General features: G+C 38.1%; 2 protein-coding genes and 1 pseudogene across 6 annotated transcripts; 1 reads left to right on the top strand and 2 right to left on the bottom strand.

Moving 5' to 3' along the window:
- Positions 1-25423: 25423 nt before the first annotated feature.
- LOC130466571 (uncharacterized) lies at positions 25424-25524 on the bottom strand (annotated as a pseudogene).
- A 17827-nt stretch (positions 25525-43351) lies between these two features.
- On the top strand, positions 43352-56762 carry LOC110803325 (trans-Golgi network-localized SYP41-interacting protein 1). 5 transcript variants are annotated; one of them, XM_022008831.2, is made up of 10 exons: positions 43352-43537; positions 43804-43905; positions 45081-45617; positions 45839-51664; positions 52572-53451; positions 53561-54237; positions 54369-54504; positions 54616-54697; positions 54781-54904; positions 56335-56762. In XM_022008831.2, the coding sequence occupies exons 2-9, from the start codon at positions 43855-43857 to the stop codon at positions 54881-54883; spliced, it is 8292 nt and encodes a 2763-aa protein (XP_021864523.1). In that variant the 5' UTR covers positions 43352-43537; positions 43804-43854; the 3' UTR covers positions 54884-54904; positions 56335-56762. The 5 variants fall into 5 exon arrangements, with proteins under 5 accessions (XP_021864523.1, XP_056691730.1, XP_021864522.1 ...); XM_056835752.1 differs by having other exon boundaries at positions 45081-45626; XM_022008830.2 differs by having other exon boundaries at positions 45081-45630; positions 45828-51664.
- A 161-nt stretch (positions 56763-56923) lies between these two features.
- On the bottom strand, positions 56924-58889 carry LOC110803326 (probable sarcosine oxidase). Its single transcript, XM_022008834.2, has 2 exons — positions 58734-58889; positions 56924-58321 (listed from the first exon to the last, which is right to left on the bottom strand). The coding sequence occupies exon 2, from the start codon at positions 58311-58313 to the stop codon at positions 57069-57071; it is 1245 nt and encodes a 414-aa protein (XP_021864526.2). The 5' UTR covers positions 58314-58321; positions 58734-58889; the 3' UTR covers positions 56924-57068.
- Between the last annotated feature and the right edge of the window lie 8845 nt (positions 58890-67734).

The raw sequence follows: 67734 nt of genomic DNA, 5'->3' as shown, positions 1-67734 counted from the left end.
TTTCAAAGTATTCAAAGTGAGTTTTTTAGAGAAAATTCAAACACACATCTTGCTCAAATTGCCGAAATTTTCTAGTACCTTAAGGGCGATTCTAGTTGGTCAATCTTAAGGCGGATCCGGACGTGCTGTGGACTATCTACGGAGGGACGACACTTGGAGTCCTAAAGACTTGTTCTTGTTCGGTTCGGGCGCAGCTAGGGAAGGCACGCAACAAAGAGTATGCATCTATTCTATGCTAAATGATTATGTGTAAATAATATGTATTCCTGGGTTTTATGGTTTTTCCGCATGATTTATGAATTGTCATATGTATCATAACCTAACACTTCGTGCTGGGCCTTCGTCCGGCAGGCCTCGTCCGATGCTAATTCGTACGATACGATTCCGATTAAATTCCCGGTTCCGGAATTCATTTCCGATACGAACAATATTTAATATTTCCGATTCCGGAATCAATTTCCGTTTCGAACAAATATTTAATATTTCCGTTTCCGGAATTATTTTCCGATTCCAGTAATATTTCCGATTCTGACAATATTTCCGTTTCCGGCAATATTTCCGATTCTGGCAATATTTCCATTTCCGATAATATTTTCCGATACGTACCATGTTTCCGTTTCCGGCAAAATCTACGACTTGGATAATATTTATATTTCCGATACGATCCATATTTCCGTTTCCGGCAATATCATCGTTTCCGGAGTATTCATTTCTTGCCTGTGACAATCTCAGCTCCCACTGAAACCAAGATCCGTCGATTCCAAATATCCATAGATGGAGTATCTAATGCCATTAAATACTTGATCCGTTTACGTACTATTTGTGTGACCCTACGGGTTGAGTCAAGAGTAAGCTGTAGATTAATATTATTAATTCCACTTGAACTGAAGCGGCCTCTAGCTAGGCATTCAGCTCACTTGATCTCACTGAATTATTAACTTGTTAATTAATACTGAACCGCATTTATTAGACTTAACATAGAATGCATACTTGGACCAAGGGCATTATTTCCTTCAGTCTCCCACTTGTCCTTAGGGACAAGTGTGCATTTCCTAATTCCTTTGTCGCTCGATGCTTGCTCTTGAACATAAGGTAAGAGTTGTCATCCTTATTATGTCCAGAGGTGTTCCTCGGTTTCAGAGTTCAACTGATCAAATAAACAGATAATCATAGCCTATGATTCATCCGAGCACGGCCATGCATTTCACAGTTTCTAGCTCTCCGAGTGGCCTTGTACAACTTTTAAGCATCTCATCCCGATTTATGGGAGGACAATCCCAATCTTGCGATCTTGAGATTAGACTTCGTTTGATAGGTGATTACCTGAGCGTTGCCTTTATAGCCTCCTTTTACGGTGCGACGGTTGGTCAACGTCAAAGCAACCAGTTCTCAAACAAGTAATCTCAAATCACTCAGGTATTGAGGATTTAGTGTCTAATAATTTTAATGAAATTTACTTATGACAGATTTTCATCTCTTACAGTAAAGTTTCATAGGTCTTGTCCGATACTAGTCTTCCCAAAGTAAGTATCTATGCAAATGATTATGACATTGCTATGTCCACATAGTTCAAGAAACAGAACTACTAGTCATCTTGCATTCTAGTCGTCTAACGTTTTCTATGCGTCCAATTTTATAGAAAACTCCGACTAGGGACCATTTTCAACCTTTGACATTCAAGTTCACTTGATAGACATTTCTTAGTCACAGGACTGGTCCTGACAGTCTATCTTGAATATATCGTCAAATTGAAGGGACTCATCATTTAATAAACCACAAATTAAATGGAAAAATGAATTCTTTTCATTTATTGTGAATGATTAACCAATAATGTTTTACAAAGATTTAAACTCTAAAACTTCAAAACATTAAACAGAGACATCAAAGCCATTCTCCAATATGCTTGATTCCCATAGCTGCAGTGTGCGAGTTGTGCTTCGCCTGCGGCAGAGGTTTAGTTAATGGATCTGATATGTTGTCATCAGTTCCAATTTTGCTTATCTCGACTTCTTTTCTTTCAACGAACTCTCGTAGAAGGTGAAATCTACGAAGTACATGCTTGACTCTCTGGTGGTGTCTAGGCTCTTTTGCCTGTGCAATAGCTCCGTTATTGTCACAATACAGGGCTATTGGTCCTTTAATGGAGGGGACTACACCAAGTTCACCTATGAACTTCCTTAGCCATATAGCTTCCTTTGCTGCTTCATGTGCAGCAATGTACTCCGCTTCAGTTGTAGAATCCGCAATGGTGCTTTGCTTAGCACTTTTCCAGCTTACTGCTCCTCCGTTGAGGCAGAAGACAAACCCAGACTGTGATCTGAAATCATCTTTGTCGGTTTGGAAACTTGCGTCCGTATAGCCTTTAACAATTAATTCATCATCTCCACCATAGACCAGGAAGTCATCTTTGTGCCTTTTCAGGTACTTCAGAATGTTCTTGGCAGCAGTCCAATGCGCCTCTCCTGGGTCTGACTGGTATCTGCTCGTAGCACTGAGTGCGTACGCAACATCCGGGCGTGTACATATCATAGCATACATTATTGAACCAATCAATGATGCATATGGAATCCCATTCATTCGTCTACGCTCATCAAGTGTTTTTGGGCACTGAGTCTTGCTTAGAGTTATTCTATGAGACATGGGTAGGTAGCCTCGCTTGGAGTCCGCCATCTTGAACCTATCAAGCACCTTATTGATATAAGTGCTTTGACTAAGTCCAATCATCTTTTTAGATCTATCTCTGTAAATCTTGATGCCCAATATGTACTGTGCTTCTCCTAGATCTTTCATCGAAAAACATTTCCCAAGCCAAATCTTGACAGAGTTCAACATAGGAATGTCATTTCCGATAAGTAATATGTCGTCGACATATAATACTAGGAAAGAAATTTTGCTCCCACTGACCTTCTTGTATACACAAGATTCGTCTGCGTTCTTGATGAAACCAAAGTCACTGACTGCTTCATCAAAACGTATATTCCAGCTCCTGGATGCCTGCTTCAATCCGTAGATTGACTTCTTTACCTTGCATACCTTTTTAGCATTCTTTGGATCCTCAAAACCTTCAGGTTGTGTCATAAACACAGTTTCTGTTAAAACGCCGTTTAAGAAAGCAGTTTTGACATCCATCTGCCATATTTCGTAATGGTAATATGCAGCGATTGCTAACATTATCCGAATAGACTTTAGCATTGCAACTGGTGAAAAGGTTTCATCGTAATCCACACCGTGGACTTGCCTGTAACCTTTTGCAACCAATCTAGCTTTGAAAACTTCAAGTTTCCCATCCTTGTCCTTTTTCAGTTTGAAAACCCAATTGCTTCCAATGGCTTGGTAGCCATCTGGCAAATCGACCAAATCCCATACTTGGTTTTCAGACATGGAGTCTAATTCAGATTGCATGGCTTCTTGCCATTGCTTGGAGCTAGGGCTCGTCATAGCTTGTTTGTAAGTCGCAGGTTCATCACTTTCAAGTAATAGAACGTCATAGCTCTCGTTCGTCAAAATACCTAAGTACCTTTCCGGTTGAGATCTATATCTTTGCGATCTACGCGGGGTAACATTTCTAGATTGACCATGATTCTCACCAGATTCTTCTAAAGATCTCTGAGTTTCATCCTGAATGTCATCTTGAGCATTCTCTAGAGTTTGTTGTTCGACTCGAATTTCTTCGAGGTCTATTTTTCTCCCACTTGTCATTTTGGAAATGTGATCTTTCTCCAAAAAGACACCATCTCGAGCAACAAACACTTTGTTCTCAGATGTATTGTAGAAGTAATACCCCTTTGTTTCCTTTGGATAGCCCACAAGGATACATTTGTCAGATTTTGGATGAAGTTTGTCTGAAATTAATCGTTTGACGTATACTTCACATCCCCAAATCTTAAGAAAAGATACATTTGGAGGCTTTCCAAACCATAATTCGTATGGAGTCTTTTCGACAGCTTTAGACGGAGCTCTATTTATAGTGAGTGCAGCTGTATTTAGTGCATGTCCCCAAAATTCTAATGGAAGTTCGGCCTGACCCATCATTGACCTGACCATGTCTAGCAAGGTTCTGTTCCTCCGTTCCGACACACCGTTCCATTGTGGTGTTCCAGGAGGAGTCAATTCTGATAGAATTCCACATTCTTTCAAATGGTCATCAAATTCATAGCTCAGATATTCACCGCCTCTATCAGACCGCAGTGCCTTAATCTTCTTGCCTAATTGATTCTCTACTTCACTCTGAAATTCCTTGAATTTGTCAAAGGATTCAGACTTATGCTTCATTAGGTAGACATAACCATACCTACTGAAGTCATCAGTGAAAGTGATAAAGTAGCTGAAACCACCTCTAGCATTTGTACTCATTGGTCCACATACATCTGTATGGATTAAACCCAATAGTTCATTTGCTCTTTCTCCAACTTTAGAGAAAGGTTGCTTTGTCATTTTGCCAAGTAAACATGATTCGCATTTACCATAATCCTCTAAGTCAAATGGTTCTAGAATTCCTTCCTTTTGAAGTCTTTCTAAGCGTTTCAAGTTTATATGGCCTAATCGACAATGCCACAGATAGGTGAGATCTGAATCATCCTTTTTGGCCTTTTTGGTATTTATGTTATATACTTGTTTGGCGTGATCTAATAAATAAAGTCCATTGACTAATCTAGCAGATCCATAAAACATCTCTTTAAAATAAAACGAACAACTATTGTCTTTTATTAAAAAGGAAAATCCCTTAGCATCTAAGCAAGAAACTGAAATGATGTTTTTAGTAAGACTTGGAACATGGAAACATTCTTCCAGTTCCAAAACTAGCCCGGAGGGCAACGACAAATAGTAAGTTCCTACAGCTAATGCAGCAATCCGTGCTCCATTTCCCACTCGTAGGTCGACTTCACCCTTGCTTAACTTTCTACTTCTTCTTAGTCCCTGTGGATTGGAACATAAGTGTGAGCCACAACCTGTATCTAATACCCAAGAAGTTGAATTAGCAAGTATACAGTCTATAACGAAAATACCTGAAGATGGAACGACTGTTCCGTTCTTCTGATCTTCCTTTAGTTTCAAGCAATCTCTCTTCCAATGCCCCTTCTTCTTGCAGTAGAAGCATTCGGATTCAGAAGTGGGTTGACTGACCTTCCTCTTTACAGATTTGGCGCCAGTTTGCTTAGTTGGGCTGGCCTTGTTGCCACCTTTCTTAGCATTCCTCTTCTTTCCAGATTTCTTGAACTTGCCCCCACGCACCATAAGCACATCTTGCTTATCACTTTTGAGCGTCTTTTCAGCGGTCTTCAGCATACCGTGAAGCTCAGTGAGCGTTTTGTCCAGACTATTCATACTGTAGTTCAGTTTGAACTGATCATACCCGCTATGAAGAGAATGGAGGATGGTGTCTATAGCCATTTCCTGAGAAAACTGCTGATCCAGCCGACTCATATTCTCAATGAGTCCAATCATTTTGAGAACATGCGGACTTACGGGCTCGCCTTTCTTAAGCTTGGTCTCAAGAATTTGCCTATGAGTCTCGAATCTTTCGACTCGAGCCAGATCTTGGAACATGTTCTTCAACTCACTGATGATTGTGAAAGCATCTGAGTTGATGATCGTTTTCTGCAGATCCGCACTCATGGTGGCGAGCATTAGACATTTCACATCCTTGTTGGCATCAATCCAACGATTGAGGGCTGCCTGAGTGACCCCGTCGCCTGCAGCTTCGGGCATCGCCTCATCTAGGACATACTCCTTTTCTTCCTGCATAAGAACTATTTGCAAGTTCCTTTGCCAGTCAAGGAAGTTTTTCCCGTTCAACTTCTCCTTTTCGAGAATTGATCGAATGTTGAATGAATTGTTGTTTGCCATATTAAAAACTACAATTGAAAAGAATAAACAAATAAATAACCATTCACAGTTTCTCTTAATAAACTTAAATTCTAGCATACATGCATAATTCAATGTTTATTAAGCATTTTATTCAAGTTATGTGTTCCGGCAGGTGTGAATAAAATGATTCCAAGATCCTAAAATCATTGAAGAACTAAGCACAGTTTGTCGACTTAATCCTAGAACATCTTAGGTAAGCAAAAGCCTTTTGCTAATAGTCTAGAAACTATTCTTGGTTGATAGGTACGTCTAAGAACTTATTAGGTAAACCTATCGATTTTGCCACGACATAAAAGGACTCCTTACTTATATCGTTGAGTTTCACCAAAACTAACATGTACTCACAATTATTTGTGTACCTTGCCCCTTTAGGACCAATAAGTAACACCTCGCTGAGCGAAAACTATTACTAGATTGATGTAAAGGATATCCAAGCAAGTGTATATTTTGGCATGGCACCTTTTAACTCAATTTTTAAGTTTGGAACTTAAGGCTCTTACTATGTTGGTTAGATTTTAAGTGAACTAAAATCCTTAATCATGCAACATAATCAAGCTTTTGATCTCATGCATTTTAAGACATATTTAAAAGCAATAAATAACTTAAAGCATGCATAAGATAAATGTGATCTAGTATGGCCCGACTTCATCTTGAAGCTTTGACTTCAAAGTCCGTCTTGAAAATCTCCGTGGGAGGCACCATTTTCTTCAAATAGGATAAGCTATAACTAATTACAACTATTTGATGGTACGCAGACCATATTTGAATTGAAAAATAACTTTGGTACTTTAGACCAATTACATTCAAATTAATGGTACGCAGACCATATTTTCTATCCTATTTGGGCCATACTAGTCACTTCATAACCTGCAAAACAGTACATATACAATATATACCATTCACCCATTCATTATCATGAATGGCCCACATAGCTGGTTAGTAAAACACATTATGCATCACGTAAACATTTGCAGCAATTAATCAAGGGCTCTAATAATCTACCAATTATTCAGTCCTTATTAATTCTAATCAAGTTGTTTTAACCTTAAGGATTTGTAGACCTAATCAAGAGTTTATGACTAAAAAGGACTCCCACTTAAACCAATAAATTCATATGCTTTACTAATTTTAAACATAAAAATGTATTTCTAGTCTAACCGGAAACATACAAATTTAATTAAAATTTAAAGGTCATATAAATTTATAATTGAATCCAAAAAGTTTAATTTAATTTCAGTCGTATTTAAATTAATTCATGATTTTAATTTTAGTAAAATAATTAGAATAAATAAAATTTATTATAATTACAATATTCAAAATTAAAATCCAAGAAAATAATTTAAATTATTAATTTTAAAATTAATTAAAATTACGTAAACTGAAAAATTTCAAATTAAACATTCAAAACGATTTAATCGTAACGCAAACACCCTACGTATCGCACGCTCATGGGCCGCACGCACACAGCCATCGCTGGCCATGTGCGCGCAGCCCATGCGCTCGTCGCATAGCTGCTGCATCTCCATCGCAAGCCATCGCACGCTGTGGTGCTCGCTGCGTGCGCGCCAGCGCTCGACGCACGCGAGCCATCGCTCGCTGTGCGCGCTCGCCAGCGCACGCTGCGCGCGCTCCATCGCTCGCTGTGCGCGCGAGCCATTGCTCGCTGTGCGCGCGAGCCATTGCTCGCTGTGCGCGCGAGCCATCGCTGGGCGCAGCGCTCGTGGCACGCGAGCTTGCGCTCGCTGCGCGCGAGGCTGCGCGCGCTTGCGCGAGGCAGTGCGCGTCGTGGCGCAGCTCGCTTGCTGCCCACACACGACTGCCATAGCTCGCCTTTCGCCCATGCCCATTCGTCCATAGCTCGTGGCCCACGACACAAGGCAGGGCTGCTGCCTTGTGCTCGTGCACCATGCCTTGCTCATTGCATTCGTGCCGCACGGGCGACGAGCTCCCTTGCTCGTCGTCGCATGCCCGCACTATACAACACCCCTTAAGGGTAACACGAAGCGTCCATTGCTTTGTGCGTGCAAGTTATATGAACGAATCGCATAAAAATTTAAAATTTATATTTAAAATTAATGACAAATTAATAAATAATATTAATTTCATAATTTTAGGGCGAAAAAATCGAAAATTTATTATTCAATTGATTTCCGATTGTCTTGGATTCAAGTCTAGGTCATAAAAATTTAAAATTTATCATAAATTTACAATTTTTATGGTGGTTTTTAATCATAGGTTTCTAATTAAATTATAATTAATTATAAAAATCAAATTAATTCTAAATTATTCTAATTTTCAACAAATTAATCATAATTACAAATTAGATTGCATAATTAACAAGGCTAGGCATTCAAACTTGTTAAACATATACAGTAGGTCAATCAAAAATTCAAGATTTATCAACAAGAATCGCAAATATTTAATTTAACATCTTAAATTTACGAAATTTTGCATTCGAAAAACTAAAACCTTCGAAAAGTCATAGTTAGGCTTCGAATTTGAGAATTCTGGGTTCGGCAGAAAAATATTTTTTTTGTCAAAATTTTAGAATGCCTTTTACATGCGGAATTGACACAAAAATCACTCGATTTGGATGAGTAACGAAGATACTGCCGAAAAACTGCGTACGTATAATTAAATAAACGCAATTTGCAATTAATTAACAATTACGAAAATTAATCACCCCTTTTAATTCATGCAAATTTGTAATATTTAACCATGTTCATGCAATTTAGATTATGAAAATAATAAGGGGCTCGTGATACCACTGTTAGGTTATGATACATATGACAATACATAAATCATGCGGAAACAACCATTAAGCCAGGAATACATATTATTTACACATAATGATATAGCATAATTTAGATGCATACTCTTTGTTGCGTGCCTTCCCTAGCTGCGCCCGAACCGAACAAGAACAAGTCTTTAGGACTCCAAGTGTCGTCCCTCCGTAGATAGTCCACAGCACGTCCGGATCCGCCTTAAGATTGACCAACTAGAATCGCCCTTAAGGTACTAGAATTTTCGGCACTATTGAGCAAGGAATGTGGCTGAATTTTTCTCTTAAAACTCACTTTGAATACTTGAATTAATCTCTTGAAAATATGTGACCCTAGGCACGTATTTATAGAGTTATGGAAAGGGAATTGGAATCCTAGTAGGATACGAATTAATTAAACTTAGAATCCTACAAGAACTCTAATTAATTAATTTATCCTCTTAGGAATAGGATTTTAATCATATACTAATTCTAATAGTTTTAGGAATCGTGCATGAACACAAACTCACACACACACGGCAGCCACGATGGGCCGCCCATGCGTGTGCGTGCGAGCAGCAGCCCACGCAGCGAGGCCATGGCCTTGGCGCGCGCTGGGCCTGCCTTGCGGTGGGCCTGGGCGCGCGTTTGGCTGGGCGCGCGTTTGGCTTGCTGGGCGATGGCCCAACTTCGTGCTAGGCCTTCGTCCGGCAGGCCTCGTCCGATGCTAATTCGTACGATACGATTCCGATTAAATTCCCGGTTCCGGAATTCATTTCCGATACGAACAATATTTAATATTTCCGATTCCGGAATCAATTTCCGTTTCGAACAAATATTTAATATTTCCGTTTCCGGAATTATTTTCCGATTCCGGTAATATTTCCGATTCTGACAATATTTCCGTTTCCGGCAATATTTCCGATTCTGGCAATATTTCCATTTCCGATAATATTTTCCGATACGTACCATGTTTCCGTTTCCGGCAACATCTACGACTTGGATAATATTTATATTTCCGATACGATCCATATTTCCGTTTCCGGCAATATCATCGTTTCCGGAGTATTCATTTCTTGCCTGTGACAATCTCAGCTCCCACTGAAACCAAGATCCGTCGATTCCGAATATCCATAGATGGAGTATCTAATGCCATTAAATACTTGATCCGTTTACGTACTATTTGTGTGACCCTACGGGTTCAGTCAAGAGTAAGCTGTAGATTAATATTATTAATTCCACTTGAACTGAAGCGGCCTCTAGCTAGGCATTCAGCTCACTTGATCTCACTGAATTATTAACTTGTTAATTAATACTGAACCGCATTTATTAGACTTAACATAGAATGCATACTTGGACCAAGGGCATTATTTCCTTCACACACAACTTACTCTTGACTGAACCCGTAGGGTCACACAAATAGTACGTGAACATATCAAGTATTTAAGTGAATATAATATTCATTAAGTACTATATTTATGGTCATTCAAAAATGATGGATCTTGGTTCCAGACTTCCAGTGGGAGCTAAAATCATCAAAAGGTAAAGAAATAATATTTGTCAGAATTAAAGATATTATCGGAAACGAAAATATGGTTCATGACGAAAATATAAATATTATCCAAGTCGAAGATATTGCCGGAAACGGAAATATGGTTCGTATCGGAAAAAATTAACGGAAATAGAAATATTACCGGAATAAGAAGTATTGTCGAAAACGGAAATATTATCGAAATCGAAAATATTGTCGAAATCAGAAATATTGTCGGAATTGGAAATATTATCGGAAACGTAAATATTGTTCGAATCAGAAATAAAATTATGGAATCGGAAAATGAATCGGGAGCAAGACGAGAGATAGGCCGGCAAGCGAGCCAGCCCTTTGCTCGACGAGCAAGCCCGCATGGCACGATAAGCTAGCACCAGGCACAAGGCCCAGCGCCAGCGCCAGGGCCACGCCCAACATGGCATGCGAGCCAAGGCAACGTGCGCGCCAAGGCAACGTTGGCGCTAAGGCAGTGTGGGCGACAAGGCCGGCCTTGCGCGCCAAGGCCCAATCCCACACGCGCATGTTCCCAACTTAGGCGCTAAGTTACTTGGGCCATAAGTTGTTTGTTTTCCTAATCCTACCTTAATTAGAAATCTAGGATAAATTAGTGTTTAATTATTCCTAGAATACTAAGTGGTTATGTTTAACTAGAATCCTACTGGGTTCAGTTAATCGATTCCTAGTAGGAATAGACTTCTCTATTTCCACCCTATAAACATGTGATTCATGATCACACAATTTCTAAGCTTGATAATAAATTAAATTCAACCGAGTTTAATATTTTCCTATCACATATTGTGAGTTCCCTAGTGCATAAAACCTTAGATTATATCCTAGTTGATTGAACCTAAGGAGGATCTGAATGTGAGGTGGACTATCTATGGAAGGGCGATATTTGGAGCTCTATACTTGTTCTTGTTCGGTTCCGGAGCGGCTAGGGAAGGCACGCATCACATTATATGTGTACTAAATTATGCTAATTGATTATGTTGCAACTAATTTGGATTCTTAGCTTTATGGTTTTTTCGTATGAATTATATTGTTCATAAACTAACATATGCGCCTGAGGCATTGGAATGTGCGCCAAACGCTACCAGTTGCGCCATGCAATTCAACGGAACAGGGGCAGTTTGCACATAAACTATTCGTGCTCGAAATTCTAATTTAGGATCCATAATGGAGTCGCCAGATTGTAGGGGGCCGTATCTTGGACATTTTTATATGATTTTGTAATGTAAGTTTTGAGCCCTTGATGAATCTCGTTTAGGAATCACCAAAAACTCAAACTTGGCCGATTTATCGAAAAGCACGACCATTAGTTTTGGCTTAATTTTTGACATTCCAACCCCCAAGGGGAGCCAAAATCTAAGTTTGCACTAGTGACGTTAATCGTTTTGAACATTTGAAAATCGAAACTCAATCATGCAAAATGTGTTCAAAAATTGCCCCTACGGCTTAGAATATTGAATTTTAACAAAGACCCCACCAAACAAATTTATGTGTCCGGTTTGGAAAGACTATGACTCGGGAGGAATGCATAGGACTTGAAACCGCATAGAGATTTGGGTAAGGGAATGAGACACTTATTTAGAAAGACTATCAAGTTAGGTTTAATCAAGACAAGGCTTGTTTTCTTTCAAGAAAACCCTAATCATGACATTATGTTTAGGTTGGTTGGCATGCATTTTAGAACATTGAATTTGCTTTAAGTCAAATTAAAGGAACCTAGTCCGGTTGTCCAAGAATTATCTTTGTTAAGCGTGATTAGAACTTTGTATTTTGTTGATTTAGCATGTTGGGTGATGAAAGAAATAAACAAGTAGACCAAGCATCACAATAGAAATAAGGTGCAAATAAAGTAAATATTATACATCACCTAGAATGGACTAGGTGTAAACCAAACTGAATGCATAAATAAAGGTGGGAAATTGAAATAAGCAATTAAATAAGCAAGTAAGCATAAATAATTGAAATTGCAATAATAGAATTTGTATGAGTAGTGCTGGAAATCCAAACGAGAAATACTTGTTTAAGTATGACTTGGTTTCCGATGGTTTCAACTTTGAAAGAATCTAACTTTAAAATGAGATTGCTCATAAAAAAGTATCATCGGTTTTGAACTTGAATATTGAAATATAACTTGAATATAGAACTTGAATATTGAATATAGAACTTGAATATTGCAACTAGGAAGCTAGATTTTTAAAGATTAGAACTTTTATGTTAAAAGATCTCATCCTTAATATGCTCCAAGACTTGAAAGTGTTCTAATTTAAAGAGTGTTTTCTCTCATTTAAATATCATTTAACTTTAAAATTGAAATTTAATATTGAACATGAAACTTTGAAGTTCATGTGTTCTAGTTTAAAGAAGGAATTGCACTTCTTCAAACATCCTTGAACATTTGTAAAGTTAGGGTTTTTGTAACTTGTATGATGATTATTGTAAGGAACATTTTCAAGAGTGAAAACCTCAACTTACTAATCATGTTTTTTGAAAACAAAGCTTAAAGATTGAAACTTGAAACTTGGAAATGGAGTATGGAAGGCGGTTTAAGGGAGATTCAAGTATTAAACCCCTTAAAGGTTACTACTTTTGTACAAATCCTAGTTTAAGTGAGTTATGAACTCACAAACACATCACGAGATTATGGAAAAGCTTGAAGATTAGAGCATAGAAATTAGAAATAATGAGATTTAGGGCCTCAGACTACCTATTTTTGCTAGGATTATTCTTCCAAGGTTTTACCCCAATTTCTTTGATGTTTAGAACTTGTAGATTTTAGGAAGTTTGGATGTTTTGAAGAGAATTGTATAGTGGAGAATTTTTAATGCATTGGTGTATAGTGTAGAATTTTTAATGCATTAAGTAGAAAAGGAATTCCGAGGAAGTATAATGATATCATCAAGGATATGTATGAGGGAGTTAGCACGAGTGTGCGAACTAGTGTTGGTAAGACCGAAGAATTCCCCATTACTATTAGAGTGCATCAAGGTTCCGCACTTAGCCCGTTTCTTTTTTCTATAGTCTTGGACGAATTGACGAGGTCAATTCAAGATGGTATACCCCGGTGTATGATGTTTGTAGATGATATTGTGTTGATTGATAAAACCAAATAAGGAGTGGAAAGTAAGTTGTAGTTATGGAGAAAAACTTTGGAATCTCGGGGTTTTAGGCTGAGTATAAACAAGACGGAATATATGGAATGTAAATTTAGTGGAGTCCAGGACAGAGAGACAGGAGCGATTACCTTAGATTAGGATCTATTATCCAAAAGGATGGGGAATTGGATGGCGATGTGGCTCATAGATTCAAAGAAGGTTGGTTAAAGTGGAAAAGTGTCATGAGGTTCCTATGTGACCCAGGCATGCCCCAAAGATTGAAGGGAAATTTCTATCGCACTGTAATTCGACTTGCATTGTTATACAGCACGAAATGTTGGGCAGTGAAACATTGTCATGTGCATAAGATGATTGTGGTGGCGATGCGCATGTTAAGTTGGATGTGTGGGCATACAAGAAAGGATCGTTTGAGGAATGAGATTATTAGGAAGAAAGTATGGGTTGCACAAATTTAGTTTAAGATGATGGAAAATCGTTTAAGATGGTTTGGGCATGTAAGAAGAAGATTAAGTGGTTCCCCGATTAGGAGCCTAGAAGGGTTGCAAAGTGATAGAATTGAAAGGGGTAGGGGAAGACCTAAGAAAACTTGGAGGAAGGTGATTGAGCACGATATGTTTATTTGGGATTGAGGAAAATATGGAATTGGATAGGGAAGAGTGGAGGGAGAGAATATACGTTGATGACTTCATTTGACTTATACATCTTCCATTTTAACTCTCTTACTTTTACTTCTTGCATTTTGCAAAAAATAAATAAATTGTTTGTATAATGCTATTTTGAAATGCACTTATTTTTTTTTTAACACGAAAATAGCTTGCGGCTGAGAGGTTTCGAAGAGGCGACCTCTTCGACACCATGGGAAGACCTCGAAAGTAGGCAAGCAGGCCCAACAATGGAGAGAAAAACTCAACGAATGTTACGGTGGCCGGTGAAGCCGATTACTCGTGCGACGGCCAAAGGATCCCCTAGTACTCCATTAGAGGACCTTGACACCATCTCCGAAAACTCGGTGCAAAACCCAGATATTGAAGCTTTGATGGAAGGCCAAATTTTGTCACCAACAACAGCTCTAAGAGACTTGCAGCATCAATCTCAGGTGCGAACCGAGTTCAATGCTTGGATTAATGGACTAAGTGCTGGTAAGACCTTTTCCTCTCATTTTCAATCGCAAAATGGCGGGAATGGGGGTTTTTCAGAAAATAGAGCAACTATGATCAATCCTGAAACACAATTACCTAGAACTAATGTGAATGACATTCTGAAACCTGATTTTGATCAAGATTGATGATGAGGATATTGTGGATGAAGTTGCTTTTTGGCAATCTTCGATTATATGTTATATCTTAGGTGCTAATCCCCCCCAAAATGTGATGTCTGGTTTTGTGAATCGAATTTGGGGAAAATTGGGGATAAACAAGGTAGCAATGGTTGGGAAGGGGGTTTTCTTGATTCGTTTTACTACAATGGAGAACTGCCAGAAGGTGCTAAAGGGCAGTGCTCAGTTTTTCGATTCTAAACCTGTGATTGTGAAACCATGGACACCTGACAACAATTTTAACAAGGACCCTGTGAAATTGGTTCCTATCTAGATTAAACTACATGGTCTGGATGTTAAGTATTGGGGTGATACAAGTTTGAGAAAAGTTGCTGGTGTGATTGGTACTATGATTAAAGTTGACCAGGCAACCCAAAATAGAGAAAAACTGATGTTTGCCAAGGTGTTGGTGGAAGTGAGAGTGGATCAACAGTTTCCAGATGTGATTCAATTTCTAGATGAAAAAGGCAAGGTAGTAGACCAGAAGGTGGAGTATGATTGGCTCCCCATCTCATGCTCTGTCTGCAAGGGTATGGGACATACACAGGAGAAATTCCATAAGAAAATCAATAAAGGGAAGAAGCAGTGGGTTCCTAAAGTGAAGCAAGCAGCTCCTTTGGTTCCCATTACTGTCCCTACAGGCAAGGAGACAACCATTGCTCCTGAAATAGATGCAGAAGGGTTTAGTCTTGCTACTGGCTTCAGTAGACACAGATGTAGTCAGTTGAAACCAGTACACACTGGAAACTCCTTCATGGTGCTAAATGATGATGACAATGATGATGAGCTGCAATGTGTGGAACAGGTGGAAGGTCTGTTGGGGCAGGGGGTGACATCCCCTTCTCCCAATGGATAGCTTACTTTGCTGGAATGTTAGAGGGATGAATAGAAGAGATAAACAAGGGGAGGTGAGGAGATTTATTGCTTCTCATCACATCAAATTGTTCAGCCTTCTTGAAACTAGGGTGAAAGCCCCTAGAATGGGAGATATGTATCTCAATGTTTGTCCTACCTGGTGTTTCTTTACCAATCTCAGCTGCCATCAAAATGGTAGAATAGTTATTGCTTGGGATCCTGATGCCTTTGTGGTTGATATTGTGTTGGTGCACACTCAATTTATCCATTGTTTTTTTTTACACCTAGAGGAACTAGTACTGGGTTCCATTGTACTTTTGTCTATGGTCTGCATGACAAAACCACCGGAGAACCTCTATGGGATTCTCTTAAAGCTATTGATGATAAATGCAGTGAGGCCTGGATCATTATGGGGGATTTCAATGCCCTCATAGATCTTGATGATAGAATTGGCTCTTCAGTTAGAATGTCTGAAATACAGCCTATGAGAATCTGTATGCACTACTGTCAGCTGAATGAAGTCAAAACAATGGGAAGATTCTATACTTGGAACAATAAACAAGATGGTGCAGATAGAGTGTTTTCCAGAATTGATAGAGTGTTGGCTAACACTAAATGGGGAGACAGGTTTGAGCTAGCTGAAGCAACCTTCCTACTTGAAGGTGATTTTGACCATTGCCCTATGGTCCTCAACTGTTACCAAAACTCTCAACAGAAAAGGCCTTTTAGATTTTTCAATATGTGGACATCCTCCCCTAGATTCAATGCCATAGTGGACACAAATTGGGGAAAGTATGTCTATGGTTGCCCCATCTATAGAGTGTTACAGAAACTAAAATGGATTAAGGCTGATCTTAAGGGCCTTAATAGGGAGGGATATAGTGATGTGGAAACTGAACACCACAGATGCCATAAGTTATTGATTGAGACCCAAAATGTTCTTCATGCTAATCCTGGGAACCATGCTCTTGCTACAGATGAGAAAACTATTGCTGCTAAATATAGGAAAGCTAAAGATAACTACCTTTCCTACTTGAAATAAACTGCTAAAGTTCACTGGCTTCAGAATGGTGATGAAAACACCAAAGCATTTCACCAAAGTATTACACAGAGGAGAAAACATAATAGAATCCACTCCATCCATGAAAGCTCTGGTAAGTGGATTCAAACTGCTAATGGGGTGCAAGATGCTTTTGTTCAGTTCTATAAGTCTCTTTTCTGTTCCAACACTGAGAATAGGACACCTGTTCTAAATTCCATCATGGATAGGGGACCTAGATTGACTGATGAGCACAGGAGTAAATTGGATTGTTCTTTCACTATTGAGGATGTTAAGAGAGTTCTAGATGACATTCCTTGCTCTAAAGCACCTGGAATGGATGGTTTTAACAGTCATTTTTTCAAGGAAGCTTGGGGTACCATCAAAGTTGATGTTAACAGGGCCATCACTGATTTTTTCTCATCTGGCAAAATCCTAAGGGAAGTGAATGTCACCTCCATCACTCTTGTTCCTAAGATCAAAGTTCCTGCTTCAGTGGGGGATTTCAGACCAATTACTTGCTGCTCTACTATTTATAAATGTATTTCCAAGCTGATGTGTGAAAGGTTAAACTCTGTATTGCCAGATATCATCTCCCAGAATCAGGGTGCATTTGTGGCTGGAAGGTCAATTCTGCACAATGTTCTAGTGTGCCAAGACATTGTAAAAATGTATAGAAACAGTCAGCATGTCCCTTGCTGTTTGATGAAACTAGATCTGCAGAAAGCCTATGACACTGTTGAGTGGAGTTTCTTGGAAGAAGTCATGATCAATTTGGGCTTTCCTGTTCACTTCATTAACCTAGTCATGACCTGTCTCACCACCACACAATACTCAATTCTGATAAATGGTGTACCAATAGAGTTGATTCAACCAACTAGGGGTTTGAGATAGGGTGGCCCTCTCTCCCCTCTTCTCTTCACCCTTTGTATGGAGTATTTTTCTAGAACAATGAAAACTGTGGGTGAACATCCACATTTCAGATTCCACTCTAGATGCAAATTACTGTCTTTGAACCATCTATGCTTTGCTGATGACTTGCTAATGTTCTGCAGAGGTGATCCAAAAGTGGTTTCTGTTATGCTAGAAGGGTTTAAACACTTCTCTAGCACTACTGGCTTACAGGTTAATGCCTCCAAATCCTCTATCTACTGTTGTGGGATCAGTCAGGAAAACAAAGAATAATTAGTCAGATGTCTGGATTTAAGTTTGGCACCCTCCCTTTCAAGTACCTAGGGGTTCCTATTAGCACTGGGAAGCTTAAGAGTTGTGACTGTGAGGCTCTTGTGGAGAAAATGACTTTAAGAATCAAAATCTGGAGTTCCAGAAACATCTCTTTTGCTGGCAGAATTCAGTTGATTAACTCAGTTCTTATGAGCATTTGTGTTTATTGGGCACAAATGTTTATTTTTCCTAAAGCAGTGCTGAAAAAGATAAATGCCATTTGCAGATCCTACCTTTGGTATGGTTCATATGATGATAGTAGACCTAGGGCAGTGGCATGGGATAAACTCTGTTGGCCTAAATCTCATGGGGGTTTAGGTTTTAGGAATCTTCTTTTGTGGAATCAAGCTGTTGTGGGAAAACTTGCTTGGGCTGTGGCTAAAAAACAAGATAATTTATGGGTTAGATGGGTGCATGCTGTGTATGTTAAAAGGAAAGAGTGGTCTGATTTCACCCCCTCCACTACAGCAAGTTGGGTGGTGAAATACATTTGTCAGGTTAAACACTGGTGCAACTTAAGACTCTCTACTCAGTGGATCTCTGCTCCTGGTTACTCAATTAAGGGCATGTATACCAAGCTCATTGAGGGGGGTGATAAAGTCAACTGGTCCACTTACATTTGGAATAGACTTTCCATTCCTAAGCATAGATTCATTCTATGGCTAGCTATGCATGACAAACTGAAAACTAAGACAAGACTGTTTCAGTTTGGTATTGGTGCTGATAATTTGTGTCCTATTTGTGGCAATGCTCCAGAGACCAGGGATCACCTATTTTTTGAGTGTTGTTTTAGTACCAACTGCAGGGAGATGGTTTCTTCCTAGGTAAGGATACATGGCTGGTCTCTTGGCCTCATGCCTTTTCTCAGAAAAGTTCAAAGATGTTCCAAGGGTGATTTTAAAAGGAAAGTGGCATATGCTGTGGTTGCCAGTTTGATCTACCACATCTGGAAGGCAAGAAATGCAAGTGTGTGGCTACAACAGGTTCCCTCAGTTGCTTAGGTGGTTTTGAGGATCAAGTCTGATGTGAAGTACAGAATTCGGAATATCATTAGTGCTAAAGTTAGTACTAGGGATAGAGATTGGTTTCACTCTTTGTAATCTTTTGTTGGGGTTGTTTTAGCTAGGTGTTCTTAGCTTTTGGGTCAAAGGTTGGCTGCTGCCTACTTGACAGTTTGTATGGTTGCTTGGAGTAATTAATAAAATCTCTTACTTGCTTGCCAAAAAAAAAATGCACTTATTTTAAACTTTACTTATTTTTATGTATATATATATATATATATATATATATATATATATATATATATATATATATATATATATATATATATATATATATATATATACATTCCTCTTATTTTACTTTCATTAATTCCACTTTCTCCCTCTTCCTTGTTTATTCTTTTAACTTCCCGCTCCTTTCTGGTTTGATTGGTCATAATGGCGATCTCCCATGATGATTCATGTTAACCGACCCCAAATTATTTTGGGACTAAGTGAAGGAAATAATTCCCTTGGTCCAAGTTTTCATTTAATGCTAAGTCTAATAAATGCGAATCAGTATTAATCAAGCAAGTTAATTATTCAGTAAGATCAAGTGATCTGAATGCCTAGCTAGAGGCCGCTGCAGTTCAAGTGGAATTAATATTATTTATGCCACAACTTACTCTTGACTGAACCCGTAGGGTCACACAAATAGTATGTGAATGGATCAAGTATTTAGGTGAATAATATATTCAGTAAATACTCTAATTATGGATATTCAGAAATGATGGATGTTGGTTTCAGTGGGAGCTAAACAAACTATCAAACGGCAAAGAAAGAATATTTGCCGGAAATGAAGATATTTCAGGAAACGGAAAATGGTTCATGGCCGAAATATAAATATTATCGCAGTCGAAGATATTGTCGGAAACGGAAATATGGTTCATATCGGAAATATTATTGGAAATAGAAATATTGCTCGAATCGGAAATATTGTCAGAAACGAAAATAGTGTCGAAATCGGAAATATTGTCGGAATCGGAAATATTAACAGAAACGTAAATATTGTTCGAATAAATAAATTTCGGAATCGGAAAAACGAACTGGAAGCTCGAGGAGTGATAGGCTAGCGCATAGGTCAGCCCATCGTTCGACGAGCCAACCCATCGCACATCGCACCACGCCAAGCAGCAAGGCCCTGCACACATGGATGCACGTCAGACCACAAGGCCCAGAGAACAGTGATGTAGGCCAGGCCGCAAGGACCAGCTCACAAGGCACCCCGCCAGGCTTAGCACCCAGCGTCCGCGCGTGCGCTTGGAGATAGCCAACGCCGTGGGCCAGCGCGCACAACAAGCCTCAAGGCTTTGCTTGTGCACCAAGGTGGCTGGCTGCTCTAGGGTTTTGGTGGTTTTGGGAATTTTCCCAAAACTGCCTAATTCGTTCTAGGGTTTTGCCTCCTAAGGTTTTTCCTATTTTTCTATAAATGCATGGCATACGGTCATGAATTAAAACATCAATACAATATACTTCGCCCATCACCTAAAAGTGAGATCCCAAAATCATAAATCTTATTTTATATCCTAGTTGTTACGATCTAAGGCGGATCTGAACATACTATGGACTTACTACGGAGGGACGGTGTTTGGCGTTCTAACTTGTTCCTGTTCGGTTCGGAAGCATCTAAGGAAGGCTCGCATCACAAAGTATGTAGAATAAATTATGCTAATTGACTAAGTGCAATTAATTTGGATTTTGGTATTTATGGTTTATTCCCCATGACATTGGATTGTTCATAACGTAATACTAAGGCTTTATTGTTGTTACGACGTTGTGTTTTCTGTGCTGATTTCTCCTCCGCATTTGTGTAAAATTGGGGGTTTTTATAGGAAAAACGGCTGAAAAATGCCAAAGTGACCGGCGCCTGGCACATGCCTGGGCCTGGCGCCGCACCTGCTGACAAAAAAGGATGATGACGGTTGTCCTTTAGGCGCATTTGTAACACCCTATTTTCCAACTTAAAACAAAGGAATTACCAAGATATTACCGCCACAGTGATAACGGATAAGGCTATTTACCAGAATTACGCAGCGGAATTGAACTAACTTTCAAACATAGTAAATAGTTAATGGTCAATTAACAACCTGAAACCATTAAGGTCCAAAAACCAAAGCATTAAATAGTTTAAAATCCATTAACTATAGTTTAAATAAATTAAGTAGTCATGACTAGAAAATATAAGTAAAATTTATAAAGTACGGAAGAGAAATAAACTCTCAAACACAATCCCCATGATAACTTCTCCCGCAAGTTATCTCTACAAACCTGTTTTATTAAAAATCTACTCCCCAACAACGCAAATGCAATGATGGATCATCATAGTGAAGGAAATAATGCCCTTGGTCCAAGTATGCATTTAATGGTAAGTCTAATAAATGCGGTTCAGTATTAATTAACAAGTTAATAATTCAGTGAGATCAAGTGAACTGTATGCCTAGCTAGAGGCCGCTTCAGCTCAAGTGGAATTAATGATATTAATCCACAGCTTACTCTTGACGGAACCCGTAGGGTCACACAAATTGTACGTAAACGGATCAAGTATTTTATGGCATTAAATACTCCATCTATGGATATTCGGAATCGACGGATCTTGGTTTCAGTGGGAGCTAAGATCGTCAAAGGCAAATAATGAATACACCGGAAACGATGATATTACCGGAAACGGAAATATGGATCGTATCGGAAATATAAATATTATCCAAGTCGTAGATGTTGCCGGAAACGAAAACATGGTACGTATCGGAAAATATTATCGGAAATGGAAATAATGCCGGAATCTGAAATATTGCCGGAAACGAAAATATTGTCGGAATCGGAAATATTATTGGAATCAGAAAATAATTCTAGAAACGGAAATATTAAATATTTGTTCGAAACGGAAATTAATTCCGGAATCGGAAATGTTAAATATTGTTCGTAGGAAAAGAATTCCGGAATCGGGAAATTAATCGAAAGCGCGTCTTACGAATTAGCATCGGACGAGACTTGCCAGACGAAGGCCCAGCACGAAGCCAGGCCCGCGTCCAGCAAGCCAGCGCGCCACACAAGACAACCATGGCCACGCCAGGCCTAGTAGGCCAAGGCTGCCAGCATGGCTGCGCGCGCAATGGGCTGCGAGCATAGCTGCTCGCGTGGGCTGCGAGGCTCGCGTGGGCCGCAAGGCTTGCGTGGGCTGAGCGCCTGCAAGGGCTGTGCGCGGGCATGGCCTGCGCGCATGTGGGCCATGCTCGTGTGTGTGTATTTATGCTTCCACACAAATCCTAAGTCAATTAAGTAAGATTCGATTAATGATTGATTTCCTAATACTAATAGGATAAATTAGTTAAATAGAGTTTTAATTAAATTCTAATTAAATAATTAGAATTCTAATAGGAATCCAATTTGTTTTCCATACCCCTATAAATATGTGATCCTAGTTCATAATTTATATACAAGTTTCAAGTATTCAAAGTGAGTTTTTGAGAGCAAAAATTCAGTCAAATAATTGCCCCATAATAGTCGAATATTCTAGTACCTTGAGGGAGATTCTAGTTAGTCAATCTTAAGGCGGATCCGAACGTGCTGTGGACTATCTACGGAGGGACGACACTTGGAGTCCTAAAGACTTGTTCTTGTTCGGTTCGGGCGCAGCAAGGGAGGGCACGCTACAAAGTGTATGCATCTAAATTATGCTAATTGTTATGTGCAATTAATTTGAACCCTGGCATATAGATTTTTCCGCATGATTTATGTTGTTCATATGTATCATAACCTAACACATAGGGTCATTAAGGCGAAGGCCATGACCAAAAGACATAAAGCACAAAGTCAGCAAAAGTTGAGTACGAATAAGCTAGAATAACATTCTATCCTAACATGCTTCACTCAACGAATTAATAATCCACATGCAAAAGCCAATTATTAAACAAGTAAACATGGAGACAAGACTCGACACTAGACACGACTCTTGACTTACAGTTTAATTAAAAAGTAGCTTCGAACGGGTATAATAAAGTATCCTCAAAAGGAAAGAAAAGGGTGATGGGAGAAACCCATACACCAAATAATAATAAGTCGGACTCCTACCGACAGTCGGGTCATACCGACGGAATTCCAGTGCATAACAGCATAAAAAGAAGAATGAAACAACGTCTTGTATCATTCAAGGAGTACAAGTTTCCCGGCAAAACTCCCCCCCATTTTTCATACTCAAGGTATATACGTTCCAAGAGTTTTGAAGCTCATTCGGGTTGCACTTTACGTTAATTAGTATGTTATGTTCAAGACTCAACCCAAAGACATAACTCACAAATAATTCAATGAGTACACCAACACATATCCCAACAATGACACTTGATGAGCGACATTTATGTCGCTCTAAGCTTAGGATTTTATAGAATTTTATTATGCTTTTTGATAGTTTTGTATAGTTTTGTTACATTTTTTATCCCCTTATTCCATCTTGCACTTTTTCAGGTAAAATGTTTGAGAATGATGGAAAAGAGTGGAAATATCCTCGAATCAGGCTCGTGCGATCGCACGGGAATTCTGTGCGTTCGCACGGGTCAGCAGACTTGTCCTTAAAGTCAATCAGGCTCGTGCTATCGTGTTCCAAGAGTGTGTGCTCGCACGAAATCGCAAAAACGATGCAGGAACTATTTGGAATATCGTGCGCTCACACTAGAAATTAGCCCGCTCGCACGAATTTTTCGTGTGCTCGCACAGAGTTTTCGTGCGATCACACGAAGAATTTGGAATATTTGGCTAAGTCAAGACCGTGCGATCGCACAGATTATGAGCCCGTTCACACAGTTCGAAGAAGAGAATCGTCGTTGAGAACGATCGCACTGATCCAGGGCACGTTCGCACCGATGCGATCTCATCTGGGTCTCCGCGATCGCACCACTGCGCGGGCTAACCTTTTCGAGTATAGATTTCTATTTTCTTAGGGGTTGTATAAATAGAATATTCATTTTTTATTATGAGAATTAATTTCAGAAATAGAATTTTAAGAAGTTTTAGAAAGTTTGCTCTTCAAGCTTAGTTTTCTAGAGAGAGAAACTCCATTGCTTTGAAGCTTCAAGTTGTAATTTCTTCAACTCTTCTCAATTCCTTGCAATTTAATTCAAGTTCTTAGTTCTTTGTTCATGCTATTTTGTTATTGTTCTTCAACTTATTGAATTTCTCTTTGCTTTGATTTTAGTTTCATTTATTCTCAATTTTTTAGTTGATTTTGCAATTGAATGCTCAACTTCTTGATTTTTTCCTTCTACTCCTTCAATTTCATAATTGCTTGCCTAGAATCCATGAATTTGCTAGTTTCAAATATGTGTAGTGAGAAGACTTAGGTTAGGGAAAGGGGAGAATCTAGGGGCTTAATTAGGGGAAATTGATGGTTTAATGTTGATTGATTGATGTAATTAAATTGATTTAGTGATAGGATTTCCATGCCTAATTGAGTGGTAGTTGCAAATACTATTTGATTGGATTTGATTGGATTGCATAGGCTAGGTTTGGCAAGACATTGTGAGCCTAGTTTGTGCAAGTGAATAGTAGTTCCTATTATATGCAAGTGGTCTAGTTTAGGAATAGGCGAAAGCTCTTCCATAGACTAGATACTTCGTGTGCCCATCCGAGAGGTGGCGGGCACGTCATTCGATTCTATTCCCCTATGTACTAAGTCGTTGCATCATCATGATTGCTTGATTGTTTAGATCGTTTCCCCCAATTCCCTAGGCTATCCCCGACTCCCTAACATTTCCCTATATATATTGATAATTCGTTTAATTGTTAGCTTTAGTTTTCTTAGAATATAATTCAAACCAACTCTTGTTCAAACTAGCTTAACACCTTGACTCAATGAACACCGTTTCTATGGGACGATCCCTATACTTGCCGCTATAGCAATATAGCCGGTTAGTTAGTGGTTTATAAATTTGTTTGGTCGGGTGATTTTATTTTCAACGACGGAAAAACACCTTATCAAAATGGCGCCGTTGCCAGGGAACGGTCGTTGTTATTGAGTTTTGTTGAGACTAGTTCACCATTAGAAAAATACAAAAATATTGCATTCTTGTTTGCTTTCTTTTCCTTTGCAATACTCACGTGTTTCTTTGAGTTTGTATGCTTGATAGGGGTCGTGCACGTCAAAGGTCTCTCCACCCTCTTGACCTTGAATTGGAGAGGACACTAAGGAGACTAAGGCGCGTTCGAACTCGCTCGTCAAGCCATAACCGGTTTGGATCCTTGAGTATAGGTGTGGAACAAGAAGAAAGCGAGCAAGCTTTTGAAACCATGGCTCTCCCGGTTAAGAATTTGGGTATAACGGGAGAATTTGAAGCAACATGTGGTATCCAAGCTCCCACAACCAATGCTAATAACTTCGAAATCAAACCCCCCTTGATTAACTTGGTTCAAAGCCATCCTTTTTGTGGAAAGAGCAACGAGTCACCACACGAGCACCTAAAGCAATTCGAACATTATTGTGATACATTCAAACACAATGGTGTGACTTCGGACTATGTGCGGTTGACTCTATTCCGTTTCTCTCTCCTTGGGCGAGCTAGCGATTGGCTTGACAAGGAGGTCAAGCCAAATTCACTACGCACTTGGAATGAAGTGACGCATTTTTGAGCAAGTTCTACTCTCATGGAAAGACGGCGGAATATCGCCACAAAATTCAATCATTTGAGAAAAATCGGGATGAATCGCTTTTTGAAGCTTGGGACCGACTCAAAGAGTACCAAAGGGAATGCCCTCACCATGGGATCCCTAAGTGGTTGCTACTTCAAACCTTCTACTTGGGATTGAGCCCAACCTCCAAGAAGAGTCTAGATGCAGGGGCGGGTGGTCCCATCATGAACAAGACCGAGGATCAAATTGAAGAGATAATTGAGGACGTGGTCCAAAATTATCAAGCTTGGAACGTTGGTGTAAGGGACTATGATGGCAAGGGTAGGAATGATGATGGTAAAGGGTCGGTATATGCTATGGAGCAAGCTAGGATCATTGAAAAGCTTAGCTCGAGATTGGAAAAGCTAGAGAGCACACCAAGTCAACCACCATCACCATCAATAATTCCACCGCCTTCGGCTACTCTTCTCACCAAGGGGAAGAGAAAGGTTAGTTCCTATGACACTATGCCTCCGGGCACATCTTTTTGTGATAATTGTCAAGACTATGGTCATATCCCCAATGCTTGTCCTTTGGTGCATAATGTGTCTCATGTGGATTATGGTCCTTCTTATGAAGGTGAATTTGAGTTGGAATATGCCCATGCTATGAATGAGAGGCCTAGATATGATAATCCCAATAGTCAAAACTTTACTAGGCAAGCACCTAGAAGGCCCCTTATGCATGGATCCTACCAAGGCTTTGGCCAAGGAGGTGGGTATGATAGTCAAGGCCGAGGTGGCTATAGAGCGCAAGGCTATCAAGGCCAAGCACCCTATGGTCAATCTCATGGTCTTGGCAATCAAGCTCAATACAATCAAGGTAGTTATAATCCTAACCACCAAGGTGGAGGGGGTTACAACTATTCTTATGGGCAATTTAGGGGTGCCTCTAGTGGGGGTTATCCGTTGAACTCGGGAGGTCCATATGGTGTTTCTCAATATCCACCTCCCGGATTCAATGGGCCAAGGACCTATGGCAACCAATTCCAACAAAACCCTAGTGGTTATGGCAATGCACCTCCACCGCTCCCGCCTCTCAAGTCTAATCTTGAGGCTCTCATGGAGTCGTTCGTGGGGGCGCAAGCAAAGAAGAATGTTGAATTTGAGGATTGATTCAAGAAATCCAACACTCACTTGAAAATGATTGAGACTCAATTGGCACAACTAGCTAGCACCATCAAAGAACAACAAGTGCATACTAGTCTCCCATCCCAAGGTCAAGTACCTAAACAAATGTACTCGGTTGTGACTAGGAGTGGGATGATTCTAGCTGATGGTGCTAAACTTGTTGATGCACCTTGCTCTAGGGGTGAGGATTCTAAGGGAAATGATTCCCTGGACTGTGATATGGCGGAAGAGGAGTCTCATGTCGATGACGAGATTGATGGTGTTAAGTCGACGGAGACTACTCTTCCTCCTCTCCCAATTCCTCCTCCGCCCTACCCTCAAAGAATTGCTGGAAAAAAGCTAGATGATCAATTCCATAAGTTTTGGGAAACAATTAGCAAGCTATATGTGTCATTGTCTTTCACCGAGGAGCTCAAGCAAATGACACATTATTCTCGGTTCATGAGAGACATTTTGAGCGGCAAAAGGACTTGTGGCACCAATGAAACCGTGCACCTAACGAAGCATTGTAGTGCTTTGATTTCGAGCCCTTTCCCCCCAAAGCTCAAGGATCCCAGGAGCTTCTCGATTCCTTGTAGCATCCAAGAGCTTAAGTTTGACAACGCTCTATGTGATTTGGGGGCGAGCGTAAGTATTTTGCCGTACAAAATTTATGAGAAACTTAGTCTTGGCGATCTCACCCCTACCCCTATGTCCTTGCAATTAGCCGATCGCTTGGTTATGTTTCCATTGGGTAGGTTTGATGATGTTCCCCTGGTGATAGGGAAGTTGACTTTCCTTGTTGACTTCATTGTCTTGGATATCGATGAGGACGCCCATACCCATATCATCCTAGGGAGGCCATTCTTGGCTACGGCGGGAGCTCTCATCGATGTTCAAGGTGGTCTTATCACCTTGAAGGCGGGAGACGCCAAGGCTAGTTTCAAGCTTGCTATTGAAGATCAATGTTGCTCTAAGATGAAAAGTTGCATGAAAATTGACACCCTTGCTTGTGTTGAGCACAATCACTCTTGTGCTAATTCTTCTAACAATCCTTGTGTTTTTAAGTGTGATGTTGAGATTGATATGAAAGTCAAGAAGAATGTGCACGAGAGCTCCTTGGTGCTAGGTCACTCCTATGATGACGTCATCACCATTCCCGACACATTCGGGATGGATCTTGGTGATATGGGATCACTCACTCCGGCATGTAATGGTAAGAGGTGCATAAGCAAGAAATCTAAGAAAGGAGATCCTACGCCTAATAAGACTTGGTTTGGTCCCCATTCCATGAGTGGTGGTTTGGGTAAGTTGTTTGTGCCCAAAGGCGCTAAGAAGAGTTTGTTGTCTAGTGATAACCCAAGGTTGGGTGTGTTTGACCCCCCTTGACTTTTGGGGGGGTCCGTCAAGCTAATGACGTAAAAAGAGAGCTACCGGGAGGCAACCCATGTAATGAATCTTGCTTTTGTCCCCCCATGAGTTTTGAGGGGACTCGTCAAGCTAATGACGTTAAACGAGCGCTTCCCTGGAGGCAACCCGGTTGCCTAACTCTAGTCCTAATTCGTTTTCGTTTACTAACTTTTGTTTTCGTAGTTTTATTTTTTTCTTTTAATAAATAAAAAAGGGGGAAAGATGGAGTGCATTAATCGAAGCAAAGCAAAAGGGGCATTCATCTAGTTCTGTGCGATCGCACAGCTTATTCATGCGATCGCACAAAACTGGAAATATGGATCAGTAGCTCATCGGTGGATCGTGCGAGCGGGTCAGAATTTTGTGCGCTCGTGCTCGATCCGTGCGATCGCACGGGAATTTCGTGCGCTCGGATCGGGCGACCCGGTTCTGCGATCGAGCTATTACCGAAAATCGCGCCCCTTCTCTTTCCTTTCTCATCTTCATTTCTCATTCTTCACCATTACTCTACTCTTCTCTCTACTCTAACTCTTCAACCTCTACTTCCTACACATTTCCTACTCAATTTCACTCACACATTTCACTCTCAATCACCCTCATTTACAAATTCATCCCCTCCCCTCACCCTAAAACCAGTAATTTCAAATTTTTCTTCAAAAACCCCCAAATTCTAGGGTTTGGTTCAAACTTTGATTTTATGATTCATTGGTGTAATTGGAGCTTTGGAGAGTGCTTTTGGGTGATCTTGTCTTTCTCCTCTACTAGTGGTGACAATTTCTTTCCCTTCCTTCTCCATTTTCTTTACACTTTATCTCATTGATTCATACTATTTGTTGGAATTTTTGATTTTTTGATTTTGGGTGGTTAGAGATGCATGTTTATTTTTGTGTTTACTCCTTGATAATCTAGACTTGTTATGCATGATTCATTGTTAATATTTGTATAGTCTAGGCTCTTGGTAGATTTTTGGTGAAATGTTGAATGGAATTCTTGTTGATTTGTTGATTTTGGTTGATGAGTATTGTTTGGAGTACTCTTGTTCGCATTGAACTTGGGTGGTGTATTGGTATTCGTTTGCGGTAGTCTTGGTGGTAAATTGTTAGCTTTCTTGACTAACTTAGCTTTTCCTTTTATTTTGGATTGTGGTTGTTTTCTTTGTTTGTGTGTAGGTTTTTGTTCTCTAGAAGTTCATCATGATGACTAAACGATCCAAGAAGGGGCCCAACGCCCAACCAAACAAGCGCAAGGCACCCGCCCCACCGGCGTTCGAAACTTATGGCATTACATTTCCGGAACAACGGTCTTGGAGCTATTTTGAAGAATTGTCTAAGCGGACCATCCGCCCGACAAAATTCTATCATGAGAAGACCGTTCGTGATTTGGGGTTTAAGAAGGAGCTTGATACTTTGATTGAGGGACTCGATCTTGAGGAGTTCGTGAAGATGCACGCTAAGACTTACAAGAGGGTAACCCTCGAATTCCTTGCTTCGACTCGGAGGCGAAGGGTTTATGAGGACGGGAAAGAGAAGGTAGAGCTTCACTTTCAAGCTTTCAATAATCAACACAAGCTCACCGACGAAGAGATCAATGATTTCTTCACTATCTTCCCAAACCGGGGTCTTGTCGTTAACCCGGTGGTGGAGTATGCGGGCTCCTATGATGAGAACATATGGTGGGCGAACCTCACGGGAGAGCCGAGGAGGTTCACTTCCTCTTCGGCTAAGTCATCTTCATTTCATCACCCCGCCATCCGTTACTTGAACCGCATGCTTTTATACGCGATCTTCGCAAAGGGGGCTACCGGGTCCTTGTCGAGCCCGGAACTTGGAGCCTTATGGCTAGCCACCGAAAAGGATCGTGGCATTTTGGATTTTGGGCAGCTATAGATCACCTGGATAATTGAAATTCGGGATTGGCAGCCGACTAGTGGCGACATTCTTATTGGTGGGATGCTCACTCTTCTCTTGAGGGCACTCCCCAATGATCCTTTATAAGCTAGCCCAAGAGTAGTTGGATCTGATTTCCGGAGGGGATTTCCTTGACTTTCGGACTCTCACCAATTCCAAGTGGATCAAGGCCACCAAGAATGATAAGTATATTTGGTCGGTCAAGCAACGTGATTGGTGCATCCTCCCCAATCCCTCCATCACTTCTTGGACTCCCAATGTGCGGTATTTGCTTCCCCGCGATCCTCAATTCATTGCCCAAGAGGCAAGGCTTCCTCCTCCTCAACCCGCCCCGGAGTCTCCTCCTCATTGTCCTCCTCAAGGTCCTCCTCCGATCACGGAGCCTTCCCCTAATGAGGGTGGTATGTCATCTTCTTTCTCTCCTTTTGATTTACATGGCTTGCAATCTACCCTTGCGGCTATCTTGCAAGGGCAAGAGGACCAAGCTCGTACCTTGGCCTCTCTTGCTCCTCAAGGGAGCCGCACGGGGGATTCTAATCCCGATTTTGACTCGTCCTACTACGGTAGGCGGGTGTACGATTACCACGTTGACAAAGGGGATTTTGCCCCCTATGTTAACTACCCTTATCACCCTCCCCAACAAGGGCCCGCCCCTAGTTGGAATGAGGAGCGTACACCCACTTACCCGTATTGGACGGGCCCCCTCCCAACCTGGTGTCACTCCCCCCTCCTTCCCTCCCTATGATTATACTATGATGGGAAGGAGTGACTACCGTGGTGATCCGATGTATCCCACACCCCCACCGGTTGATCGGCCTGATGGTTGGCCCGAGGATTTCACCGGGTGGCCCAAGGATTATGTTAGAGGTTGGGATGGGCCCCGAGGAGAGCCTCCTCATGGAAACTACCCCCTTAACCCCGAGTATGCTTGACCTCCCTATACCGATGCTTCGGGTCCCGATGTGGACCCCACCTTCAATTTCACCCCTTTTACGGACAAAGAGGCTCGTGCTCATCGTCTTAAAATGGATGAATATTGGAGGCTTTATGATCTAGAGCGTAAAGGGAAGGGCCCAAGTACCTCTTAGGGTTCCCTCCACTTCTCCCCCATCTTATATTGTGATGGTATGCTTGTATTTAGCTTGGGGGGGAGAAGTGTGACGTGGGGGTGCTATGGGGACCTTTTGATGCTTGTTGGTGTTGTTGATCTTCTTGCCACTTAGTGTGGTTGTATATATGATGAGCTTATGTTGGTTGTTAGTTTCTTTTGGCCACTTGGCCCTTGTCTACTAACATTTTTCTTGGTTGTTTTTGAGTTGTTTTTGGTATGTTTCATTGCGGTGGGTTCACACTTTCCACCATTGCCTTGTCCGTCGATTTTTCGGTGAGTTTGGTTCGGTTTTTACCGGTTCTTTGCGGGACTTGCTCCCACGACATATCCGGTAATATCCTTCTATCTCACATGCATTCTTTGGGACGGGCATATTTCTTGTGGGGCATTTGGTTGGATGGGTAGATGTGCCCCTCCATAGTTTTGTTTTAGGCCTTGGGGACATGGCCTAATTCATGCTTGGGGGAGTTTTGTTGTGTGGTTGCCAATTTGTGATGCTCATTTCTTTGAAATCATACCTTGTGTGCACTTGTATATATTAGTTTCTTTGTTTTTAGTTTGATTTTAGTTTGATTTTAGTTTGATTTTGTTTCCTTTTCTTTTCTTTTGTTTCTTTTGATTCTTTTTGTTTTCCTTTTGTGTGATTTTTTCTTTTCTTTCCTTTTTCTTTGTTTTCCTTTCCTTTTGTCAAGGCAAGTTTTTCTAGGTTTCTTAGGCATTATTCTTGATTTGGGCAAATAAAATTGAAAATTGTAGGTTAGAATGCTTTTATTCCTAATTGGTAGGTGTTTGCACGGTTTTCAATGTCTTGAGTCGAATCTAGGATTTAGGTGTTAAGAAAGTCGGTTGAACTTTGGGTAGCATGCGTCTTGAACCCTTGGCTTGTGGTAAGATGGTGTCGATCTCTCTAGTGACTTGAAACCGGAGAGAGTGGTATTTTCTCCCATTTGTGAGGATCATGTTCAAATTAGCCCAAACACATTGTATACATATATTGAGTGGCATGGATCCTTGGCATTGACTTTCTTATCTCCCAAATTTGACTTTTTCCTTCCCGAGACCGCGACCGAACTACTTTAGGGGATGATAGAGGCATTTCTTTCGGTGACTATTTTTCTTTTTTAGATTAGGACATCTTTATTTTTATTTTTCTCATATATTTTTGTTTGCATTTGCCCCCTTGCTAGCCATTTGAGCCTTTCCCCTTCATTTCTTATAAGCACATTACAAGCCTAATAGCCTTTGTTTTATTTTCACCCTTAGAAGTGATAGTGAAGCTTTGAGTTATGATGCTTGATGGTTTTGAATGATTATGCAAAGTTGAGGAATGATTGATATTGGTATGAATGACAAAGTTTGGGAATTATGTTGTATATAGTGAATAAATAAGCAAAAGCAAAAAAGAGAAAGGAAAGTTTTGAAAAAAGCCAAAAATAGAGAAAAACAAGGCAATGAGAAAAGTTTCATTTGAAACGCAAAAAAAAGAGAAAATCAAATCAAGAAAAGTTCTAAAAGAGCTTTAGTTTAGTTTTGTTGTTGAATAAGCTTGGGGGTACCCCAAATAAGTGGTATGAGTTTGTTTTGGTTCGATTTTCTTGAGTTGAGTTCATTCATTGCGCTTCACTTTAGGTATGAGCACCAATTACCAAATTTGTTCCACACCTTACCCATAGCCTACGTTACACCCTAAAAAGTCCTCTTGACCCTTTTGAGTTGAGTCTTTGTCGGTGGAGGGAGGATTTGGTCAAATTTATGGAATGAGATTGTCATGCTAAGATGTCGGGTAACCTTCTCTTCTCCCTTGCAAATCTTGTTTTCCGTCATGAGACACTATTCTTAAGGGTGGATGGGATCTAGAGATTTGACGTGGTATGCTCGGTTGAAGGGGAATTGATAAGTGCTTACCCTTAGTTCTCTTTGCTTGGCATTTGAATCTTTCACTCGATTTAGGACATTGGTTAGCGTGCATTCGTTTATATGGTTAGTAATATTAGCATTCTCTCATACTTGTTCCATAATAAAGGCCCTTATCTTGAATTTTGTAGTTTCATTTTTCTTTCTTTTCTATTTTCTTTTCCTTTCTTTCTTTTTCTTTTCTTCCTATTTCTTGGTTTGTTTTTCATTTTAGGTCTTGCCTTGATTGTGCTTTTGGAAGAGTTATGGGTGTTTCTCTTTGGAAACCCTTGCGAGATCCCAATCGCCCTCATGAGCGATTGTGGGGTTTAAAGAGCTTGTTGCATGCACTTAAATGCAACCGTGATTCCTACGAAGTGAGTTAGGTTGTAAATTCTTTTAGCTCTTGTTTTTGCAGTTTTTAGATTCTCAATAATATGCTCATCCTTCCCTAGTTCGTGCCTAGTTTGCTAGAGACTAGCAAACGCCTAGCTTTGGGGAGTTTGATGAGCGACATTTATGTCGCTCTAAGCTTAGGATTTTATAGAATTTTATTATGCCTTTTGATAGTTTTGTATAGTTTTGTTACATTTTTTATCCCCTTATTCCATCTTGCACTTTTTCAGGTAAAATGTTGGAGAATGATGGAAAAGAGTGGAAATATGCTCGAATCAGGCCCGTGGGTTAGCACGGGTCAGCAGACTTGACCTTAAAGTCAATCAGGCTCGTGCGATCGTGTTCCAAGAGTGTGTGTTCGCAGGATATCGCAAAAACGATGTAGGAACTATTTGGAATATCGTGCGCTGCACCAGAAATTAGCCCGCTCGCACGGATTTTTTGTGTGCTCGCACAGAGTTTTCGTGCGAGCACATGAAGAATTTGGAATATTTTGGCTAAGTTAAGACTGTGCGATCGCACGGATTATGAGCCCGTTCGCACAGTTCGAAGAAGAGAATCTTTGCTGAGAACGATCGCACTGATCCAGGGCACGTTCGCACCGATGCGATCGCATCTAGGTCTCCGCGATCGCACGGCTGCGCGGGCTAACCTTTTCGAGTTTAAATTTCTATTTTCTTAGGGGTTGTATAAATAGAATTTTCACTTTTTTATTATGAGAATTAATTTCAGAAATAGAATTTTAAGAATTTTTAGAAAGTTCGCTCTTTAAGCTTAGTTTTCTAGAGAGAGAAACTCCATTGCTTTGAAGCTTCAAGTTGTAATTTCTTCAACTCTTCTCAATTCCTTGCAATTTAATTCAAGTTCTTAGTTCTTTGTTCATGCTATTTTGTTATTGTTCTTCAATTTATTGAATTTCTCTTTGCTTTGATTTTAGTTTCATCGATTCTCAATTTTTTAGTTGATTTTGCAATTGAATGCTCAACTTCTTGATTTTTTCCTTATACTCCTTCAATTTCATAATTGCTTGCCTAGAATCCATGAATTTCCTAGTTTCAAATATGTGTAGTGAGTAGACTTAGGTTAGGGAAAGGGGAGAATCTAGGGGCTTAATTAGGGTAAATTGATGGTTTAATGTTGATTGATTGATGTAATTAAATTGATTTAGTGATAGGATTTCCATGCCTAATTGAGTGGTAGTTGCAAATACTATTTGATTGGATTTGATTGGATTGCATAGGCTAGGTTTGGCAAGACATTGTGAGCCTAGTTTGTGCAAGTGAATAGTAGTTCCTATTATATGCAAGTGGTCTAGTTTAGGATTAGGCGAAAGCTCTTCCATAGACTAGATACTTCACGTGCCCCATCCGAAAGGCGGCGGGCACGTCATTCGATTCTATTCCCCTATGTACTAAGTCGTTGCATCATCATGATTGCTTGGTTGTTTAGATCGTTTCCCCCAATTCCCTAGGCTATCCCTGACTCCCTAACATTTCCCTATATTGATAATTCGTTTAATTGTTAGCTTTAGTTTTCTTAGAATATAATTCAAACCAACTCTTGTTCAAACTAGCTTAACACCTTGACTCAATGAACACCGTTTCTATGGGACGATCCCTATACTTGCCGCTATAGCAATATAGCCGGTTAGTTAGTGGTTTATAAATTTTGTTTGGTCGGGTGATTTTCTTTTCAACGACGGAAAAACACCTTATATATAGCGTTGGTAGCTTGGCGTAGCACGTATTCTCGAATCTTCCGGTTTATTCCGAATTCTATCTCTTTTCTTAAGATTTTAACTCTTCTAAAAGACTAATCGGAGTGCAATTCTATCTTTTGGTCAATATCTATCTTGTTCGGGTTCTATATTTAATTGCTACTTGGAAAGAATGTTAATATTTATGGCAGTTACTATGAATGGAAATATTACTTCAACGACCGTTTCAAGAAGCTGTAGGGTGCTCATTGCTTAGTAAGAGAGCGTTGACAAGTAGTTTCTGGTTTCATCATCTAACTTTCCGCTTCTGTTCAGGGGTCAAATGTAGGCGTCTACGGTTAGTCTCCACTTTGATTAAGTCTGGTTAAGATGATGATCAAAGTATTTTTGACGTGGTGCGTCTAACGAATCTAGCCGCAGTGAACCGGATTCAGATGCGAGGGTTTAACGAGCCATTGAGTGATAACATTTGACCTAAGAGTCATCACTTGGAATATCAATATTTTCCTCACGAGGTACAAAATAAAATTCATTCCCTTCATCACCCCCCCCCCCCCTCTCACGTGTATCCACGTACACCAGAAACCCACCGCTAGGCTCAACTTTTTTTTTGGTAAGAGATTTTTAAACTTTAAAATTCTATTATAGAGTCTTTGACAATTCGTTTGTCCGATTAGAGTAATTTATTAAATAAACAAAACATTATAATATGTAAGTTTAGTAAATATATTTTATATATTCATAATAAATTAGATAAAAAGTTAGAGATGCAGACGGATCCAATCAAAAATCAATCATCGCCTCGTCACCCACGCCGAATAAATATTTTAAACCTATCACCCACCAAACTTTCCTCCATTCCCACCCACTTGAGAAGGATGTCGGGTGACAATCTTGTACCCTATATTCTATAAATAATCCACTTTTTTTCAACTACTTCGTAACTTTTAAATATAATGACATAAGTTTATTATGATATTAAAATTTATTGTATTAGCTATAATATTGATAAGAATATTCAAAAGTGAGATACATAATTAGATTTTGTGAATATTCTCAAATCCAGTCAATTTAAACTCACCCCTTCATCAAGGTGGGTACATGTTATCCTTGTACCCTTCCACCAACAACAAATCTCTATTTGTTAGTCAACATTAGTCAATCGTCTACGTTTATCTTTACGCCAATCCAATCTAGAATCCAAACTCGCCCCATCAACACGTTTGATGCACCATTTACATACATAAATTTAATTTTGCACGAAATTTTAAAGTAGTATTGCAATCATTTACATTAACATGTAAAAAATATTTTGTTGTTGCAAACATATTAATAATAAGGAAATTTTCATCTAGATCTTATCATTTTGAAAGTAGTTAATTACGATATATTAGTCTAAATTTAAATCCACATGCCTTTACGACTTCAATATATATGAGCAAAAATTTATTATCCGTGCTCCATATGAAAAATATAATAGAGTACGATAATGAGAATGTGGCAAAGGTTATTTTTGATATTTAAGATAAAGTATATGCTAGGGCCCGTCATAAAAAAAAATGTGGCTAGGGGTCTCGTTTTGTTAGTTAGCATAGCATATAAAATGTTTGAGACACCTTAAATATGTTAAATCAAGAGATATCGTTTGTTATGCATACATGTAGTCATTATATGACTGGAATTCTTAAAAACTTGATATTGTAAAAATTTAATTGATAGTAAAAGTTCAACTATTATAAGTTTTTTTTATATCGGTTATCAGATATAGCATGCAAAGATTTTTCATCGGTACAAATAATAAACGATCAAAGGTAAACGTTCGTTATACATATTCACATCCAGTATATGACACAATTTATCCATATCAATTTGCCTCTCTTTTAGTATAGTACGGATTATATAGCTATAGATATAGATTTAAATTAAGAAATACATTGACAAATTGACAAATAAATTAGTAAGTATTTCGTAATATAATCGACTATTACCGTAAGTGATTTGAAGGTTTTAGGTAAAAAATATACGAAGTATATTAATTATTTTAGCACATGTTAGTTATTTATTTATATTAAAGGAGAGGAAAGTCAGAGAGCGGCATTTGTCAGCTCCATATTAATTACCTCTCTTTTATTATAGTACGTATATAAATGTATGCAAATCTTTGTTAAAATTGACTAAATTGTTTAACCTTAAATGTTTCGAGAAGCTTTTGTAAGTAGAGAGGACCACATGTTAGTCGCACATCAATTTTCTTGTTTACTACTTATTCCATTTTTTTTGGATAAACCACTTTTATTTTCACGGTTGTTAGTAAGTAACTTCAATTATTTATATCAATTATTTTAAAAATAATGGTAGTATTATGTAAGTACTTAGTCAAATCCATCTAAATGCTACGGAGTACATGACTATGGCCATTATAAAGTATTAATAATCACCAAAAATCAGAAAAAGTAGAAAGATGTGTGATTGGTGTGAATATAATTGCAAGTGTAAAAATTGAGCAATTACGTAATTATGAAAGAGTAGCTAGATTAGATTACGCAAGTCTTGCTCATGTTTAAGGAAGTTATATAATTTTTTAAAACTAGTAAAATATTACTATCGATAGCGGTGATAGACTGATATTATTCAAACTTAGTTGCTAAATATTCTACGGATAAAATAATACAATCAATGAGGGTTATAATTATCGAATATAGTTGTTAAAATATCATAGAGTGCTATAGTAATTTTTTTATACACTCTTATTCACACTTGATCAAACAATTTTCTAATTATTTGTATTCTAATTATGTACTCCATACAAATCAGTAAACTACTCTTAAGTTTTATAAAAAATCTACTACGTACTCCGTATAATAGATTAATATTTTATAAAATGACAATATTATATTGGTTATATTTATTACCAAAAATATAGAAAAGATGATTTACAAAACATTCCCATGTCTAGTATGATTTATTTTTTTAGGAAAATAGAAATCAAATACTTTTATGAGTTTAAGTTAACAAATTTATCATTGAATCAAATACTTTATTTATAATAGTTTTTTTTTAAAAAATATTTATAAGAGAGGTGAATGAATGAGTGACATTTTTCATCACCACATTGATTTCCTCTCTTTTAGTACTCCGTATATTATATAGATAGATTAGTGTTGGATTTATTTTAAAATTTTTATTTTTATTAATTCATTAAAATATTTAAAGTATGATTAATGTTTAATTATGACATGATTAGTAACTAATTGATCAGAATATGGGCTAAGGCAGAATTTGTCACAATAACTTAACATCTTGGTAGTAATTGACAACTTTTAACAACCTAGATAGTAATTCGCAAGGTCACGAATGACTTAGGTAGTAATTGACAAATTTTCCTCCTTAATATATTATTTACTTGCTTGCCAAAAAAATAAATTAATAATATTTTCCTATCCTTATTTGTTTACGGATGTATGGGAAAAAAAGTTATTTATAGATTACAGAAATAATATATGCCACATAATTATAGTATGCTAAAAATGATTTTTTCACTACAAGAATTTGTATCTTTAACGACAACCTAATTACGACGGGTCATAAATTCCGTCACAAAAGCCTTTTGCGACGGGGCTAACAACCTAATTAAGACGGGAATAACCATCGTAAATGTCTTTTATGACGGGTTAACGACGGGTTTTTCTATTAACGACGACCCCCTTTTATGACGGGTCCGAGACAGGAAATCCCGTCGTTAATCAACAATTGTTGGCCTTTTGCGACGGGATTTCCCGTCGTTAATAGTATAATTTCTTGTAGTGTTTGTAATATTTTAGCCAAATTGTTATATTAAGAATGAAAAATGTAATTACTCAATATTTTAGTCAAATCAACATATTATACTATCAAACTAGTATAATACCCGTGCGATGCACGATTTATGATATGCATATTAAATTTGCATATTTAAACTATAACTATAGACAATTAAAAATAGAGCTTATAGATAATAATCTTATTATAACTAATGATGGATAGATCTGTTACTGCCCCATTACATGTCTTATTTAATTAACAAATTTAAAACCTTTCTTCCCCTATAATAACCCAGGCCAAACATAAATTTATTCTCATCCGCTCTAACTTTACCTCAATAGTCTCACCCACTTAATATTCCCCTATCATCTACATCATTACCCGATCATTTAACACCTTCCCCCTCCGTATACTTTTTTCAGCTAGAGATAACTTCGAAACGGGGTAGGGTTTGTCCCTCAACACCTATACCTACCAAAAAATTTCATCCTTGTGCCCGTCACCACAAAAAGTACGATACTCGTCCCCGTCCTAAACCCCGCCTTGCAGAGGGGAAATAAAATTAACTTTGCTTCATCACCCGCCCGTGTATCCACACCCACTTCAAACCAAGCTTTAGACGGTTGTAACCGACATTATTTTTTGATAAGAGAGTTTTGAATTTTAAAACTCTAAGAGTATTTGAAAATTTGGTTGTCCAGTTACATTATATTTTGGAAACATATAGTTTATAGATATTTTCCTAATTAATTAATGATGGATAAATTTATTTATAAAAAAAAACAAAAAAACAAATAAGGGTACATAGAAAAAATTATTTTCTTCCCCATGTGTCAAACCTAGCCCTAGATGGCTAGACACCGACGTTATTTTTTGGTAAGAGAGTTTTGAATTTTAAAACTCTATTCTTGAGTATTTTACAATTTGGTTTTCTGATTACATTATACTTTGGACACATATAGCTTATATATATATTCTCCTTATTAAAACTAATTAATGATGGAGAAATTTGTTAGTGTCCCATTCGGTGTCTTATTTATTAAAAAAACAAAAAACAAATAAGGGTACATAGAAAAAATTATTTTCATCCCCACTCATGACATTTGTCAAACCTAGACCTATACAGCTGGACCCGACATTATTTTTTTGGTAAGAGAGTTTTGAATTTTAAAACTCTGTTCACAATTTGGTTATATGATTACACTATACTTGGGACACATATACCTTATAGATATTTCCTAATTAAAATTAATGATGGATAAATTTGTTATTGCCCCATTCAATGTCTTATTTATTAAAAAAAAGAAAGACAAATAAGTGTACATAAACATATTATTTTCATCTATGTTCATCACATGTGTCAATCATAGTGTTATTCTCATCCACCCTTCGCTTCGATAGTCATACCTACTTAATCATTTTATATTTACATCATTACCCGATCGCTTAACCTCTACTCCAATATTTACTTTATTCAGCTAGTCATGACCTTGGAACTGGTCGGGGTCTCCACACTCGTACTCGCCTAAAATTCTCATCCTTATCCCAGTCACCCTCGACATGAAAGGTATTTACCCCTCCCAAGCTGGAATCTCATTCTTAACATGTAAAAAATAAAACAACTCCTCGATCTATTACCCACCGACCCGTATATCCACACTCGCCTCTAAGCTGCTCCTGGATTCAATAATTGTTTTTTGGCAAGAGAATTTTGAATTTAAAATTCTACTATGTAGAGAGTCTTCTACAATTTCAGTGTCTTATCTATTACTATATACTAAAAGAGACACCAGGAATGACACGTGTCAATTCCTAGTGCGATATTTTCCCGCCAATTTTTTTTTTTTTTTTACTTTTTTAAAAGATTTTACTTTGCATTTTTTTAGGAAACTAAGATAAAAATGAAATAAAATATAATTAAATTACCATTGATAGAATATGTAGTTATTTTGTAAATATTATGTATTAATTAGATTCCTAATTAATAGCCTCATATCACGCTATTGTACAACAGATAATTTTTATATATACTGATGTCCTTCATGTACCGTCCCGCCACCAGATTGCTGATACTTTTACAAAAGGTCTTCCACGCGTACTTTTTAATGATTTTGGGGATAGTCTCAACGTACGATAATCTCCCGCTTCGACTGCGGGGGTGTGATAGAATATGCAGTTATTTTGTAAATATTATGTATTAATTAGATTCCTAATTAATAGTCCCATATCACGCTATTGTACAGCAGGTAGTTTGTATATATACTGCCTATACACAATCAATGAAAGTCAGGGGAATTATTTCTCACAACATAAATGTAACTACGTAGTATATGATATATTATTGAAGGAAAGATGAATCAATATTATTTTATCATTTACAATTTGATTTCATTTATGTATTGTTATAACTTTTTAATTAATTTATAAAATATTGAAGAATTGATTTCTAATGTTAGTCTAATAACAACACACGGTGAGTACGGATGTTAATTAAAATAATAATAAGTGGTAAGTATACAACTATATAATCCTTAACTTTGTACTCCGTATTGTACTAATATGCATATTTAGCTTATTTGGATATTTATTTTATACACTATGAATTCATACTTTTGCATATTTTCGTTTTACTTTTACGTTTTCCTAATATCACAAATCTTTTGTTTACATTGAAATAATAAAATATTTTAGTAATAACTGTGCGTTGCACGGGACCTAACCTAGTTAGAATATAGTTGAGTAAATAAACAACATATTATATTATGTACCATCTCAGTTCAAATTTAATAGTTGCAATAGTATTTTCACAGAGTCTTATGCGATAAGTTATTGTAAGCTTATATATTATAATTTAATAGAAAAGTAGGTAAGATGGGAGATAGTCGGATTTTTTTTTTAATAGAATCAAGTATAAGATAGGCAAGTTATAACTAGAGAGAAACATAGCTCCACATCGATTTCTGTTATCTGCGAAATTGCAAGAAAAGATTTTTCATTAAATTACAATGTAAAATAAAGGCAAATATACCCAACAAATGATCAAATACAAAGAAACTAATAATATAAAATGAAACTATAAAACTCTGGGGAGAAAAAATTCATTTAAAAGATTAAGAATCTATTAAATAAAAGGATAAGTAGAAATTATAATCCGAGACAGAAAAGATACAAAGTTATTAAGCAATTTTTTTAAATAAGCATGTTTTAAACAACCTTGATAACTACTACAGAGTACTTCGAATATTAAAGAAAAGGTAAATATTCGTTATACATATCCGCAATCTATTTAAGACACATATTTTAAATAAAAATTGATAATACATACAACTAGTCATTAGTAAATTTAAGTTTAATATTTTAATATATATGCTAAGAGATTTTAAAATATTTTTAGTAAAACAATATTTTAGACAACCTTGTTAAAATATTTTTATTTTTCTTTTTCTTTTAAACAGATTATTGTCATGTTGTAAATATTTTTATATTGAAGTAGATTCTTAGTATAATTTTTTTAGTCAATGATCTTTACTTATACACGGTATATCTCAACATGTTAATTTAGTAATGTATTTAGATGAAGAAATTTATTGCCGTAAGTAAATAAGTGTAATTGATTTCTTAGTGTAATTGATTTATTACTATAAGTAATTAAAAGGTTTAAATGAAAATATACAAAATATTTAGTATTTTATTTTTTTTAATAATTTTTTTATACCTATAAGATAGGCGAATAAATAAGTGACATTTGTCATCACCACATTGATTTTCTCTCTTTTGGTATATTATATATAGATATAGATAGATTTCTATGGTATATATGCCTGTTATAAACCGTATAAATTTCAAATACTTATCTTGATATATGCGATGTATGTTTGAATTAGATTATGTGTAGAATTTGATTATGTATACATATAGAGGAAATCCTGTATATAAGTTAGTAAAAATATTTATAGTAAAAATATTGATGAATCTTTTAATTCTTTATGTATTTTTTCATATTAGTTTTCTTACCATAAAATACAGTAAGTTGAACATATATTACATGATATTATTGTGTTGTAAAATATTTGTTGCTTAATTTTATTTTATCTAACTTTATTTTTAATATTAAAAGAGAGGCCAATCAATGAGTGACAAATGTCATCACCACATTGATTTCCTCTCTTTTAGTATATTATTATATATATAGATAGATAGATATTTTGGTCGGATTATAATATCAAGCATATAAAATAACATATGTAATATGTAGTATGGCGGAAATTGCATCCCCAAATTAAATGATTAAATAGATTTATTAAATATGCAGTAAATTTAGAGAACGAAATATTTTAATCAAATATATTATAAAAAAATAGTCAAATAATTTTATAATATCCGTACATACACGAGTCATAATCTATTCAACCATTCAAAAACTAAAACGGTTTGAAATGAAGTTGGAAGATTTACATCACTTTGGAGGCGCAAATAGGTCCAACACTTTTGGGCCAAACTACCCGAATCACATTCACTTCCTAAGTCCACTAAAAAAATTCGTTTTTCATGCTAAGCAACTGCTACTCGTAAGTCGTAGCACACAAAATATTTGGTGAATATCTTTGTTCATTAATCTTGTGCATACCATTTTTATTTTCCTCTTCAAATTCCAATTCTTCAAAGCAAACGATTGCGTCAGATCTCATCAACCGACATCCAACAACAACCCTATACTCAATTAACATCATCCTCCAGATCCACTATCTATCTTCGAATGTACCCAGGTTTTTTTTTCATTTTTCGATTTCTTTGCATTTTAGGTTTTCATCTCCATTTTTTATTTCAGATTGCAATCAAATTTTCATTCATTTCGCACTCTTTCAATTGAATTTCAATGAACTAGGCACATTTTGTTCGTTGTAATCCGATAATTTCCCGGAAATCTATCGGATCATCTCAGACTGCGAACAGCATTAGATTACATTTGACTGTTCAATTGAATTGAATTGACTTTCTGACTGTGTTTTGATTTGGAATTTATGAGTGCCAGTGTTTAGATGTCGTTGATTGAAGCTTGTTATCAAACCTAAGGCTGTTCGGAATGGACAAGAAGCCGAACCGGACCGATCTTCTTACTGCTGGCCGCAAAAAGGTTCTATTTCCTTGTTTTCTCTCTCTTTACTTTTTGATTTTTGCATTACAATACAGTTTAGTTAAGAAAGTTTTGGCACTTTTGAGGTTAGGAATGATGTTTTTGATATCATAGCCCTGAAAATGATCCAACTAAGGTGATATTGGCGCAATCAAGTCAACTTTATTGCTTAAACTAAATTAAAGCAGTTGGAAGATCGGAATGGGAAACCTGCGTAGGGAGAACCAGCTAGCTCTAGCTTCAGTGTTATTTTTTCTTTTTTTAAAAAATAGCTATAGGTTCGAGTGTAATTTTCAACACTAAACTTAGCTCATGGGCCAATTCTTTGTTATATAAGGAACTATGTGATTAACAAAGAGTTATTGATCTCTATAAAGAGTTGCAGAAGTTCAATTCATTGAAGTTATCTTTTGAAACTTAACAACCATTTTAGGCTAGTTTTAGAGTGTGATTATAATATCATATGCAAGTTGATTCCAGTTTTGACGAGCTTGCTCTGTTTTTGACTTTGTATGTTTTTCTGATAAGTCTATATTGGGTTTTAGTAGAAAATCGTCGTTATTATTTGATCTCACTATCTCAGCCATTTATTTGAGATAAATTTCTGAGCCATTGGTTATTTCTTGTGTGAAAACTAAATGTCGTAAATCAAGGGTCAGGACTATCAGGAATACAACATTATGGTGATTGTTTTATAAGAAAATCATGCTGGAATTTCTGATTTTTGTTTTATAAAGCTTCAACAATGTCATTAGACAGAAGGATTTTATTGTCGTCTTGGATGTTTTAATCCCTTAATTGTTTGCAATAAACTTCAGTGCAGCTGTTTGATAAAGTAGCTGTGCAAAAACATGGGTACATAGGACTGTATGTTTTTATCTCAGTGTTGTTTCTTATGTTTGATTCATGACAAGCCTTTATATGACATAACTGTTTAGATTCTCAAAACTCGACTGTATTTCTTTATCAACTAAGGATACTTAGAAGATGGTAACCTTGCTTCCTAACAGGTTCAACTTCCAAAACACTTACCTAGAAACCTAGCATTTATTCCGAATTTCATGGATAGTCGTACTTCGAAGTTCTGACATTTTCACAAGAATTCAGAAGCATGTGCTGCTTGATTTTATTATTGGGGATTTTAGTTCAGTTTTCATTTTGTATGTATTTTCCAGCTTCAACAATATCGTCAGAAAAAGGATAATAAAGGGAAGGATGGGAAAGGAAAAGATGGAAAAACCAGTAACAGGTCAACCAGTAAAGCTGATAAACCTGAAGAAAATGATGCTGGTGCGAATTTGGTTTCTTCCGCTAATACGATGAAAGCAGAGTCATCGCAAGTTCCTGCAGTGGAAATCGAATCATCAGAAAATTCTTTGGATTTTTCAGTTGATACTCATAAGCCTTTGGATAATTCAGAGGGTGTATCTGCTGATTCTCAGAATAATGGGGACCCAACAGGCTTGGATTCTGTGTCAGCAGAGAAGGCATTGAATCATGAACTTGACTGTACTACTCCCAATGAAGAAAGAGAGGTTGAGATAAAGGCTCGTGAAGTTGAAGGGTCTGAGACATCAGGGTCTACTGAATTCAACACAGTCCATGTTGATGTTTTGGCTCCCAGTCCTGAATCTGCCCCTGATGCAGAATCTATTGCTGAAATGGTTGCTGCTGATTCTGTTGAAGTGAAGAGTCTGCTCGAGGGAGATCAGGTATCAGTTGTAGGTTGTGCCTTCTGTCGTCTTCGTTTGTCTCTTTGTTTTCTTTGTTCCCACCTTCACTACCTTCCCTCATAATTTGATTAAAATTAGTTAATTACCATCATTAATCCCCCCTCCCCCAATGTTTCTGATAAAATCCGTGATACATTGATGATCTTGCAAATTTGATGTATAATTTCATTCTCATTTTTTCCTGGGTAGGGGCAATGCAGGATGCTGACAGTTTTGATCCGACGCATTCTGATAGAAGTGTTGAGCTGGAGCTGGGAAGAGATGAAATGCCTCCAGTATCAAATGCCAACAGCGAAAAATTGATCGCTCTGCATCCTGAGGTGGAGTTTGGTGTTTCTGCTGCTGCAATCAGTGGGTTCGTAGGTGATCATGAAACTGTTGAGGTTTCTATTCCCGCTGAGACAATCCCTGCGGTTCCCAAAACAGCAAGTTTGACGGAACTGAATCGGCAAGGAGAAGATGTGACGAACAGGTCATTTGATGAAAATTCATTTTATTTGCAATCTGTGACTGAATCAAGATATTTTGAAAGAGAGGGAAATCATGCTCATTTTAATCAGATAGCTGTTGAAGGGTATGATGAGACTAATTTACTGGAAGGGTCTGGTGTAGTGGATGTTAAAAGTCACAAAGATGTTGAGAGCAATCTTGGAGACTCTATGGAGAACCGATCTATGGGCTCTGGTGTACAAAGCAACCCCTTGTACCTGGTTCAGCTGGCTGAGGTGCTGAAGAGGCTCCCCGAAGGTGATTTTAGGTACTTGATCAAGTCAAGAGAAATAACAGATCAGGGCAACTTTTCTGTGCCCAGGAATGGGATGGTTGCTCTTTCTGAGACAATACAGGAGCAGCTTTATCTAGCAAACATTTCAAAAGACTTTTTTTACTTGCAACTTCTTGAGCAAAATGATTCCAAAACTGATTATAATCTTGATGAAGTACCTGCTCTTACTGCATTGCTTACAAATGTTCAAGAATGTAATAAAAACCTTAGTGTAGAGCTTGCTCAGTGTAGATCTGAACTGGAGGTTGCTATCAGTGAGAAGCTGAATTTTCAGAACATGTATCATTATGCCAAGGAAGAAAGTGCGGAATCTTCTGCCAAAGTTGATGAGCTGGAGATCAAATTGGACGACTCTGTCACGCACATCTCCAGTCTTTCTGCAGATTTGGCAAACTCTAAGGTTTTATTGGAAGCTTCACAGTCGGAGCATGAAAAGCTATTGAAAAGTTTAGAATCTGTGTCCGAGCAGCGGAAAAAATTTGAGGAGGCAATGCAACATTATTCTCATGAAAATCAAAAACTTTCAGTGGATATGGCTGATAGTAGTGCTCAATTGGACACATTGAAGCAGGAAATTACCAACTTGAAAGTCATTCTTGCTTCTGTTACTGATGAGAGGAAGAAGTTTGAGGAGGAAAAGGTGCTTCTTTCTCATGAAAAGGAGATGCTTTTAGGAGATTTGGCAGATTGCAGGAGAGTGATTCTGACTTTACAGCAAGAAAATTCTGGTTTGAATACAAGCCTTGCAGTCTTGATTGAAGAGAGCAAGGAACTGAAGGACCACGAGGAGTTTCTTGTCCAGGAGTTTGGGAGAATTTCTACTGAACTTGTTTATTACCAAGATAAGATGTCAATGCAATATCAGGAGCATGTCCAGCTTGAGGCTGAACTGAGAGAAGCAATGTCACGTCTTGAACAAATATCTGAGGAAAATATCGTTCTCCGCAGCAGCTTGGAAATTCATAAAGCTAGAATAGCTGAGATTGATAGCAGTCAAATTCAGCTTTCTTCTGTAGGGACTGGATCCAGGACTGATATTCAAATAGCTGATACTGGTGATTCTGTGGAAAATTTTGCAACAGAAGACACTGAAGCTGGATTACCGTCAGTTTCTCCTGCAGCTGGAAATGGCTCTGATGCCACATCCCTTAGTGAGCTGCAATCTGGTTTCAGTGAGGGCACTTTAACACTAAAGCGATATCTGGAGGAGGCTGAGAAATTGATGCAAAAACTTGAAAAGGAAGTTGACGGCATGCATTCCCACTCAGTATCTCTTAGTCGGTTATCTGGTAAAAATACAGCTCCAGGAGTATCGAAACTGATTCAAGCTTTTGAGACCAAAGCTAATAGTGACGACCACGAACCTGAGGAAAGGCTCTCAACTGAAAGTGTGGGGCTTCTTGATCCTTATTTTGCTGCAAAGGAGCAAATAAGTTGTTTGGGAGATGTATTTCAGGCCCTGGCTCAGAATGTTGAAAATGTGGATGCTCTGATCATGGATGAAAGTAGTAGATGTAAAGCTGCTATCGTCGCCTGTGGGGAGCTTGAGGTTGAAGTTGAATCTCTAAAGGGCATCAGTTGTAATCTTGAAGCAAGAAACATTGAGCTGGAAGTAATTTGCGGAGTTATGAATCAACATGCACATGATACTGAAGCAAAGAAAACCCAGCTTGAAGATTTATGTGAAGTCCTAAATAGACAATATGCAGATTCACAGTTGCAGAATATTGAACTTCATAGGAAATTGACTGACACTCAATCTAGAATTACTGGATTGCAGGATCAGCTGAAGGAGTTACGAAAAAGCTCGGTTGAGGTGGCCTCTATGATTCTTAATGAATTCGAAGCTTTGCAAAGGGAAATGAGAGAGCATATATATTCAGTAGAGAGGGAATGGAATTCTTCTTTTGCTGAGTTAGTTCCGATGGTTCAGAAGCTTGATACAGTTGTTAAATCTGTCGCTACGTACCCTTTTCCATCTGAGGTGAGCCATGATATGAATATATTTGGCCGCTTTTCTGTCTCCGTAACTGCTGCCTGTGAAGTGATTCAAGATTGGAAGTCAAGGCTAGAAGCTCATGATGAACTTTCTAGCTCATATACGGAAGTAGAGGAAAAGCTGTGTGTTGTTAATGAAGAACGCAGTTTTGCTATTGGTCTTTTGCAGAAAATTTCTGCTGATATGGTTAATTTGCTGAATGTCACTGTTGAACACTTCAAAGATAGTACAACTTGTTTTGAAGAGAACAACCAACAGAATCCATTGGATGGTAGTTATTATGAGGCTCTTATAGCTAAACTATGTAGTTTGCTTGGTAATATACTGCAGCTTAAGGAGTCAAACAACAAATTATCCTCCGACTTGTTGAAGAAAGCACATGACATCGAGGAACTGAACAAAAGGTGTCTGGACACTGATACATTATTAAAGCTCATTTTGGATGTCAAAGAAATTCTGAAGGTTCATGATACAGAGGTGAATTTAGATGAAGCACCCGTTTTAAATCTACAGTCTTTAGTGTTGTTGCTTGTTCAGAAATTCAAGGAGCTAGAAGAGCATGCCAGCTCATCAGTAAATGAAGTTAACTCTAGGGTGATGGAGCTTGATGAGTTGCGGGGCAATGTGGAGTTGTTGAACTCTTTGAAAATTCAGCTGGAGAATGAAAACCTTGTTCTCAGGGCAAGCTTGATCCAGGCAAAGGATGGCTTTGATGTTATGCAGGCTGAGTTACTGCACAAAGTGAAGGAGCTTGAGCAGTCAGAGCAGCGGGTTTCTTCTGTAAGAGAAAAGCTTAGTATCGCTGTTGCAAAAGGAAAAGGCTTGGTTGTGCAGCGTGACAGTCTTAAGCAATCTTTGGCAGAGATGTCAAGTGAACTTGATAAATGCTCACAGGAGTTGCAGTTGAAAGACTCTAGGCTTCTTGAGGTTGAAGAGAAATTGAAGGACTATTCAGAGGCTGGTGAACGCATGGAAGCTCTAGAATCTGAGCTGACATATATCCGTAACTCCGCAACGGCACTGAGAGAGTCGTTTTTTCTGAAAGATTCTTCCCTTCAGAGGATCGAGGAGATTTTGGAAGATCTGGAGCTGCCAGATCATTTTCACTCTAAAGACATCTTAGAGAAAGTTGATTGGCTAGCCAAAACAGTTGCAGGCAATTCTCTGCCGCCAGATTGGGACCAGAGGAGTTCTGTTGGAGGAGGGTCATTCTCAGATGCTGGCTTTGTTGTTACAGATGGAGGCAAGGATGATGTGCAACCTGCTTCAAATTTGGACGATGATCCAAGAAGAAAATATGAAGAGCTGCAGACAAAATTTTATGAATTGGCTGAACAAAATGACATGCTGGAGCAATCATTGATGGAAAGGAATATTTTGGTGCAGAGATGGGAGGAGATTTTGGATAGAATAAATACACCCACTCAGATACGATCTATGGAGCCTGAAGAAAGGATTCATTGGTTAGGAACTGCCGTGTCAGAGGCCGACCACCACATGAGGTCTCTTCAGCAGAAAATTGAGAACCTTGAGGATTATTCTGAATCACTGTCAAATGATCTAGAAAAATCACAGAGAAAAATATATGAAGTCGAAGCAGTTCTTCATGAGAAGGAAAGCGCACTGTCTGAAGCCGATGTCCACACAAATTCTCTTCAGCAGAAGATTGATAACTTTGAAAGTTATTGCGGGTCACTGTCCACAGACCTAAAAGAATCAAGAAGAAGAATATCTGAGCTTGAATCCTCTCTGCATACAGTAATTCAAGACAAGGAGACTCTTTCAAGTAGCTTGGTGACGTTGACTTCTGATCGTGACATAGCCTTGCACACAGTGGAGCAATATGAGCTTGAGCTGGACAGCTTAAGGAAAGAAGTTGTCGTTTTGCAGGGGAATTTAGCAAAGAACCTTAGAAATGAGGATCAGCTTAACCAGATTGAAAGTGACTTGAAGAGATTACAGAGCTTAATTCTTGATGTGCTTCAGGATTTTGAAACTGAAGATGAGTCCTCTGGTGTCAGTAACATTCAAGTCTTGGAAAAAATGATCATAAAGCTTGTGAATCGTGATAGAGAAGTTGATGCAGAAGGTCAAGATCTTAAAGCAGGCGTTCAGGAGCGCACGTTGGAGCATGCTGCAAAATCATTAATGGTGACAGATATGGAGAATGAGGATCTCTATGGAAATGATGTCATGGATAAAGATGATTTGAAGTCTAGAAGCGGAGTCCATGAGGGGAAAAATGTAGCAGATCTGAGTCGAGAGCTTTCTGAGGCTTTGGATGAAATAGTAATGCTTAGAGAGGAGAGAGATTTGTACTTGCAGAAGAATCAATCTACGGTGACTGAACTGGAACAATTAGATAGGAGACAGAAGGAACTCCAGGAGCTTCTTAATCAGGAAGAGCAGAAGTCAGCCTCTCTTCGTGAGAAGCTAAATCTTGCGGTTAGAAAAGGCAAGTCACTCGTCCAACAAAGAGACGGTCTAAAGCAGAACATTGAAGAGATGAGTACCGAAATTAATCGATTGAAATCTATGATGAACGGCCATGAATCTTCTCTCGTGGAGTCTGGTCAGAAAATAAGGGACTTGTGTCTCCAGATAGAAGCATACAAAGCATTTGAAGCTGAGAACTTATCCTTGAAAAATCGCCTGATAGAAGTTGAGCAACAGTTACAGCAAAACAGCCATACATTGAGCATACTGCTTAGCAGACTAGGTGAGATCAACACCGGTGAAGGAACTAATGCTCATGATCCACTGCAGAAGTTAGAAGGAATTGTAAATATGTTATCTGATCTACAACACTCTGCCGCATCTTTTGAGCTCGAGGCAAAGAAATCCAAAAAGTCCGCAGAGCTTCTGTTGGCTGAGTTAAATGAAGTTCAGGAAAGGAATGATGGTCTGCAAGAAGAACTGGAAATAGCCCAGAATGAGATCTCAAAACTCTCCAAGGAAAAGGATCTTGTGAATTCAGCCAAAATTGAAGCTCTTTCTCATGTAAGCAAATTATCTGGAGAGAGAGAGAATCAACTTGCTGAACTGGAGAGGTTAAAATCCAGTGTGCATGAAGTGAAAAAAGTCTTTTTTGATATATCTACTGTCAGTGAAGACATGTTCGCAAAGGATTTAGAGCTTCTGCATGATGTGAAGGCACATATGGAGTCTCGCTTGGAAATTGGCTCAGATCCGGTATCTGCAAAAGATCATGGTGGCCTGGGCTCTGTTAATTCCAGATTCAAGGTACTACACTATGCACACTCATTGTTTTCTGTTGGTGAGGATCACGGTGGCCTGCGTTCTTTCTTTCTTTTTTGTTTTGTTTTTTCTTTCCTCAGTTGGGTACTGGTGGGTTACCCGGTGACCTTTTACCCACTTACGCGCTATATCTATACCATATATTAAAAAGCGTTTGTAAGAAAGTTTGCGTGACACATGGCGCTCTGTTTACGAGTCTTTCACTCAATCTAATCTTCATATACATAAAAAATGTTAAACATGGTTTGTATAAGATTTGAACCCCCGGCCTTGAGTTTAAAGAACAAAGCTTTTACCACTAATACTTGACTTGTTTCATGTTATCATTGCAAAAAAAATCTAACTAAATGTTAATGTCATTAATGTAGTAATGTGGGGCTCGGTTTTTGTATGCAAGTGATTCAAAGTTAATTTTAACATTAGAAGCACCAACCATACTTAGAGTGTTGCAAATCAGTACTATAAATTGATACATCTGTGAGTCAAAATTTTTGGGGGGGGGGGGGGTAATCTCACATGATTGATTTAAAAGGAAGCTGGATACCTGCTAATTTCATGATATATGATCTTGAACTGTCCATGGTTTCAAATTGCAGTATTCATAACTACATTGTATGTTTCAACGAAGATTTAGGAAGCGGAAAATTTCTTTAGAAGAAGAAAATGTAGGAAGACACCTTATGTTCTGGACTTTGCACCTGTACTCTTGCTATGATTCTTACTGGCAATAGATGATCATATGCAATTTGTTTTCATATACAAGTTTTCATATGTAATTTGTTTGGTAGTGATGATTGATTGAGCAATGATTCACTTACGTGCTTCCCGTGGTGTGAGTTATTTTGCGGTATTCATCACTTTTAGTTACTAAATTGGAGTTCCCCTGTTACAGGATTTCTGGTCAAGAACTTCATGGGGCAATAAGATCCCTGATCCTATAGATGAGAGTGCTGACGTTGAAGTCTGTAAGGTTATTGAACAGCATCTTCAGCAGCTTAAAGAAACGATTACTGATTTTAAGGAGAGAATACACAGTCATTCAATGTCATTGAGAACGGAGGCTGAGTGGTTATCGACTGCTGTTGGCACCATGCGAAACGAAGTTGCTTCTCAAAGGAGCTCCTTGGAATCTATCAAGGATGACAATATCCATTTGGAATCAGTCGGGAAAGAAAAAGACATCGAGGGAGTTGTATTGCGTAGAAGTATATCTCTTCTTTATGAAACATGCATTAGCTCCATTTTGGAGATTGAAAATAAAAAGGCACAACTGGTTGGAAAGAATATTTGTGTTGAGGATCTGAGAATCAACTTGCCTGCTTTACCTACAGCTGACGGCATGAACTTTAGTGGGGTTGTTCTCTCGTCTTCTGAGGAATCTGTAAAATCTCTAGCTGATAAGCTATTGGTGGCTGTACGAGATTTTGTTGATATCGGAATAAAGGGCGTTGAAGGGCAAAGCAAAGAGATGAAAACTACAATATCAGATTTGCAGCAGGAGCTTCAAGAAAAGGATATCCAAAGGGAACGAATATGCAGGGAGCTTGTTAGCCAAATCAAGGAAGCTGAATCTACTGCAGCAAATTGTTCTCGTGATCTTCAATCAATGACGAATTATACTCATGATTTGGAGAACAAGCTGAAAGCACTAGGCAGAGACAGGACTTTGTTGGAACAAAGGGTTGCTGAATTACAGGAGGAATGTCTCAATTCGGCTGAGTTAGGGGAAAAGGTTAAGTCATTGTCTGCTGTGGTAGATGCTAAAGAACAAGGTTGAACATTTTACTATTTTATCTTGATATACTTTCTGTATATTATGAACTGTTCTGCAGAATTTGACCATGACCCATGAGTGACCCCGTGTATATGTTTTTATTGCAGAAATTGAAGCTCTGATGCAAGCACTAGAGGAGGAGGAGAATCAGATGGAATCCGTGAGAAGTGAGATTGAAGAGCTGGAAAAAACAGTGCGGCAGAAGAATATAGATTTGGAGAATGTAGAGGCTTCTCGTGCTAAGGCCCTTAAGAAGCTCTCTGTTACTGTGAGCAAGTTTGATGAGCTGCACCATATGTCCGAAGGTCTTCTCTCTGAAATTGAAAATCTTCAAACACAGTTGCAAGACCGAGATGCAGAAATTTCCTTCTTAAGGCAAGAGGTCACTAGATGCACTAATGATGTCTTAGAAGCGACAAAGATGGAAAAAGAACGATTTTCTGGTGAACTTAATGATTTTTTGACTTGGTTGGATACAAACTTCTCTTGTGTTCTGAAACGTGACGCCCATGCTGTTGATGGGAATGTCAGTCATCATCCTGAATACAAGGAGCAAGTTCAGAGAGACATAACATCCATAATATCCGAACTGGAAGACTTGCGGCTTGCAGCACAAAGTAAGGATACACTTCTACAAGCAGAACGGAATAAGATGGAAGAGTTATTACACAGAAAAGAGGCTATTGAAGCATCGCTACATGAGAAGGAGCTATATATAAATTCCCTCCAGGGTGTTGGGGTCTCTGGATTAGGAACCTCTGAAATCGTCGAGGTTGAACCAGTGGTATGTATTTATTGATGAATCATGACTTTTTTTTATTTTTTTTATGTCAATATCTTGTAGTATTGCAAGATATCATATATTATGGTACATCACACTGTTTTAAGTTTTTTTTTGTGATACATGACCTGCAGTTGAACAAATGGACACCACCAGTTCCTTCTTCTCAAGTCCGGAGTTTACGCAAAGTGAACAATGACCAAGTGTCTATTGCTATTGATACAGATGCTGGAAGTTCTGGTAGAATCGAGGATGAAGAAGATGATAAAGGTAGTAATTTATCCGTCTTTTGTTCTTCCTCTTCCTTAAAAAGAATCCGATTGCCTATAACCATTGCTGAGCACATTTGATTTTCTTCTTTTCTGACTCTTCTCTCTTCAGTCCATGGCTTCAAATCACTTACAACATCGAGGTTTGTCCCAAGATTCACAAGGCCTGTCAGTGATATGATTGATGGTCTATGGTGAGTTTGCTTGTATTTTCTCACGCAGCATTATTACACCAATTTATATTCTGTTTTATTTAGATTACTTTGCTTTTTGACAGGGTTTCTTGTGACCGAGCACTAATGCGGCAACCTGCTTTTCGCCTCGGCATCATGATTTATTGGGCTGTATTGCATGCATTTCTAGCCTCATTCATAGTTTGAAAAGTCTGCTATTTATAAATGGTAATTCTTCATTCATACTTTTTAGATCCTGTAAAATTTTGCTAGAGATAGTGTGCGTCATCCTCGGGATTGTTCTTGTCAGTTCGCTTTTGTTTTCTGCACGTTGCCACTGGGGGTATTAATGTATTATATTCTGTTCTTAGAGTTTACTAGGCTGGGAGTTCAGATTAGGGATTTAGTATTAGCCAAAGATAATTCGGGTTAATTTTTTTCTTTTTGGGTAAATTGTAGTCCCTCTGTATCAATTTAATCGTTGAAATAGAATGTTCACGGAGTTTTATGTGATAAGTTATTGTAAACTTAACAATTATAGTTTAATAGAAAAGTATGGTGGGAGATAATGGAAGATCTTTTTTAATTGAATGTGAGAGAATGTGGTGTCATAACTTTTTGTTATGGGAAGAGAGACTCAGAGAAGTAATAAAATATAAGTGGGTCCATGCCATAAAAGAAAGTATGACAATTAAATTGACACGGACAAAAAAAGAAAGTGTGAAGATTAAATTAGACGGAGGGAGTAGCATACTGGCAGCTTTGATGAATGGACGTGGCAAATAATGTCGAACTACTGGTTGAATTACCTATCAACTTGTGATGCCATTCACTTAATTTATGGTACTTAATTACTAAGGTTTGCTTGGTTTGACGGAAAACGTTTTTAATGAAAAGTGATTTTACATGGAAAACACAAATCCAAACTAGTTTTCCGTTGTTTTGTTCCTTACAAGAAAATTCTTAGAGAAGAAAAATGAGAGTAGATGGGTGATGATTGATTGGAAGATAGAAGGGGAGGTAAGGGAGGAAAGTGGAAAAGTGGTTTCCCTTCCTTTCAAATGGAAAATGTTTTACACCCTTTTAGGTGTTATCGAAAAATGGTGTTACTCCCCTTGCCATAACAAACAACGTTAAATGATTGAAAAGGGGAAAATCATATTTCACAAAAACGTTTTACACCAAACCAAGCACTCCCCAAAAGAAACCTGCTTTCGTCCAACTCTGTGCTTTGTCCATTTCTGTTAAATCTTAGATGTTAACCTTGTTTGCTTTTCATGGCATTGTTAATGTGTATTTGTCCACCCTGATGTACGGATTAGTTTTCTTAATTTCCGATTTATGCTTTGTGATGAACTGTAATTTTGGGCAGATAATAAAGGAAGAAGAAGATGAATTTGGTTGATAAATTGAGAATTACATAAAACGTAAATAATATTCAAGCTTTCGAGAGGCTTGATTTTCTACCAATAACTAAAAGTAAATGAAACACTCCATAATATTCTCCATGCCTCATCCTCCCAATGAGCTATTTTATTTATAGAGCCAACTAATTTGCTTTCTCTCCAAGCTACACTAACTGTGTTGTACATCCAGTATTACCTGTTCCTATATGCAGTGCATAACATGCTTATGAGCGTCTTATTGATGAAATGCAGAATCGGAATTAATGTGAAGTGAACAAGTTAAGGGATGCTCTAGCTGTAATGGTGATTCACTGATTTGTATTTAACCGCAGTTTAGCTTTCATGATGCCGTGAAGATTTAACTGGGATTCGCTGCTGTTTTTAGTTTTGGGGAATCTCAGTCAACTTTACATTATTCAATAATGATACAGCATTTTTGTTACATGATGGGAGTACAGCTAAAATTTTGTGGGTTCTGCACACTTACAAACTTACAAGGGTTTCTGTAGGCTTAGAGCCGTGTACTATGTACAAAAGAATTAGTTAGCGCATGCGGTTCTTGTTTTTGTGAATTTATATTTGTTTGATACGTCAATTACAATTGAAATAGAAAAATTACTGTAATTTACTTGTTTTGGTTTATGCCAATGCTAGCTTATAGCAAATTTCATTTCTGACTATTTTACTTGGCTGTGAATTTGAGATCCTTGGACTATGGTCTACTTTCTTCTGGAAATGGAATTCAATTGTGGATCGTGGTCGCGTTTATCTCCACAACAAATTTCGCTACAAGAATAGATACTGTATCTGTACACATTTACTTAATGACTTGTAGTTCAGATGCCAATATGAAATGCTGGCCCATTTATTATGTAAACATTTAGAGCAACAAAACAGATATGCACAACCTTGTAGTTGAGAAACTCAATATAAAGAGAAGTCTCATTCATCAAACCAGGAACACACAGGAGAGTTACATGATTAACTCAGAGCTTGGAAGTGCCGACTTGTTCTGCAAACTCCTTGATGTTACCTTTAGGATTGTTGTCGAACCTGGCTAACTTAAAATAGTCCAACTCTACCCCTTTGGTTTCTCCATGTAGCACCAAGTCTGCCACGACCCGCCCTATTACTGGACCCATCTTAAATCCATGTCCGGAAAACTCCCCTGCGATGACCACATCCTTTCCAAACCGACCCCCTAGGAAGTCTATCACATAATCTTCATCCGGGGTCAACGAATACATGCAAGATTGAGTCGATACTGGGTGATGATGCTCAACTCGACCCCCAAACCTCTCTTTGACCCACTTCTTAAGAAAGTCCATCAACTGTGGTTCAGGGGTCCAAGTTCGTTTATCTGGGTTGCAGAAACGTCCTCCGTGCACGCCTACCTTAATCAACCCAGGATACTCTAAAGATGGGGTGCCATATATATATGTGCTCCCATACCCAGCAAAACAAGGAAATTCCCCATCTACTGAGTATTCCTTTTCATACTCTTCCTTAACCTTCCAATAACATATGGTAGTTTCTAAAGGCAGAATAGGAACATCAAGTCCCGTTACCACTTTCACCAGCTTGTTCATCCATGCACCAGCAGTAATGACACATTTTCTGCCGTAGAATTTCTCCCCTGTGGCCGTTAAAACCACTACACAACCACCAACATCTCTTCTTATGTCGATAACCTTCATATTGTCTTTCAGAGTGGCGCCATTACGAAAGGCAAGTGTTTGAAACATACACACAGCTTTGGTGGGCTTGATTACACCTGCCCCTCCACTAACAACACCAATCCAATCCTCTGGCACAACCACCCCTCCTGAGAACTCCTTTTTCACTTGGGCATGATCAAGCACCCTAAAATCAACAGAGTTAGACTGACAGCTATGAATGACAGCCTGGAGAGAGCGATCACTGGCTTGTCCAATGTCAAGCTGGTTAGTGGGGTAAAGAACCTTATACCCAAGTTGAGATTGAGCCTCCTCCCATAGCTTGGTCGATTCAAGGACCATGGAAGAGTAATAAGGTTCAGGGTAGGTGACTCGAATAGTTCGGGACTCTCCATGGGAGGAACCTCTGTTGTGCAGAAAGTCGAACTGGTCCAGTAATAGAGTGGAGTATCCCCTCTTTGAAGTTTCGTAGGCAGTACAGCTTCCCATAATTCCTCCTCCCACAACGATCACATCAAACTCGTAGCTGCTAATTCCTGCTGTGTTGCAACCCATCTCACTATCTACAATTAGGCAAAACAAAAGAAACAACCCAAATTAGATGCTACAAGTGAGTCCGTCTCAAATGAACAAATCAATTTCCATAGATTGAAATGCTCTTCCTAAGTTTCCTTAAAGTTGTTATAGCTTATCACGTTTGCTAACTCGTAACTTTGACCATTAATATTATAAAAGTTGATCCATTCAACTATGCATTTAAACTAATCCAACAATATTTATAATTGTACAATCAACAACACTTTTGGGGAAAATGATCAATACCAGAAATAGGAAAATCATACTGCAAAACAATCTTTTTTGGGGATAAAAAAAGGTCAGCAAAATGATCGATGAGTTGAATGTGTAGTATAATCAGAAGGGTTGAATGAAAAACAAAAACAAAAAGAAAAAGAAAAAGAAAAAGAAAAGTCTAACCAGATTATAAGTTGCAAGATGCAAATCAGAACCCCAAATTCTGGAGAGAGAAAAGAGAGAGAGCACTAGAGAAGACAAGTCTGGTAGTATCAGAGGCTAACTGTGATTTATTTAAGTTATTATTGTTATGAAACGTGATTAAAACCCCACGTCACATCCAGAAGTGACATTCATACATTCATAGGTTCTAATTCTATCCACCATGGAAAATCAAAAGGTCTTGTGCGCACAAGGTGTACAATAAATTTATTGTACACTAATATAACTTTAACCTTTTTTTTTTTGTAACTTTAACCTAGTTTTCATTAACTTTTATATTAGTAAAAGAAAAATTGATAGATAAATATTTTAAAGGGTTAAATAATTAATTTTATACATTATTAGTGATTTTGAAGAAATAAGTTTTACTAAAATGAAAAAATTTATCCCTGAAAAATAGATAACTTTAACATATATATGCTTAACTTTTAAGCATTTTGAGTTAACTTTTACTCCGGTGTACAATATTTATTGTACACCCATTGTAAATAAGAATTTGTGATGGCAAATTTGTCACTCCGAAGGGAAGCCACTACATGTATGTTATGGTTCGAAATAGCGGCAACTCTTGTGTAAGACCGTTTTACTGAAAAGACAATTTTAATTGGTTAACTAATTGATTATATTGTTTAATTAGTTAGTTTTTGTGCTTAATTAATTAGTTTATTGTGATTGATTTCAGCGTTTAACTAATTAGTTTCAGTTGTTAGTTAATTGATTTTATTGCTTAGCTAATTGGTTACTACTTAATCCCTCCGTATTTAAAAAGATGACACACTTTCCTTAAACGACCGTATTTTAAAAAGAGATACACTTTCCTTTTTTGATATGTCTTGGTCCCTACTTTCAATTATATTAATATTTCTCTCTTTCTTGTGGTCCCACACTTACTCGCATCATCTTTTTATTATAATAAATAATTCATCCACTACCCCACTTTCATCATATTTTAATAAATTCAACTCACTCTCCTAAAACTACATGCCGGTCAAAAAGTATCTTTTTAAAAATACGTAGGAAGTACATTGCTTAACTAATTGGTTTCATTGCTTAACTTATATGATACCAATACGATCTTTTGTGTAAGACTGTCTTATATAAAAGTTTGTGGTGAAATAGTGTATAACCTTGTTGTTGCCACCTAAGAAAAGCCACATGAGATTAACCTTTCAATCTCAAATTCAAATCTTTTCTGATTTCTTTTGCCTTTAACTTTTAATAAATAGTGTTTTAAAGAATTTTTTTAATGTCGAAGATTAATTATTGGATGGAGGGATTAAAAAAATTAAGATGAAGGTTCAACAATATAGATAATCACTAGAGTATTTATATTATATATTCGTTCAATTTTGTGTAATTCAATCTTGATTGTTTGCCCCATGCACGAATATTGCTTTTTTAGATTTCGGTGCGTAGAATTGAGAATATGTGAGAGTAAAGTTGTGGTCCCATGCATTTTTATGCTAACGCGGGACAATCTTTTAGGGACAGTCTAATGGAGTAAACAAAAAGAGACACATGGAATAATTTTGAAGTTTTATCTAGAGCCTCTGTGATATAAATTTTGGTTTAAATTGTTTGGGTTCGATATGATTTGATCTTTGGTTCGATTTTGATTCGAGTTAGGGTTCGCTTTTGATTCGAGTTTATACTTATTGAAGTTAAAAGAAATTGGAACTTATGAATTAAGAAGATTCGAGACTTTTCGTTTTCATGTCAAATCCCCGCAGTGTTAAATATCTAGGGTCAAATACGTTTTTGAGAGGATTATAGTTGAATGAAATAAGATATAAATTGGACCCGTTATTGATATGATTTTTGTGTTAAAGAAGTAGTGATGAATTAATTTAGTAAGACAAAAAAGGTTTTTTTTATAAGTTTATCATAGGAAAATAAAAACGTACTCCCTCTGTTCCTGAAAGTTCTTCTCGTTTTCCGAATTGGCTTTCCTTTTTGTTCTTTCTATTGTGAATCTTTTCCCTTTTTGGCAAATTCTTCCCCCCAAAATATCCTCATTCTACAATCTAATCTACCTTATCCTACCTTTATTCCATAATTTTCATTCATCTACCTACTTATTCCCATTGAGATCCCGACTCACCTTATTTAATTCATTATTCCCACTTACTTATTTCTCCCTATTTTCTTTATTCATAAATTAGAATCTTTATTTAATATTTTCTCTTACACCCAATCATTACAAGATTTCAATTTTCTTAATTACCTCATCGATTCCAAACGGGGAGAAAAAAAGAAACGGATGGAGTAATTACTAAAAAATATAATTACTAAACCGCAATTATTAAAAAAATGTAACTATTATTCATAATAGAAAAATCGTATTTAAAATTAACCTTTATAAACAATATATGGCTTTGTTCTGTTTGACTTATTTCAGACAAAATAAGTCCAGTTAAGTTCAGTTAAGTTCAGATAAATCCAGTTAAGTTCAGACAAAATAAGACGAATAGAATAGAGCCTAAGTTCACAAAGGTCAATGGTTTCGGCCTCACGTCACACTAGTTACCGCTTTTCCTCTCAGAGCATATGCAAACCCCATTATAATGCGCTCAATATATCCCATCCCCCTCCCCCCCCCTCATTTTTTTTATTTTGTATTTATTTATTTTGCTAAGTATAAAATAAAATTTTGAGTTCCATAAATTAACAAAGTCCCAAAAGTAAAAATAAAAATGAACTAAAGTTGTACGAAAATGCATTGTGTACGTTTTTTTTCCAGCAAGTTTTTACCAAATTTTCTGAATAATGTGACATTATGTTATTTTACGATGAACTTTATACTTGTAATTATCCTTTATATATAATAAAAATTCACAAAGGTCAATGGCTCCAGCCTCACGTCACAAACTCTCAATGGTTACTGTCTCTATCTCATATATCATATGCAACCCCCTTGGTCCAGAGTTTGATCCCTATTCTAATGCGCTCAATATGTCCCAGGCCCCATGGCTCCCATTTTTATTTTATTTTCAAATTTGCATTTATTTATTTTGCCAAGTATAAAATATTGAATTCTCATAAATGTGTGTACGTTTTACGTTTTATTTTAGCTTTAAGTCTACACATTGATATTCTGGTAGACAATACATCCGAACATGCACTTCTCTCCTTTATGGACGGGTAAGCAGACTATAATCAGATCCTTATGGATGAAAAAGACAAGGAAACGACTATACTTATCACTCCATAGGGCACTTATCGTTATACCGTCATGCCATTAGGTCATAAAAATGCAGGGGTCGCCTATTAAAGGACTAGAACCATCCTACTGCATGACATGATGCATAAATAAATCGAAGTCTATGTTAATGACATAATAGTCAAGTCTAAAGACCATCAAGGCCATCTCCCGGCACTTAGAAAATTCTTTACCCGGATTCTAAAATACAACATGAGACTAACCCCGCGGACATGCGCCTTCGGTGTAACTTCAGGCAAGTTACTCAGCTCGGATAGGTAGTTGGCACGCGGAGTACAGAAATTGGTCCATCTAAAATCAAAGATATAATTGAAATGACTCCTCCGAAACCGAAAACAAAATACGAGGATTCACGGAAAAGCTCCAATACATTATTGGGTTCATTTCTAAACTTACTATGACTTGCGAAGAAATTAAAAAAAAGACAAAGCCGAGTGGCACTAAATTCCAAAAATCTTTTGATAAATCAAAGAATATCTGAGTAACCCGCCTGTTTTATCTCCTCCTCCGCCAGACATACCTCTTCATGTGCTATGCTCTCGCAAAATGTAGAAGGATCTGAACAAGCCATTTACTACTTGAGAAAAAGGTTCATTCAGTACGAAACGCGACAACTAAACTAGAAAAAAACTGTCTTGCCTTAGTATGGGCATCCAAAAAACTCAGACGTTACCTGCTAGCACATACTTTCCACATCGTCTCACAACTCGATCCACTAAAGTTCATGTTCGACAAGCCTACACTAAGAAGTCGCCTATCACGATGGTAAGTCATGCTTTTGGAATTTGGCCTAAAGTTCCTTCCTGGGAAATCTATCAAAGGAGGGGTTGTGTCTGAATTTCTTTCCGAACACCCCACAAGCGAAAATATCACAAAAGCATACCTTCTCCCAGACGAGGAACTTTTGATGGTACAAGACGACAATTGGACGTTATACTTTGACAGTGCATCTAATTAATAAAAAAAAGACGTGGTGTTGGATTTCTCTTTGCCAGTTCTGAAGGAGCTCACATTCCTATTTTATCCGAGCTCGATTTTGAGATTTCGAGGCCACAAACAACGCTGCTGAATACGAATCCTGCATATTCGGGTTAGAAGCTGCATCGAGCCTCAGGATTAGGTACCTATGAGTCTTCAGGGATTAATCTTTGATTATAATCATACTCCCTCCGTTCTCGATTATTAGCCTCTTTTGGAATCTTGTCACTATTTATAATTGAAGGGAATCTTCTAATTTCTTTCCTATACGAATTTCAAAATATATTCATGTGAGATCTTATTTCGTTCGTCTCAATGTGTAGTTTAACGATATCAAACTTTTATATTTCTTTAACGTACATATTTGGAGTTATTTTCGTTTAAATATAGAGTTGTAGCGGATGAAAAAGTCAAAACGGGACTAATATTTAAGAACGGAGGGAGTATATCAAATTAATGGAAAGTTCGAAGCACCAATCTCTCAGTGTACCAAGCGTACTTAGACTGAATAGTTGAGAAATTCGAAAAAATTGAATACACGTACTTGCCTTGAGACGACAATGAGTTCGCGGATGCACTAGCCAATTAGATTCAAGCATAACATCTCGAGCAAATTTGACTGACTGACTGATCGAGTAGAACGGAGACAAGAGCCTGCCTATTGTTTCACTATTGACGATGCTCCCCCACCAACGGAAGAAGAACCTTGGTATAAGGACATCCTTTGCTACAAAACAAGTGGGTAATATCCACCAAACACCTCACCATGAGCCAAACGAGCACTAAGCTAAACTCCTCACATCGCAGTATGATCTCGATTGAGACGACAATGAGTTCGCGGATGCACTAGCCAATTAGATTCAAGCATAACATCTCGAGCGAATTTGACTGACTGACTGATCGAGTAGAACGGAGACAAGAGCCTGCCTATGTAGGGGAATACAGTTAAACATAATAACATGTGCGGAACAATCCCCAAAGCCAGGAAACATGTATAAAGCACAGATTAAGCAAACTTACATTCGAAGCGTGTTTTCCACAATAATCTGTCAACGAACACAAACAAAGAACTCCACTTGTCGTTCCTCTACTTGGTTCACCGACACGATCAGATCCGTCTTGATAATCGTAGCTTAGACAATTGATCAAGAGATTTGCTTTTGGGATGAACACACTATGGAGGCACAGAGAGAATTAGGGTTCTCTGTTTTCTCCTAGGGTTGTGTGTAATTTGAATTGTGATTGTACTAAGTTGGAAATTAGGTTGTAAGGTTATTTACATAACCTTACTAACCGACCAAGCCAAGAGGCAAGGCCGGCTAGCAAGCCCGCAAGCCAAAACACACGGACACGCACAACCAGTGGGCCGTGGGCCGCGCTGCTGCTGTGTCGTGGTCTCGGCCCGCATGCACGCGCACAGCTTCGCACCACAAGGGCCTCGCTACTGCTGCGTTGCTTTGCTTGCTCGCCTATGCGTGCGCCCATGGGCCTCGAGTGCTTCGTGCACTCGGCTCGTGGGCCGCTCCTTGTATTCGTGATTAAATATATTTCCGATATATTTATTTATCGTTTCGTATACGACGAATCACCGTCGTACGATACGATTTATTCGTTTCGCCTAGCTTACGAATATTCGCGATACGATATACGATTCCGATGCAAGGTCGTATCGTATAATACGTTTCCAACTTAAATCCCGAAAAGCTATTAAATGAATTTCCGATTCATTTAATCCGGTGATCTGTTACGTGTCATTGGTGTGACCTTGTAGGTTCAGTCAAGAGTAAGTTGTGAGTTCAATATCTATTAGAACTCACTGATCGGAAGCATTGCTCCAGCTAGCTGTTCCGATCACTTGATCTCACTGAATTAATTATTCGCAGTTAATCCGAACCTTGGTATTAGACTTAATGCACTTTGGGTGAAGGACATATTTCCTTCAATATCCCACTTGTCATTCAGACAAGTGTGCATCCACATTCCTTTGTCGCTTAGTGTTACTTACTGAACATAAGGTAAGATCCAAGCCATCCTTATTAGGTCTAGAAGTGTTTCTCGGATTACAGAGTTCAACTGTCAAACTTTTGCAGAAGGTTAAGCCTAACCATTCTGAGCACGGCCATGCATTTTACAGTATCTAACTCTCCGAGAGGCCTTGTTACACAACAACACCATATCCTATCAAAGATAGGAGGACAATCCATTCTTGCAATCTATGAACACTCACTTTGATTCATAGTACGCCCAATACTTGCTTTTATAGCCTCCTTTTACGGTGCGACGTTTAGCTAGTATCAAAGCGAACTAATTCTCAAACGAGCAGACATAATCGCTCATGTTCTGAGGAACGGTTTCTAATCACCATTAATGAGAACTACCTATGACATGACTTTAATCTCTTAGAGCGTTCTCATGGTCAATCCGATACAAGATCGAATAAGTATCTATGCAAAAGATTCTGACATCCAGTCACTCTAGTTCAAGAAACAGAACTAAGTAATCTACTTGCAATCTAATCTTCATTAGTCATTGGTCGTCCACCTTTCAATGACCTGGATTAGGGATCCTTTGTGACTTCAATATTCAAGTTCACTTATGGGTGTTTCTTTGTCAAAGAATCCATCTTGACATCCCATTTGAATGATTTGAATCACATGGACTTATCATTTAATTCTAAACCACAATTAAATGAATATGAAATAAATTAATTTCATAAATATGAAATGGTTAAACCAATTTTTTTAAACATAGATCTAACAGATGTTCTAAAACAATACTTAGAAAATCAAAGCCATTCTCCAACATGCTTGATTCCCATGGTTGCTACATGTGCGTTGTGTTTCACTTGTGGCAACGGTTTAGTCAATGGATCCGCGACGTTGTCGTCAGTTCCAACCTTGCAAATCTCGATTTCCTTTCTTTCAACGATCTCTCGAAGTATATGAAATCGCCGCAGTACGTGCTTGGACTTCTGGTGGCTCCTAGGCTCCTTTACCTGGGCAATGGCTCCGCTATTGTCGCAATACAAAGCCACTGGTCCATTAATGGAGGGGACAACACCAAGTTCTTCGATGAACTTCCGAATCCAAACAGCTTCCTTTGCTGCTTCTGAGGCAGCAATGTACTCGGCTTCAGTTGTAGAATCTGCAATAGTGCTTTGCTTAGCACTTTTCCAGCTTACTGCTCCGCCGTTGAGGCAGAACACAAACCCAGATTGTGATCTGAAATCATCTCTGTCGGTTTGAAAGCTTGCGTCCGTATAGCCCTTAACAATCAACTCATCTGTACCACCATAAACCAGAAACTGATCCTTAGTCCTTTTCAGGTACTTTAGGATGTTCTTGGAAGCAGTCCAATGCGCCTCACCTGGTTCTGACTGGTACCTGCTCGTTGCACTGAGTGCGACCGAAACATCCGGCCTTGTACAAATCATAGCATACATGATGGATCCAATAGCCGAAGAGTATGGAATTCCACTCATCTTTCTACGCTCATCAGATGTTTTGGGACACTGTTTCTTGCTTAGATATACGCCATGTGACATGGGTAGATGGCCTCTCTTGGCTTCCATCATATTGAACCTAGCTAGCACTTTGTCAATGTAAGTGCTTTGGCTTAGTCCAATCATCCTCTTAGATCTATCCCTATAGATCTTGATGCCCAATATGTACTGTGCCTCTCCTAAGTCCTTCATTGAGAAACACTTCCCGAGCCAAGTCTTTACAGACTCCAACATAGGAATGCCGTTTCCAATAAGCAGTATGTCGTCAACATACAAGACTAGGAATGCAATTTTACTCCCACTGACCTTCTTGTATACACAAGATTCGTCCTGATTCTTGATGAAGCCAAACTTATTGACTGCTTCATCAAATCGTTTATTCCAACTCCTTGATGCCTGCTTTAGTCCGTAGATGGACTTCTTAAGCTTGCATACCTTTCCTTGGTTCTTTTGATCGACAAAACCCTCCGGCTGTGTCATGAACACAGTCTCTTCAAGAACACCGTTCAAGAAGACAGTTTTGACATCCATTTTCCATATTTCATAGTCATGAAAAGCGGCAATCGCAAGGATTATCCGAATAGACTTAAGCATCGCGACTGGAGAAAAGGTTTCATCGTAGTCAACGCCGTGAACTTGCCTGTAACCTTTTGCTACCAATCTAGCCTTGTATATGTATACAATTCCATCTTTTTCTTTCTTCAACTTGAAGACCCATTTGCATCCGATAGGTGTGAACCCATCCGGCAAATCAACCAAATCCCAGACTTGATTTTCAGACATGGAGTCTATTTCAGATTGCATGGCCTCTAACCATTTAATGGAGCTTGGGCTCGTCATAGCTTGCTTGTAAGTCAAAGGTTCATCACTATCCAATATGAGAACGTCTAAGTTTTCAGTCAAGAGGACGCCTGTCCATCTGTTCGGCTGAAAAATAGTTCTATTTGACCTACGAGGGGCAACAACGCTTTGAGGAACTACTCCCACTGGCTCTTCTAAAGACCTTGGAGGTTCATCAACTTGAACTGCTTCTAAAGAGTTCTGAGTTTGTTGTTCGTCTCGAATCTCTTCGAGGTCTATTATTCTCCCACTTGTCAATTTGGAAATATGATTTCTTTCCAAAAAGACACCGTCACGAGCAACGAATACTTTGTTGTCTGACTTGTTGTAGAAATAATACCCCATAATTTCTTTTGGATACCCAACGAAGAAACATTTGTCAGATTTAGGTTGTAGCTTGTCCGAAATTAATCTCTTGACAT

The sequence above is a fragment of the Spinacia oleracea genome, chromosome 1 (assembly GCF_020520425.1).
Source record: "Spinacia oleracea cultivar Varoflay chromosome 1, BTI_SOV_V1, whole genome shotgun sequence".
NCBI lineage: Eukaryota > Viridiplantae > Streptophyta > Magnoliopsida > Caryophyllales > Amaranthaceae > Spinacia > Spinacia oleracea.
The sequence above is the reverse complement of the archived record's forward strand: the minus strand, read 5'-3'. Positions and strand labels throughout refer to the sequence as shown.

What these genes read in the sequence shown, in the direction of transcription:
- LOC110803325 (XM_022008830.2), top strand. Translation starts at nt 43,855, where the DNA reads ATGGACAAGAAGCCGAACCGGACCGATCTTCTTACTGCTGGCCGCAAA. An exon ending in TTACTGCTGGCCGCAAAAAG is followed by an intron (nt 43,906 to 45,080) that starts GTTCTATTTCCT and finishes TGTATTTTCCAG; the next exon opens with CTTCAACAATATCGTCAGAA. An exon ending in TCGTCGAGGTTGAACCAGTG is followed by an intron (nt 54,238 to 54,368) that starts GTATGTATTTAT and finishes CATGACCTGCAG; the next exon opens with TTGAACAAATGGACACCACC.
- LOC110803326 (XM_022008834.2), bottom strand. Translation starts at nt 58,313, where the DNA reads ATGGGTTGCAACACAGCAGGAATTAGCAGCTACGAGTTTGATGTGATC.